Source organism: Melozone crissalis, unplaced genomic scaffold (genome assembly GCF_028551555.1).
Source record: "Melozone crissalis strain CALT ecotype California unplaced genomic scaffold, PUWL_Pcris_2 ptg000046l_1, whole genome shotgun sequence".
NCBI classification, from domain to species: Eukaryota; Metazoa; Chordata; class Aves; order Passeriformes; family Passerellidae; genus Melozone; species Melozone crissalis.
This window is the reverse complement of record NW_026535824.1, coordinates 4,399,421-4,469,816: the sequence shown is the minus strand read 5'-3', so window position 1 is coordinate 4,469,816 and position 70,396 is coordinate 4,399,421. Positions and strand designations below refer to the sequence as shown.

Genomic DNA, 70,396 nt, shown 5'->3' with positions numbered 1-70,396 from the left:
TGAGCTGGGCTCCAGGCGTGGGCAGGCAGCCTGCAGCCAGTCACACCTGGGCACTGCTGGCAGGCACTGCAGCCAGGCCTGAGAGGCTCTGCTTCCCCTCCGTGCACATTGCTGAGCATTGCCAAGGGAAGATGCACAGGAAACAGGATGAAAATGACAGAGGGCTGCTGATAGATGTTGGGCCATCTCTAGGTGCAGTGGAAGGGGTTTCATTCTGATGGAAAACACCAGAGGAACAAAGAGGTCAGAGAGCTTTCCTCCTTCCTGGACTGCCAACAGCTTCCCTGCCTGCCCCTGGGCTGGAGCAAAGCCGGTGCTTTTTCACTCCCTCTGTTGTGCAGCCTTGCAGCTGTGCTGTCCCAGAGCACAAGTGAGCATGGCACAGCTGCAGGGCCAGGGCAGAGGATGTGCTGTGCCTGTGAGCCCGGCCTGGCACAGGCACACTGGGCTCTGGGTGCCCTTGGTCAGCAGGAGATTGCTGAGCTGCAGGGGACTTGAACACCTGCCTGAAGGAGCTGGTGTAGGGCAGGTACAAGCTGCAGGCAGAGCTGTGGGGCCAGAGCCCGTGGCAGTGACACTGCTGGGGCTCTGTCTTCATGCCTGTCGCTGTGCTTGCTCTGTCAGCTGGCACCCATTCCGTGCCAAAGGTGCTTTTGTGGGGAGGTTTGAACGGCAGTGCTGAGGCCCTGGCAAGTCTGGTCTCAGTGCGGGGATCTGGAGGGTTCATGTTCTGATCTGGAGGCTTGTTCATACAGAAGGGTTGAGGGCATGGCATGGAAGGGAGGAAGCCTGGCAGGGAAACAAAGAGAGGCCCTTTCCAACAGCATCCTGCTACCTCTTAGCACTGTTCTTCTGCTGACTTGGTTGGACAGGCAAAGTTAGAGGGGAGTTGTGAGCCAACTGATGTTTCTGCACCAGGCCAGAGGTGCAGGATGTCTTTGGGTGCAGCTGTTTTCTCCTCTTCCTTTTGCTGCTTAGAGTCAGTTGAACACTTTGTCCTATTCTCAGACAGTGGGAATATAGAAGCCTAAAGAGCAATGTCCTGTGTTCCCCAGCTCCATGTTGCTTAGAAGGGGCTTAGGAATTCTTTAACATCATTAAAGTTTAGAGTAGGAATGATGGTGGCCTAGGGCTGTTATCTGTATGAGCCAAGTGACACAAGAGCTGAATGCCACTGAGACAGATTTTGCAAAGTGCACTGGTGCCTTTAAAATGTGACATAGTAGTAGAACTTAGTGTTCATTTGAGGGTGCAATAGGTAAATTGATGGCCTTGAAGGGGTATAGGAAATGGTTTTTCTTCTGCCATGGGGATGGCACTAAATGTCCTGTGCTGAGCCAGTTTCTTTTCCTGCAGGATTATTGCCACGAGCTGGTGTGCCTCACTGCAAGGGAAAGGATCATTGTGCCAATTCGGGCCATTGGTGCCCGAGCTGTGCTGGACTTCCCTGCCCAGCTGGACTTCTCCAAGTGTCCAGTCAAGGTCAGCGCCCAGCAGACTCGGCTGGTGCGCAATGTCGGTGCCCGGGCAGCTCGGTACCAGCTGAGCACCCAGAGGTGAGGCAGCTCATCTGTCGCTGTGCAAACACCTTTGGGTGAGAGCGGAGTTGGGAAAGAGCTACAGAATGAGCCAAGCGTCGAATCTGCTGCCCTGCAGCCTGGCTGGAAGTGAGCAGGATGGAAGGCATCTGCTCTTGCTTTCAGTGGCCTTGGAGCTTTCTGTGTCCCAGATTCCCTGGAGGCTGCTGGAACATGTTGGGAGCTGGCTTGCACCCTGCTGAGCACAAGCAGCTTCGGAAATGCTTCCTCAGCACTGTCAGCCAAACAGAGCCATTCTCTGGGAGGCCACAGGCACGTGGCTTTGCAGTGGTCCTGGAGGGGACCTCTGGAAATCATCTGAGCAAACACACTGCTCAAAGCAAGAGCAGTGTCTGGGGGTTGCAAGGTGCCATTGGGAGACATGGACCTGTCTTTAGATGCCATACAAGAAAACAAACATGTCAATGGACCTAGTTATAAAAGCAGAAGAAAACAACCTTTTAAAACCCCTCCATACCTTATCTTTTCTACCTGTCAGGTGCAGTAGTGATTCATTGAAAGGATGGATCTAACAGGATGAGAAGTGTCTTAAGGAGCAGCTCACAATTAACAGAGAAAAGCCCAAAATTTAGCTTTCCAGGCCTATCTCTTGGCAGTGATTTTCCTTTGGTTCTTACAGTGTCAGGGATGTCTCCTTCACAGCTCTTCTAGCTGTGGGCTCAGGGAACAGTTTAGTGGTGTTGGCTGAAATTCAGAGGAGTTACGTTTAGCTGTAGACTTGTAGAGCTTGTGTCTTTGGGTCTTGGGGAGCCAGGTGTGTGTGAGAGATGACTGCTACAGCAGGAACAGAGGAGTCTGGTGGGTACCGCCCAGGGATTGAAGAGATGCGGGGGCTGATTTGCACTCAGTTTTTCAGTGCTGACGGCTGAGTCTTGGACTTGGCTGGATCCTCTTATCCTGATAATTTGAAAAGAAGAAGACACCTTCTTTCTCAGGCAAGCCCTGAAGTCGTTATTGGAAATGTTATTCCCATCCTGCCACCTGAAGGCAGGAGCATGTAACATGGGGCAGGAGTGGGAAGGGAATGGAATGGAAGGTAGTGCTGAAGCGTGGCCAGGGATTCCCCTAACTGGCAGCTTCTCTATTGTGGTGAAATTTCTGGCCAAAGACTAAGAACAGAATGCTGTGCCTTGCCCCCAGCAGGCCCTGATCCCCCCAGCCCCAGCAGAGCTGCAGCCGTGCTGGCATCAGCCCCGGGGCAGATGCAGGAGCACGAGCACTGATCTGGCTCTGGGGCTGCTGGGGCCTTGTCTTTCCTCCCCTCCCTCCAAAGTCTCACGTCCAGCACATGAACATTGCTGGCCCAAGGCTTCTCCATCAGCCAGCAGTGATGTTCTCACCAGTGGCAATGGGAACAGGTCAGCCCATAATTACAGCAAGAGGTCCTTAATGAGCAGAACCTGAAGTGAGTTCATCAGCTGTTACTACTGACATGAACAAAGTTCAGCTTGGCACATGTTCTCTTTGTTTTTGTGTGTGATGCATTCATCAGCAAAGTCCCCAGAACACATTTGAAGTGACAGATTGACCAGCAACAAAGCACCAGGGCCAGGAACTTTTGTTTTCTCACTGGGACTGTAGAAGGGCACAAAGCCCAGCAGCTGCTGGGCAGAAGCACATTTCCCATGAGCTGTCCCTGAGCATCAAAGCACAGAGTCTTGTGCCTTTAACTGAGCCATTGCCTGCTCTGTCCTCGGCCTCCAGGGGCAGCGTCACTGCACCGAGTTTACACTTCGACCTGGCTGAGCTCGACTTCGGGGACATCTCCTTTGGTGAGTGTTCCCTGGGCTGGGACACAGCCTCAGGGATGTGTGCCTTCCAACAGAAAAGCATCCCTCACTCCTGCCCTGCCCCAGCAGCCTCTTCAGGCTGTGAACTGCAGGGCTGCTGCTGCTGCTGCTGCCTCAGGGGGCATTTTGCCATTGTGAGATCCAATGGAAGCAAGGAATAGAAAGGCAGTATTTTCTGGTGTCTCTGTGCTGCTTTAAAAGACAGATGTCTGCCAAGGAAGGTGGGAATCTTGCTGCAATGGAAAGATGAGCCCCACCCTCCAAATGATTATCCCTTTGAAATGACAGGGCTCCCAGGCAAAACTGTGGGAAAAGGAATAACAGTTCTTTGCTAGACTATCTCAGGAGAGCACAGACAAGACAAGAACAGACATTTCCCAGATGCCAAGTCCTGTTTTTCCCCTTTGGTGGAGTTGTGGTCACAGCAGGAGGGGCTGTGGGCTCTGGCAGGGCAGTGATCCCCCCCCAGCCGGTGCGGGAAGGGAAGGGAAGGGAAGGCGGAAATGCTCCATTTGCACAGCCCCAGAGGGCAGGGGGATCTGGGCAGTGCCCAGCAGCAGCAACAGCAGCGGGGCAGGCAGGCAGGGTCGGTGCCAGCGCTGAGCTGCAGCCAGGGCAGCCCCGGGCCAAGCACAAACCTCCCGCAGCAGCAGCGGCCGAGCTGCGACCCCGGAGCGGGAGGAAGGGAAGCTCCGCTCCCTGCCCAGCCTCAGCTCCCACTGCACAGCCGCCCACGGCATCACGCCACAACTGCCAAAAAACCCCAAGGGAAAAGCCCAGCCCAGGGCCAAACCCCCCCAGAACCGCTATCCCCCTTCCCAGACCAAGGGCAACATTCACGGCCAAGCCTAAACCCAGAACAATGAAGTTCATGAACTTCTGAAGGAAACTCATTGTCTTTTTTGAGCTGCTTCTTCCCCAGCCTGCATCACCACGGAGGCGCTTGTCAAGTTGCCTTTGGAAGGAATGAAACACGAAAGGCAAGAGATGGAAATATGGGTCTGAAGCAGGAGATTCAGATCCTGCTGAATCCAATTTCATTCCTAAGGGCTCTTTGGCTGAAGGCAGCTGTTGTATCTTTGCTTCTTTGTAACTGTTGACTGTTGTCTGCATGTGCTGGCCTCAGTCTCATTGGAGGTTTTGACATCTGGGTTTGTCCTTTTTGTGCCTGTCTTGCCTCCCAGCTGGAGTCCCTGCTGGAGCTGGCAGTGGTCACTTGGATGGGCACAGAGAAGCTCTGGGCTGCAGCTGCAGTTGTTTTTTCTCCCCATCTGTGTCCCAGTGACTCTTGGTGAGCAGGCCTGGGGAGAAGTATCCCCCCCACAGAGCTGGCGTGCCCAGCCAGATGTGCAGTGCAGAGCAGGCTGTGGCTGCTCTGCGCGCTCTGCAGGACATCCCCACCATGAGTGGCTGTATCTCTGGCTTTGCAGGATGGAAAGCAAATCTCAGAGCCAAGGTGGGGTGAAGCCTTGCAGGCAGCACTCTCAGTGAGCAGCATGGCTGTGATGTCCCTGTTTGTGGGCTGAGGTGGGACCTGGTTCCTAATTGCTAATCTCAAAGCAAGGCTTGTCTGTGCCCCCAGTTGAGTGGGCTCTGAGCTGTCACGTGCTCAGTCTGTTTGGCCCAAAGCAAGAGATGCCTTAAGGGTCCAGCAGAGAGAAGCTGCATTAGGGTGTTTGCATCACGTTCTAGTTCCTGATTCCATCCTCATTTTCTTTTGCTGTAGCTTCTTCTCACTGACAACTCACTCTTTATATGTCTTGAAAAAGGTGGGAGTGTTGGCAGGCTGAGCAGGGAATTGGACAGCTTGAATTCTCAAAGTAAATGCTGGGTCTGGGTGCGCACTCATCACTGGGAGAAACCTGGTGCTGGTTTGGGGCAGGTGAGGGAGCTGGTCCCCATCCCAAAGAGAGAAGCTTGCAGTGTTCAGCAGGGCTAGGAGTGGGCATTTTCAAGGCTGCAGTCTGGAATCTGTGTCAAAGGGAACTAAGTGACGATTAATTCCTCACGCAGCTTCTGGGTGAGCTGTAGTTCAGACCATAAAGAGCTCAACTCCAATCCCACTTTGATCCTGCCAGGATCTTGCCCCCAGGATCATGCCCTGCTGGGTGCCTGAATGGATATTTGTGTCCTTGCCCAGGCTTTCCCTACACGCAGCGCTGCCGCCTCACCAACAGCTCCGCGGTGCCCCTGACGTTCCAGCTCCGCATGTCGGACGATGGCACGCAGCCGGCTGTGGACAGCGTGGATCAGATCCGCAGGGATACCGACCCGGCCTGGAGGAATGGAATCCATTTCCATGTGGAGCCCGAGGAGTTCACCCTGAATCCCAGCCAAGGCACCATCCTCCCCCAGGGACACCAGGACATCGAGGTACGGCAAGAGCCCAGCCACTGACACCGCAGCACCAGGGCTGGAGCTGCACTGCAGGGTGGGAGGGCTTTAGCTCTGGTGCCAGCTTGGAGCATCCTGGCACTGAGAGATCTGCACTGCTGGGGGCCTCTGCTAGCTGGCTTACTCGGGATGTTCCTCAAAGAGCACTGTTTGCTTTCCAAAATCATATGCCTGAGTTCACAGACCTTATGGCCAAGGCCTGAAGCAATTCTTGTGTTTTTGAGAACGATTGATTTGATTGCAACGGGGCAGAGCAAGGATGAGGGCAGAAGGTGGCTGTTAGAGAGATGTCATTGTATCAAGCAGTGAGCTTTTCTTCATGGTGTCATTTCCCCCCTCCTGGGGAGCAGAAAGATTTGTGTTCACTGCAGGAAGCTCCAGTGGAGACAAAAAAATCTGCAGCCATGTGTAGCAGTTCAAATTTATTGTATTGATTCCTTGTTAAGTGGTTTTTCTGTGGTACCCCGTGTTCTCCCCGAGTGGGTTTACCCCTGGAATTTACCTTCCCTCAAAGCTGTCCCTCATGCCCCTTGTTCCAGCTCTTTCCCTGCCTGTCAAACCCAGCCCCTTTTGTTCCCCAACCTTCTTTGCCAATTTAACCTGGAGCCAATCCCTGTCTGCAACACCCCTTTGGAATTCCCCTATTCCTGGAGGCCCCATTGGCCCATGTGAGCCATCCTCCCCACCCTCCTACCCAAAGTGGCCCCAGACACTTGATGTAATCCCCTCAGTGCTCCCCTGAAGATTCCCTTTTGGCTTGCTGTCTGTATTCACCCCATGATTTGTATCTGTACAAAAGCCCTTGCACAGGAGTGTCCAGGGTTCTTTTGGCTTTGATCCTTTTGCTTGGAATAAACCCTTCCTTGTGGAACTTCAAGACAGAGATCCTCCTCCTTTCTCCTCTGCCTGGTCCCGTTGGTGGCTTGTCTCTTCTGGCATAGAGCAAGAGGCTCTGAGGGTTCTGCCTGTGGTCAATGCCCAGCCTGGGGCAGTTCTGAGGGTTCTGCCTGTGGTCAATGCCCAGCCTGGGGCAGTTCTGAGGGTTCTGCCTGTGGTCAATGCCCAGCCTGGGGCAGTTCTGAGGATTCTGCCTCTGGTCAATGCCCACCCCAGCACAGTTCCCCACTCCTGGCTTGGGGCTGGAGTTCTTAGAGCCAGCCTGGGCTCGGGGTCCCAGGGCAGCCATGAACTGCCCAGCACCTGCTGGGCCACACTTTGCCCTCAGCCTCCTGCTGCAAAGCTGAACTCATTGTGGTCAAGTCAGATTTCCTCTGCATGGATGTCTTTGTAGTCAGATGAGCAATTGGCCCCATAATTTGAATGCAGTGGTGCATGGAGCTGTAATCTAATGTTTTAATGTAGCTGACCTGCTCCCTGATAGCAAGGTGTGTTTAACAAATCTGGTATTGCCAGAAGGCTTTTGTTACTCTGAGACTGTGCTCTACACATGGAGCAGCAGAAGAATGAAGGCCAAATCCTCCCTCAGGAACTGGAGGATATCACCCGTGGGTAATGAGCTTTTGGAAGGAAGAATTGACTGTTCTTCTCTTCCACCAGGTGACCCTGTGCTCCAACACGGTGATGGAGTTCTACCGGAGATTGCTGGTGGACCTGGAGGGTATTGGCAAGGGAGTGGCAGCCCTGATCATCACAGCCAGGTACCAGCCCTTGCCTGGCCTCCCGCAGGCACTGCCTTGCCCAGGCTGTGCTGGCTGCAGCTGCCAAGGAGAAGTGCTGCTGAATGCCCTCATGTTGTGCCAGCTGGACACGAGAACAGCAGTGCTTGGGCCACAGCCCATGGTGAAAAGCACGTTTGCTCACAGCTCAGCATGGTCCTGGGCCCTCTTCTAAAGGCACCAGGAATGATATCATTGATCAGCCTTGTTTTTGGTGCTTGAGGTGGAACAAATTTCCTGAGGGCCTCCTCTCCTTCAGGCTGCAAGAGGTGGGGTTGTGCTGGTTGTGAGCACCGTGCACTGGTTTGGGCCACAGCAAGCAGCTGCTGAGAGTCAGGCTCTGGCTCTGTCCATGAGGGCACATGGCAGGGGGGAAGTGGCTCCCAGCAAGAGTGGGGAGGGCAAGGTCTGACAAGGGGAAAGCAGCCCTTGATGTGGCAGGTCAGCTCCAGTTTTTGTCCTTCCCTCTGCTTCCCGTTTTGAGCTTTAATGTTGTCAGAGTTGAGAGCAAAAGTCGTCGTTGCTGCAGCAGAATTCCATGCTGCTGTGCTGCTGTGGGTGTGAGTGTGATGCCCAGAGGGATGCAGCTCCCTGGCGCTGTTCCCTGTGCCAGGCAGAGCCATCCAGGCAGTGCCTGGGCTGCCATTGTGTACAGCAGGTGGAGCTGGGGCCAGGCAGTGCCTGGAGCTGTGCAGTGAAGGAGCCAGGGAGCTGCAGGGCCTGGCAGGGGCTGATCAGCCCCTCTGTGGGGCAGCTGCTGTCTCGTGCCCTCCAGGGCTGGGGCAAAGAGCTGAGTTCTCAGGCAGGGCAACAGCACCATGGCAGAGAAGGGAGTCATTTGTACTGAGACCCTGGAGCTGTGTGTTCCTTGAGCCTTAGGGAGCACTGATCCTTGTTGGGAAGGCTCCCCCAGAGCTCGTGGGTCACTGGGACTCTTCCAGGAGTCCTTGCAAGCCTTCTTGTGTAAAGGAGGGGCTGAGGCAGCTGTGGGGCAAAGTGCTCTGCCTGGGGCACTTGGCAGCCTCTAGGTGCTGCCTCTCAGGGTTTGCCCCTCCTTGGCAAGACATGTTGGAGTGGGAAGAGGTAGAAGGCAATTTATCCCTGTAGGGCTCTTCAATGTGCATTTGACAGTGACCAATGTGTTCTGCTCCATTTCACAATCTTTGGGGGTAGGCATTCTCCATTCTCTCAGTATCTCTGATTGTCCTGGGGTCATCTCTTTGCCCAGATGTCTCGTTCCTGAGCTCCAAGTGTCCCCCCAAGTGCTGCTGTGTGATGAGTGCCACCTGAAGGTGCCCTATGAGAGGAAGATCTTCATTAGGAATCCCAGCCACCTTCCTGGCTGCTACGGGCTTATTCCCCAGGTTTGGCATCACATCCACCTCCTCCTGTCAAATATTCCTGAGGAGATTATTAGGGGGAAAAAGGGTTTGGATAAGACCTTGCTGGTTTCTAATCAGTCCTAAAGATCTGCTGAGAACAGGATCCTACCCTACTGTAAACTTTAGGAGGCAGTTTAAGCTCCTGAGGAAACAGTTGATGTTCCAGTCCTCAGGGCGTTTTCCTGTGGGAGATCTTAGAGGGTTGTGAAAAGCTGCTGCACCCACAGACACCAGTGCCTGTGCTGGCAGCCTCCTTGCAGGATGCCCTGGGAGTGCTAAACCTACAATTCTTGCATCTTGTTTGTGCCTTTGACCTTTGTCCTGGGGAGTTTTAAAGGTGTGTGTAAGTTGCTGTTGTGGTGGATGTCAAGGAGCCTAAAGTTTCTTGAGAGTTCCCTCTGAATCTGCGTTTCATTGTGTCCCTTCCAGAAACGCAAGGAGGACTCTGCTGTGCTCTACTCCAGCCCCAAGCCCTGTGGGATTGTGCAGCCCCAGAGAACAGCAGAGATCCCAGTTGTGGTGGCAGTGCAGGCCCTGGGCACTCATCGCACCAACGTTCTCATCGGCGTGTTCGGGGATGAGAGAAACCCCCTGGTGAGGGCAAGGGGAGATGTGAGCCTGTGTGCAGCTGCTCCTGGCAGGGTGCACAGGGACAGGGATTGTGCAGGGGAAAACAGGCACAGCTGCTGGGGAGAAGGACAGGAGGGATGGGGGCACAAACAGCTCCTGCCTTAGAGGTGGGAATCTCAGTGTCTGACACAGAATGGAGTTGGGCGAAGCTGGAATCCAGGGGGATTTGAGTTCATTATTCTTTCAAATGCTGTTAACTTTGGAAACATCTGTTTGAAAATGTCATCTCTCTGAGCACAAAAGAGGATGTCAGAAGTCTTCTAGGAACCTTGAGCTTTCTGTAAAAGAAAGGAAAGCTGGCATTTGAAGAGTGTTTGCAAGGATTGAAACTTCGATTAAAACATATGGAAATGGCAATGCCAAATTCCTTGGATGGCACCAAACCTCTGAACCTGGGCCATTGTGGCACTGCCTGTAAATCAGTGAACAGGAAGGAAAGGCAATGCAGGCTGTGCCAGGGAGCCTGAAGTTTGACCAAACAGTTGCTTTTAACTATCAGGCTGCTTCTCTTAAAGAGGAGGGTTTCTCCCCACCAGAAGAACCAGTTGTTTAACTGTCAGGCTGGTCTTACCTAGAGATTTTTTGCAAAGATTAAAGCTTTGGGCCAATAATTTTTAGTTTGAAAGGTTCTCTTACCTTAATCCTTTTTGATTTGGAGGTGAACATGTAATTTTCTTTTTCCCCAAAAGCCCAGCATTTCAGCTGGGGAGTGGTAGCTGTCCCTAAAGAAATAACTTGAGCAGGGTTGAGCTGTTGAAGGTTTTTTAGGTTTCTCTGTTGTGGTTTGTTTTGGGTTTTTTAAAATCTTTCTTGCTTGCTTCCTGGAACAGAGAGCACAATTACGGAGCTCAGGACGGCTGGCAGAAATCTCCCCAAGCCCAAGGCTGGCAGAGCTTGGCAGGATCCCAGCACCACAGCCTGTGTATGTATGGATGGAAGGATGGATGGATGGGGAATGCGACCTGAGTCACCTGGGAGTGTTGGAAAATGTCAACCAACCCACCAGCAGTGTCAGGGGAACATTCCTGATAAATCCCAGGTGGAGCTGCAGAGTTTCTGGCCTTGGGCACTGGGGAGGCTGTGCTGGCTGGGCACTGGCTGGGTCTGCCCCTCGGTGTCTCAAATCTCACCTTTTTGCTGCCTTCTCTGTCTTTTCCTCTCCCACTTTGCTTTTTGCATCCCCACCAGGTGTTCATGCCTGTCCTCTCTAGTTGCTCAATGCAAGCAGGTACAGCTGCTGCAGCACCTCAGTGTCATCCCTGGGCTGCCTTTAGAACAGACCTGCCCCAGCCTGGATTGGGAAGGGCTGGATCAAACCATTTCTCAGTTCAACGTGCGAGCACTCAGCCAGGGGCTGCATCCTGGCCAGGAGCTGCTCGTGCAGGTGTCCCTCCCTCCCTCCCACTGCAGGTCCCTGTTCATAGTTATTTATTTTCCAGAGATGAGCTCCACCCACCTAAATTCAAACCCCAGCCACCGAAGGAGAGAAGAACCAGTCTGAATTGTGCAGCAACTCGATGGAGGCACTTCAGGACTGGACAGGAGGAGGCAGCCAGAGCCCTGAAAGAAGTGCAGGATTTTAGCCAATCTTCAGGAGCAGAGGTAGATTTTCTTGTGCACCTACTGCTTGCTTTGCCTCCCCAGCCTGCCAGCACCAAGTCCTGCTCATGCTGTGCTCCCTTTTTGCTGCCCTGCTGTGCTGTGCCCTGACAGTGGGCTGGGCAGCAGGGCCAGTGGCTGGACATGGGCTGAGGGAGAGGTAGAAATAGGACAGTTTTCCTTGGAGAAGCTGACTCAGATCCTACAGGCCTGTGCTGAGTGTGGGATTTTTTGCCTTGTTTCCTTCCCAATGGAAGATGAGGCTTTTCTCTGCATTATAATGGTAACACCTCCAGCTTCCCTCCCAGAGCAAGCTGGGGTGATCCTGATCTCCATGGAGCCTCTTCCCAAGGCAGCCAGACTCCCTGTTTGCAGGGCTCTGCTTTCACCCAGAGCTGCTATTGCACTGCTGGCCCTGGAGCTGTCTGACAAAGGGAGACTTTGCAGAGGGGCTGTCTCTTCCTCCCAGCATAGAAAGTGGCTTGTTTTTTGGGTGCCAGCACCAACTGCTGAGCACCCTCACCTCCCTCGAGGCTTGGAGGGATTCAGGTGCTCCCTGGACGTGGCGCACACTCCCCTGGGAGCGGAGAAGGCAAGAGGGAATCTGTCTCCCGTGCCCATTGTCAGTGTGGCAAGCAGGGCTGGAGCTGCCAGTGCCACTGGGGGCCCTCAGCATTGGCCACAGAGGGGCCTCCCATCCCTGCAGGCCCATCACAAAGTGCTGCCGGAGCAGCTGCTTGTTGGAGAGGCCGTGCAGGGATGTCCAAGGACGCTGTGCGGCACCTGTGGAGGGCACTGCTCCCCCTGGAACTCCTCAGGTGCTCCATAGGAAATTTTTGCAGGAGCTTTTGCTGTAGCACCTTTAGAAAGAAGCATTTAAATCAGAGAGAGAGGGGAAGAGCCTCAGGAGTCAGATGAGCTGGGTTGGACTCCTTCCCTCAGCTCCAAGAGGTCTCACTCTGAGTCTCCTCCTTTTCTAAAAGCAGGAAGTTTTGAAACTTTTTAAAGGCAAGTTGGGCATCAGAGAGAATTTCTACTGCCAGGAGCCATCCCAGTTCACTTTCATGTCATGTACTAATTAATGCATTGACCCGTGAGTATGGGAGAAGATTTTCCCCATGGTCCCTGCACTGGTCAGTGGCATGGATGCAGGATGAGGTGAGGGTGATTCTGGCAGTGTTTGGGGAATAAGCCCCTCTGGCTACAGCAGCAGTTTGCTCCAAGATGCTCTTCTGCCTCCATTTCCATGCTCAACACCTCAATCTCTCCTGTCTTCCGTCCAGGCTTTCAGTATCCTGCCACTGCCAGGTGTGCTGCAGCCAGGAGAGAGCCAGCAGGTCTCCTCCACCTTCTCTGGCAACCTCAACACCACCTGCAATGTCCCGGAGCTGTGCCACATGGAGGGAGGCTCCACCTCCGAGGTGCTGGTGCCCAGGGCGGCCTCACGTGTCAGCTCCTCCCTGAGCCCCCAGGAGATCAACTGTGGCTCACAGGCCCCTCTCAGGGACAGGTGAGTCAGCCTTCCGTGGGTTCCTGCTCTGCCATGGGTTATTGTCCCTGCAGGGCTTCCCTGCTCCAAGGCCTCTGAGCTCAGAGGAGCTGAAGAGCAAAGGCCAGCAGCAACACAGGGATGGCTACTCTGAGCTCCCTGGCTGCCAAGAGAGGAAGGACCTTCTTCTGTTGAGACAGAACATCTTCTTCTGTATTTGAGTTCTGAGCCCTGCTGGCTTAGCTGCTGTCTGCAGAGAGCTGGGCTCTGGGCTTGCCTTGGCACCACCTCTAGAGGTGTCTTGAAGTCCATGGTGTTGAGTGGCATCTTCTTCATCATCTGCCTTCTTCACCAGAACAGTGGGACTGTGGTATGGGCAGGCGTGGGGCACAGAGCAAACCTTGCTTTAGGTCCTGCTCCTGCCACAGATGAAGTCCTTGCACTGCTGATTTGCCAGGGTTCTCCTTATGGTGGCGCAGCAGCCAGAAAAGCTCCTGTCCTTTAGGCTCCCCTGCAGCTGCAGCCGTAGGCAAGCACAGGAGAAGCTCAGCTCCAGCAAGGCAGCCCAGCTCAGGACACACAGGCACAAGTGTGGAGCTGGGAGTGGAGGTGCTTAAAGCAAGCCTGTGCAGCAGGACTTCTTCAGGCCAGGCTGAAGTTGGTTTCATGGGGAGGAGATGGATGAGGCTGCTTCCAATGGTTTCCATGGCAGCCAGCACTGGTTTGCTTGGTCCCAGCCGGGTTCCAGCAGGAAATCTGCCTGACAAGAGCCTGTCTTGCAGGAGAGGGGTTCCTGCAGCCTTTGCTTTCTGACTGATAGGATTGTTCTCATGAAGGAGCAGGCTAGGAGTCGTTAAAACCGAAGATCACGGACAGAGACTCTAACTAATTAAAGTTAGATTGTGGGATGTTTAATAACACCGGCGGGCGGCACCGGAGCCGTCCCTAAAAGGCATGACCACGCTGTCCAAGGTTCTGTGCCCTCTCCTTATTTCCCAAGATCTTACGTACAATACATCTGCACAACCCCAGCACCTCCCATCCCTGCTCTGTATTCAAATGAGGTCATTGGTCCTTCACTCCTGTGCAATTCTTCCCTTGAATTGGGGCAATGGTCTCGAATTAGGTCAGTGGTCTTAAGGGATGAAGTCAGGAATATCTTCATCAGATCTCTGTGACCCTCTGGCACTATCCAAGGTCCCCAACTTAGTGATTGATTGACATCAAGCCCAGGTGCTAACCATTGTTCTACTGGTTTCAAGATGTTCTTATAACAGTTCACTTCCTCCACTTCCCTCTAGAAAGAAGCTCCTAATGGTATACAATAGCACAATCAGCTCCAGCTTAAGCATCTCATAATCATTAACCTATGGTCTGCCTATCTAACCTACATCCTCATCAATGGGAATTGCTTCTAACCCTCAGCTGAAATCTGAACTCTTTAAAATCATGCTTCAGCTATGCCCAGGGAGAAGGGAGGTGAATGAGCTGAGTAAGAACTGTAGGAGAGCTAAGCAGATGTCAGCAATCTGTGCTCTGCTTTAAACTGGGAAGCCAAGAGACAAAGGGCATTTCCAGGCACCAGCGCAGAGTGCTGTTGGATCAGCCTTTGGCAGGGGCTGGAGGGGTCTGGCTGTGCCTTCAGAGGGAGCTTGCACAGCCAACACCTTATGATGGCAAAGCTCAGGTTTGGCTGGTCCTGGAGGTCCCCTTCCACCCATGCCCTCACTTGGGATGTTCCCAACCTCTGTGGGTTGAGGAGAATTCATGGAAATGGCCTCAGGGTCAAGGAATGAAGTGCAGGGCCAGCCAGGACTAGGGAGCCCAAGTTTCTGGTGGGACTCGCAGCCATGTTTTCTGTTTTGTCTGCAGAAGGGAGCTGAAGGAGCCAGCTCAAAAGGTCGAGGAGGAGGCAAAAGCCTTAGAGGAGGCAGACAGGGGGAAGGAGGAAGAGAGGCAGAAGAAGGAAAAGAAGAGTGTCTCTGTTGGGAAGCAAGCTCCAAAACCAGCGAAGGGGAAAACCAAGACCTGGGAGAAGAAAGAAGCCCATGCGAAAGCATCACAGAGGAAGGAAAGCAGAATCCGAGAGAAGAAGGAAAGCAAAACCCCAGAAAAGAAGGAAACCAAATTCCCAGAGAGGAAGGAAACCAAAATCCCAGAGAAGGAAACCAGAGCGCCAGAAAAGAAGGAAACCAAAGCCCTAAAGAAGAAGGAACCCAAAGCTCCAGAGAAGAGCGAAACCAAAGCCCTGAGAAGTGCGAAAGCAAAGCCCTAAAGAAGGGGGGAGCTGCAATCCCAGAAGACCCAGCTGAGCTGGAGGACTCTTTACTCTTTATTCACAAAATTCGTTTTACACAGTTTGACAGACCTCGTGTGCAACATTAGTTAGTTCATAGATTTCTTAGCAGTTCTTCTGTTATTGGTTAATAAATTAGATTTTACTTGTGCATCAAATCTCTCTATTGTATTGTTTACCTGTTCTCTTCACCGAGTCTCATGGGACTAATCCCTTGTTGTTGCAGGTGCATTTTTGCAGTTTTTCACCCTCAGAATAGATTGTTCACAAAGTCTCATTCTCCAAATAGCTTCACATGGGAACTTGTAACTGCTTAGCTGCACTCAGAAGAGATGACAGGCCAGCTATTAATATGGCAGAAGAAGGCCTGATTTCAAAAGGCCTTTCTTTTATCATTATTCTACTGGTCTATGACATCTCCCCCTTTTCGTTCATTTAAAAAAGGCTCCTATGTTCTGATGTTGAAACAGCTCACTCTTGTGAGGGTATTATCTCATCACAGTTGTCCCTGGTTATCTATTAAATATGGGATAAGATAGATAAATGACCAATTACAATCAACAAAACTTACCAAATTCTATCAAGTCATTGACACAGGGTTTTGCAGCATGAGAAAACAAAAGAAAAATGTCCAATGTCTCTTAGGGAAATGAAAAGAAATGACCATTGTTTCCAATTAGTTGAGAAGGATGAGAAAGTCTGTGAGCTGGAAATGCTGATCTTTGACATCACTGAATGTCCTCCTGGGCACTGGAACAGGGAATAACTGCAGAAGGTTCGTAGGAGCACTGTACCATGAGGATGCCATGAGGCTTTTGTTGGCAAATTGCCTCTGTCAGTTTCCAGCCACAGCCATGTCTTGGCAGTGCTCCTTCTGCTCCTGCTCTGGCCACAAAGGCTGCAAGGTGATGGGGTTATTTCTCCTTTCACTGGGCCTCATTTTTTCAGAACTGATCAGTATCTGATGGAATGAACAGGTGACTGCTTTGAACTGCTGATGATAAAACACAGGCACATCTTCTCCTGAAGTTAATGAATTAATTAGGCTTCACTGTGATAGAGCCTATTGGGATTTAGATGTGATGATCTTTTTTCCAAATTTCTCATGTAAATATTGCATTATTCAAAATGATTAGTTGTCCAAATTTCTCATGTACATATTGCATTACTTGAATGTTCATAAGGCGTTCATTCCTCTTCTTTTTTGTTTTTTAAGAATGAGATGCATGTCTTTTTTTATAAGTATGATGAAACATCATAGCAAAATAATACATGCAGTGAACAAGAAACTTACAGCAATTAGGAATAATTTGGATCCAACAATCAGGAATATTTCAAATAGCAGAAAAAGCTAACAACATAGGTTTCTTTCACCCACCAGAACCAAAAGAAAGTTTTCTTGGCAGTTCTCTGCTTTTAACCCCCTGTGTTCTCAGAGGCGTACCCATGTCCTCAGTGGCTACACCACGTGCCAATATTCAAATCTGGGCACCTATTGGTTTAACTACAGCATCCCAAAAAACTCACTTGCTTTTCAAACCAGGACAGAGGGTCTCTTTCCCTTCTGGCTGGCAAAGAGGTAACAAGGCCGACCCGGCTCCCATCTCAGCCAGGCCGGGCCGGGCGGCTCCGTCCGTGGGGCCGGGCCCATTCCCAGGGACCCCGCCAGGCCCCATCGGCTGCTGGGCAGGGCAGGGGAGGCCGCGGGGCCGAGGCCCGGCCGGGCCATGGCTGCAGTTGTGACCATCTGGGCTCTGCTGAGCCCTGCCCCGCCGCCAGCCCAGGCTGAGCCATGATCCACTGGGCCCCAGGAGCAGCCCCGGGCCGGGCCGGCTCGGCCAAGATTCTGCCACCGTTGGGGTTCAGCCACAAGCCCCAGGCAGGGGGAGGAGAAGCCATCGGCCCCGGCCATGCTGCTGCTGTGGTCTGGCCTGGCTGCTGAGATCCTGGCCCTGCCCCAGCGCGGCCCATCCTGACACAGCCCCAGCGCAGCTGCTGCAGAAACCTCCATCATAAAACAGCTCCGGCCACAAGCACCGAGCCCGGCTGGGGTCACAGAGCCATCTGCAGGCCCCGGGTGAGATATGAACTCTTTCAGTGCTTCCATCCTCCCTCGAGGGAGAGAAAAGGACAAAGTGCAGATACATACATGAGCAGCACAAAGACATGGAGGTCAGTGAAGTGGAAGCTGAGTCCCAGATAGGAGGGATGAGGAGATGTCTTGATCTTGGAGCTGAAATCCTCTTGTAAAGCAATGGAGAAGGATGTAATTGATACATCAGACTCTCTTTTTCCCTATAAGGCATTGAAAAGCATGGGAAGATGACTTGTTCAGCAAAAACCTCCATGCTAAAGTAAGCAAACCTTGAAGTAGCTATGATCCCATGAGAAATTTGAACAGAGAAAGAGAGACTAGTGATGAGACCCTGTGCCTCATGAAGAGAAGAAGACCTCTGTTTGTAGATATGAAGATGATTTCAGAAATAGATGAAGAGAACCTTTGTTCCTAAGCAGCTCATCTTTAAACTAATACCCCATAAACTAACATGCCCATAAACACAGATGTGGCAAAAGATGTGAAAAAATGGGAGGGACTTCACGATTGCAGATTTTCTGGGAGGCTGATGTTCATGGGAATTGAGAGCCACGAGAAATATGTTTTCTTGTAAAGCTTCCATAGCATGGAAGAGAGACTCCTTTCCCTACGTGAATTGAAGAAAAACTATTCTAGAGGTGGCAAAGTGACTGAAAATTTTAGGTTTTGTCTCTTTCATTGTCAGTAAGAAAGAAAAGCTTGCAGGGAGAGGAGAAGTGTTCCAAAAGTTTTTTTTGCATTCATATTACTCTTTCTTCTAGTTACTGGTAATAAACTTTTCTTTATACCCTTTTAAAGTTTTGAGGCTACTTTGCCTTTCTCCTAATCCTACCTCACAGCAGGAAATAAGTACGTATAATCTAGTGAGTGTACTGGTATATAGCCAACACTGAACCCATCACAATCATTGCTGTATTCTCCAAGAAATCTCAAATTAGTGAACAAAAACCACTACAGACAGCTTCCTGATGAGCTCCATGAGAGCAGAGGGAAATCAAGGCAGAGCCATGGTTTGTCAGGATTTGCTTGATCCTCATGCGCCTCACTGTGCATTTGGAGCTGAGCCCTTGAACCTTAGGGCCTGAGAGGAGATTGCACAAACCTTTCCAGGAGTCAAAGTCAGAAGAAAACCGCAAAGTGTCTCAAGGCATTCATGGCTCCCACTGAGGTCCATCCCCAACACAGGCTCCTCGTGTCCTCATTGGAGGACAGAATTGAAGGCCAGAATGGCACAAAAACCTCTCAGAGACTCAGCGTGGAAAGGAAAATCCAAAGTACCTTAAAAACCTTGAGTATCTCAAAGTATTAATGAGCCCCACTGAGTGTCAGTACAAAGCTCCCAAGGGACTTGTTAAAGTAGATAATTGGGGTCATGATTGCACAAACCTCTCACAGAGTCTGTATCAAAACAGAAACACCAAGTATCTTAAAAGAACTGAAGTACCTTGAAGCATTAATGAGCCCCACTGAGTGGTGTTACTGACAAAGCCTCTCCACAGACTAATTCCAGCAGATAATTGGAGGCCATGATTGCACAAACCTCTCAGAGACTTCAAGGCAAAAGCCAAATCCAAAGTCCTTTGAAAAACCTGCAGTCCCTGGGAGCATTCAGGAGCCCCCAGGGCCATTGCTGAGCAAGGCTCCCCAGGGACTCCTTCCAGCAGATCCTTGAGGCCACTAGGATGTGGGCTAGGGGGGGATGCTGAAGGCAGGACAAGGGGCTGCCAGTGCCCAGCCTGGCTGGGGCTGCGCCAGGAGGCCCCAGGGCCTCAGGACAAGGTGTCTCCTCACAGCCCTTGGTGGCACAGACCCTGCTGTGCCCCAGGGCACCAAGACTTGGCTTCTCTTTGTCCCCACCTGTCATCAGTGCCTCCAGTTCTCTGCTCTGCCTGGGGTCTGGGGACACTTTTTCAGTCGTGTCCCTCAGTGGGACCCATTACAAGTCCAAGACACTTTGGAGTTGGATTCTGACTTGGAGTTCTGGAGAGGTTTCTTCAGCTCCTTCTCAGGGACTGATGTTCAGGGCTTGAGCACAAAGCCCCAGAGGCTCATTACAGTCCTAGTCCTGTATCTGTGCTGCTGAGCTGAGCTGGGCTCCTGGTACAGATGCAGCTCCTGGTAACCAAGAAGAGCTTCAAAAGCACATTTCTCCTGATGAGCAGCTCTTCTGCCAGCCCAGCAGGGCTGGGACACTGCCTGCAGCCAGCCCAGGCACAGCACAGAGGCACAGAGAGCTTCAATCAGTCAGGGCTGGGAAGGTGCTGAGAAGTGCCTGGGGCAGAATCACTGCCAGCCCTTGGCACAGGAACCTCTGGCTGCAGGACAATGCAGCTGTAGCTCCTGGAGCCATCTCCTGCTGCTGGACCATTCCAATGCCTATAGACTCTGTGAGTACAACTCTGGGTATTTTTGGTGCAGGGGAGGTGAAATGCTCATGAAGCTCTGATGTACTGAGGGGTTCTGATCAGTCACAGAATATTTCCAAGACAAGGATTTTGATAAAAATGAGGAAAATTCCTAAGACTGTATTCAGTTTCCTACTATTGGAGGATGACGGGGAGGGGGTATAAATATTAAAGGATGATTATGAATTTTGACAAGTACCTGAGAAATCTGAACTGTTACTTTTAGTGATCAATCGGTTCACAGGATTGTACTTTGTACTTTCTATGTATTATGTATAAATCCTAATGTACTTTCAGCCACTCCTCTGCCCATGGACAGCACCAGCATCACCTTTGCATGACCCATCAGGCTCAGTCTGAGCTGTCCTTTCTCCAAGCTGCAAACAGAACCTGCCCCATCCAGTGCCCTGCAAACAGGCAGGGTTCTGTAGGACCAAGGAGAGTGCACAGAGATTTTTTGGGGTCTGTGAGTGCTGGCACAGAGAGATCAGGCACAGGGAAACACCTGCAGCAGGGAAATCTGCGGGAAGCAGACAGAAGATCAGGGAATGAAAGAAAACAAAACCCAGCAATGCTGTGGCAGGGAGAGTTTAGAGATGCCCACAGGATCCCCTCCAGTGCAGCCCCTCCCTCTGAACAAGCCCCCTCCCTCCTGTGCCCCAGCCAAGCCTTTGCCCTCAGGGCCGGGGCTCCAAGGTGTGCAGCCCCTCCTGTGCAGGCAGAACTGCAGCAGAGCCGTGGGGCAGCTCTGCAGCCCCGGGCCCAGTTCCATCTGCAGAGCACAGGGCTGGGAGCATCTGCCCGGCCCTGGGGGCTCTGGCAGGGGGCACCGCTGGCTCAGGGTGATGCTGTCCCCAGTGCCCGGCTCTGGGCAATGCTGTCAGTGCAGCCAGGGAAGGAGCTGCATCTCCCTTCATCCAATACCATCATAAGGACACTTGGAAGTGTCCCTGAGATTTCAGTCCAAGCTGGGAGCTTCAATCCAGGGCGCAAACCTGTCCTGGAGTATCTCTGAGATATAAGATTGGTGGGGAAAGGCAGCGGTGTTGTTACACTGAAAATGCTGCTGGGTTGGTGAAATGAGCAAAGAGAGCCCTTGGCCACAAATGTGGAGCTGGGCTGTGGTGGATCCATCTGCTCTCAGCAGTACCTAAGGCATTTTTGGGAATAAACATGGGAAGTTGATCACCCTCCACCTGCTAAAGTTTAAACCCCTGACAAAATCTGAACAGATCAGAATGAAAGAACACCTCCCCTTAGTCTCCACTCATCACTTTGTCTCAGAGAAATCACTCTATTCTCCCGGGGGGCAGCAAAAATGCTGAGGGCTTATGATATCCAAGAATACCAAGACAGACATGGAGGGAGCTTAAAAAGAAAACTGCAGAACACTTGAACACAAAAGGAGGTCTGTGTCACTTACAGGGGACAGCGTATGGGAAATTGCTTTGATTTTGCTTACGGGTGTCTCCTCTATCTCTACACTGTCTTTTTCTCCATGAACAGGTCCACATGCCAAGGATCAGCAAATGTCCAACAGCAGCTCCATCAGGCACTTCCTCCTGCTGGCATTGGCAGACACGCGGCTGCTGCAGCTCCTGCACTTCTGCCTCTTGCTGGGCATCTCCCTGGCTGCCCTCCTGGGCAACGGCCTCATCATCAGCGCCGTAGCCTGCGGCCACCACCTGCACACGCCCATGTTCTTCTTCCTGCTCAACCTGGCCCTCACTGACCTGGGCTTCATCTGCACCACTGTCCCCAAAGCCATGCACAATTCCCTCTGGGACACCAGGGACATCTCCTACACAGGATGTGCTGCTCAGCTCTTTTTCTTTCTCTTCTTTATCATAGCAGAGTTTTCTCTCCTGACCATCATGTGCTACGACCGCTACATGTCCATCTGCAAACCCCTGCACTACGGGACCCTCCTGGGCAGCAGAGCTTGTGCCCACATGGCAGCAGCTGCCTGGGCCAGTGCCTTTCTAACTGCTCTCATGCACACGGCCAATACATTTTCCCTGCCCCTGTGCCATGGCAATGCCCTGGGCCAGTTCTTCTGTGAAATCCCCCAGATCCTCAAGCTCTCCTGCTCAAAACCCTACATCAGGGAACTTGGAGTTTCTGTTTTCACTGCCTCCTTAGCTTTTGGTTGTTTTGTGTTCGTTGTTTTCTCCTATGTGCAGATCTTGAGGGCTGTGCTGAGGATCCCCTCTGAGCAGGGACGGCACAAAGCCTTTTCCACCTGTCTCCCTCACCTGGTTGTGGTCTCCCTGTTTATCAGCACTGGTATATTTTCCTATCTAAAGCCCCCCTCCATGTCCTCTCCATCCCTGGATCTGACCCTGTCAGTTCTGTACTCGGTAGTGACTCCAGCCCTGAACCCCCTCATCTACAGCCTGAGGAACCAGGAGCTCAAGGCTGCCGTGTGGAGACTGATGGCTGGATGCATTCAGAAAGACTAAATTAGATGACAGTTTTTGCAAATCACTTGTAATAAAAGTCATCTTAGATAGCTCTTGTTGGTTTTCTTGCTGGTGGTTTTTTTTCCCTTGATTGTAGTTTTTCCATATTTTCCAAAAGAAAAGCCACAGTTCATTCCATTTCACATTTTGTGTATCTCAAGAGTTCCTGTGGCCACAGACTGTGTCAAGGAGGGGCTGCAGTCTTGGTGGCTTTAAAGGAACTAAAGGATCTCCCAGCCAAGTTTTCTGCAGAGATGCCCTTTTGTTGCCTTCTCTGGAGGTGCAGCAGCAATGTCTGTGTGCAGAGCTGGGGGCAGATCAGTGCTGGCCCAGCAGCTGTGCCCAGCAGCAGCAGCCGCACTTGGTGTTGCCAGTGCTGCTGCCGTGGCCCTGCCCCGCTGCCCTGGTGGCCCTGGTGTTGCTGTAGGGCCTGAGTGCTCTCGGGGCCGGGCACAGCCCTGGGGGTGGCACTGCCGGGGCTGCAGCAGGGACAGGCCATGGGCACTGCTGGGGCAGCGCTGACGCCTCAGCCCAGGGCCTGGGGGCTCCAGGCTCCTTGCCCAGGCTCTCTCAAGAACACACCCAGGCCAATGCTCAGCACAGAAACCCCCGTGAGCAGCCTCAGGCTGGCCGTGGGCAGGCTGGGGGCAAACAGCATGGCTGGGGCTCTGCAAGGGCCCTGGGGCAGACGGGAAGGAGCAGCAGAGCAGGGGCTGATCCATCCCCAGTGCGCTGCACAGCCCAGGGCAGCGTCCCAGAGCGTCCTCATGGAGCTGCCAACAACATCCCCCCTCTGAAGCCCTGGCCTCTCCCCCAGTTCACACAGGTGCCCCATCCTTGCAGGCACAGACACGGCAGCACTGGCTCAGCAGCCCCTGTTTGCATTGCACAGAGCAGAGGGAGCACCCCCATGCTGTTGGTGTGGGGACATGAACCTGAGGGAGCACAAATGCCATCAGCCCCATGGGCCAGCAAGGGCTGGGGGACACCGGGGAAACCACTCAGTTTTTTCTTGGCTTCTGCAGTCAGGCAGAAAGTTTGTTCCCATCCGCTTAGAGTTCCCTGTCCCAGTGCAGACGCTGTTGCTCAGAGCCAGGGCTGCCTAGCAGCCACCCCCAAAATGCCTTCAGCATTTCCTTGACTTCACCTTTGCTTTTTTCACTCTTCCTGCCGCAAGTTTCTTCCTATTGCCCAGCCCTGTCCCCTCCCCTGCAAACAGCCCATCCCTGTTTGCCCTTTCCTCTCTGGCCCCACTCCCCATTGCAGTTCCTGACTTGGCACCATGGGAACATCCCTTGGGCAGCAGGATCATCCTACAAGTGCTGCAGGAATTGTCTGAAGGCTCCTGCAGTGCCTGGTGCTGCTCCCTTGCCAGAGGCACCCCAGGCCAGGGGGGCACATCTGGGCTGCTGTGTCTGGCTCTGGGACTCCGTGTTCTGGGCAGTGAGGAGGAGCTGCAGAGGCTCTGCAGGACTGACAGGATGGGCTTTGGGGCTGGCAGGAGAAGCTGAGGGGCCTGGGCTGCTGGAGCTTCTGAAGAGGAGGCCCAGGGCTCCTCCTGCAACTGCTCCAAGGGTGGTTCCAGAGAATCCCAGAATCAGCAAGGGTGGAAAAGACCTTGGAGATCATCAAGTCCACCCTGTGCCCTGACACTGCCCTGTCTCCCTTGAGCCTCCTCTTCTGCAGGATAAACAACCTCAGCTCCCTCAGCAACTCCTCAAAGCTCTTGTGCTCCAGACCCATCCTCAGCCTTGTTGTCCTTCTCTGGACACGCTCCAGCCCCTCTATGTCCTTCTTAATTGGGGGCTCCAGAACTGAACACAGCACTCAAGGTGCTGCCCAAGCAGTGCTGAGCACAGGGGAACAATCCCTGCCCTGCTCCTGCTGGCCACACCATTCCTGAGCCAGGCCAGGAGCCATTGGCCTTCTTGGCCACCTGGGCACACTGCTGGCTCATGTCCAGCCTGCTGTCCATCAGTCCCTGCAGGTCCCTTTCTGCCTGGCTGCTGTCCAGCCCCTCTGGCACCTTGTGGAAGGGAAGGGAAGGGAAGGGAAGGGAAGGGAAGGGAAGGGAAGGGAAGGGAAGGGAAGGGAAGGGAAGGGTCCAGATCCAATCCTTCCTGAAATGTGGGGTTTGCTGGCACTGCCAGTGCCTTGACCTGAAAATTTCCCTATTCTGGCACAGCCCAAGTGCAGCAATTTGCTGGCACAGAAATCCAAAACCCGGCAACTTTCTGCTCCTGGGTCTGGCACCTCCCATGTCTTGTGTTTGCTGCCCCAGTACCCAGATTTGGAAATTTCCTGGTGCCCGCACAGCCCAAGTCCAGTGATTTGCTGGCACAGAAATCTAAAATTTGGAAATTTCAAGGTTCTGACTCCAGCACCATCCAGATCTAGTGTTTGCTGAGACCTCCAGTGCACAGATTTGGAAATTTCCCAATGCCTTCACAGCCCAGGTCCAGCAATTTGGTTTTAGCTAGCTTAGGAAGAGAAGTTCCTCGGACTGTGACTTTCCTTTTTCTTGGAACTGTTTAAACCTGCTCTGGACTGAAAACCCAGAAAAACACCTGCAGCTCACACCTGTGGCCCCCCGAGCTCTGGGACGCTGCATTCCAGAACCAGAGGGACTTAGAAGAGACCGAGTGAGCCAACTACAACCCACAACAAGGACTTTCTGAATTTTCCATCTCTTCAGCACTGTCCGAGGTTTTATTTAATATTATTCATTTTTCATGCTTGTGAATACTTTACTTGTTTAATAAACTGGGGTTTTTTTCACTTTTCTCGAGGGAAGTCTTTTCCTGAACTAGTAGGGGTAGGGGCTGCTTGAACTTTCTTTCTAGATGGATTCCTTTTGGAGGTTTCCTCCCAAAATTTGCCCTAAGCCAGCACAAACAGTCACAATGAAAACTTCACAAGTGGCATAATTTCCTGGTGGCAAATCTTGTGACAGAAGCTTGACCTTGTTCTCCATGAGAGATTCTTGGGAAGAGCAGACAGGACAAGATTCCTGGAAAACTGAAACAGCTTTCCAGAAGTGAAATGAAAATGGAAGAAACAATCCAAGATGTTTTCCTCTATTTATTTCTATGCTTCCCTTTTCCATGTTGCATCCCAGTAATTCCAGATGTACCTCACCTCTAAGATCAGTGACTTAGGGATTTTTAGGCCTTCTAAAATACCATGAGCCACACACAGTTTTCCTTCTCCTCTTTTTACTGGAAAGCAACACTGGACATGTAAGTGCAGTGCTGGGGTCAGGTAGGAATCCTACCCCAAGGGAAGGTGCCCCGAAAGTGTTTGACCCTCAGCAAGGACAATGCACAGCAGCAGGCGAGGGGATCGCTGTGCCAGTGCGCAGGAGTCAGGGCTCTGCATCCGGGCTCAAGGCTGCAAAGTTCCCGTGTTTGGGTAGACGGAGGGGCTGTCCCCGCGGCGCGCGGGGCTCGAACGTGGGGCTCGTGGGGCGAGCGGGGAACGGACACGGGGACAAACGGCCCCGGTGCCTCAGTTGCAGCAGCGGCAGCAGCAGCAGCGGCAGCAGCAGCGGCGACAGCAGCAGAAGCAAACAGATAGTTTTCAACACTCTTTCCATTTCTCTTTTTCTTTCTCTTTCTCTCCCTTTCCCGCTGTCGGGCACCCTTGTCTCGGGGTCCCTTGCCCGGCGTCCCTCTCCTCTCCCCGCCTCCCTCTCCCCTGCCGGGCCGGGCCATGCCCCCGGCCCGCCCCCGGCCCCGGGCGGGGCTGCCCCGTGCCCGGCCCCGGCCGTCCCGCCGCGGTCTCGCCTCCGCCCGGCTCTGGCCGTACTGGCGGTGGCGCTGCTGGGCGGGCATCAGTGCCTGGTGCGGGGGCGGCATCGCCGCCCTTCGGCTCCGCCTGGCCCGAGCCCGGCTCCGGACCCGACGCAGGGTCCACTCCCGGCCCCGGCCCCGGCCCCGGCCCCGGCCCCGGCCCCGGCTCCTCCCGGGGCCCGCGGAGGACACACGCGGCGCGGCCGTTCCCGCCACCTCCGCTGCGGCTTCCCCGGCCCGAGCTCCGCCGCTCGGCAGCGCGGCCGCCAGCCCCAAGCCGCCGCGGCCCGGGGCGGGTGGGGATGCCGGGCCCGGGGCGGGTGAGGGGCGCTCGGGGGTCGTTGCTGGCCCCAAGCCGAGCGCTGACAGCCGCGTCCCGCCCGCAGGTGAGGCGCACGAGGCCCTGCAGGACCGGTACCGGCTGGGATCGCTGCTGGGGCGCGGCGGCTTCGGCAGCGTCTTCGCGGCCACGCGGCTCTCGGACGGCGCCCCGGTGAGCGGCGGGGCCGGCGGCGGGCACGGGAGGAGGGGGCGGAGGAGGAGGGAGGAGGAGGAGAAGGTCGGGGCGCGGCGGGACGGGTGGCCAGCTCAGCCCGCTGCTCTCCCTCGCTCGCAGGTGGCCATCAAACGGGTGCCGCGGGATCGCATCCGGCACTGGGGCGAGCTGGTGAGTGAGCGGGGCCAGCGGCAGCAGCCGGGCCGTGCCAGGCGGCGAGGAGCCGGGGCCCGGCAGGGTGGGAGCCGCTGTGAGCCCTGCGGGGAGAGCGGGCGTGGGGTGAGCGGGGCGTGCAGAGCATCCCGGGCTGGCTGAGAGCTCCCAGAGCCCCGGCACGGCCTCGGCCCCACTGACGGCACCGCGCTCCTCCCGCAGCCCGACGGCACCAGCGCCCCGCTGGAGATCGTGCTGCTGGCCAAGGTGTCCCGTGGCTGTGGTGGTGTTATTCAGCTCCTGGAGTGGCTTGAGCTCCCCGACAGCTTCCTGCTGGTGCTGGAGCGTCCGGAGCGGTGCCAGGAAGTCTCGGGTTTCCTGGCGGAGCGGGGGTTCCTGCCCGAGGAGGAGGCGCGGGGGCTGTTCCGCCAGGTGCTGGAGGCCGTGCGGCACTGCACCAGCTGCGGGGTCCTGCACCGGGACATCAAGCCCGAGAATGTCCTGCTCGACCTGGCCAGCGGGCAGCTGAAACTGATCGACTTTGGCTGTGGCGCCTTCCTCCAAGACACAGCCTACACCCAGTTTGCAGGTGAGCCCTCGCAGGGGATGCTCCTGGGCATCTTGTGGCCCAGCCTGCGTGCAGCACTGGGGCTTCCCCCTATTGCAGCCGGGATAGGATTGATGCTGGAGCCGAGTTGTTCTGGGTGGGGTGTGAGGGCGGCCAGCTCCCAGCCCTGCTGACAGCCTTCAGCACCCACTGTGGCCTGGGCTGGGGCTGGAGCTAGGGCAGCCAGCCCGACACAAACCCCCATGGGGGTAGCAGAGAGGGAGGCCTGACCGCGTGCCCGGATGGTTTGGTGTGCAGGTGAGGAAGGGCTGGACTGCTCTGCTCTCCTTGTTTGCCTTGGCTTATTAACATTTTTGGGGGCCATGGAGGTGGGGAGGAGAGTGAGTTTTCTCCACTACTGGGTGGGTTTCTTCTTTGTGTGTCATGGTTTGGCCTTCCCAGGGATTGTGCTGCCCTCTTCCAGCACCGGTGGCTTCTTTTCCAGCCCCGAGTTTGTGCACAAGTCCCAGGTGCTGGTGAGAGGGCAGCTCTCACTCCATGTGCCTCTGGGGCAACCCCCACATGGCCAGGGATGCTGGGGCCAGGCTCTGGGAGCAGCAGCATCCCCCTGCTGATCTCTGTCTGTGTTCCACAGGAACCCTGTCCTATAGCCCACCAGAGTGGATCCAGCACCAACGCTACCACGGCGAGGCAGCCACGATCTGGTCCCTGGGCCTCCTGCTGTGCCACCTGGTCATGGGGAAGCACCCGTTCAGGAGGGGCCAGGAGATCATCCGGGGGCGGATCTTGTTCCCACGATGGCTCTCTCAAGGTGGATCCTCATCTCTGGGCACGGGGGCAATACCATTGCTGGGAGACAGGAGCAGGCTCATGGGCATCCCGCTCTGGCAGCTGCTGAGGAGGTGGCACATGTCCTGCTCTCCTGCTGTCCTCCAAACAGAACATCCATGGGGAAGTTTAGGCCCAGCTCTGGGCACACCCAGCATGGCCTGGGCATGGGAACAGGGGGGCAACTTCTCCAATTGACCGATGATTTCTGGTTTCTCTCCCCAGACTGCCAGGATATCATTAAGAGGTGTTTGTCCATGCAGCCCTCGGAGAGGCCATCCTTAGAAGATCTTTTCTGTCATCCTTGGGTGAAGGGTGTTCCTCTGCCCTAGAAGATGGGAGAGATCCACGTGCACATTTGGATCCAGGGGCCTGGCAGGTACCAGCTCCACGCATCTCTTGGCAATCAGTGGCAAAGCAAACCAGGCTGGTTTTGTCCTGCCTGTAGCTTTGAGCAGGGGTCAGCAGAAGGGAATATGCAGCTCTTGGGCTGGAGCTGAGCTGCAGACCTGGTGTGGCAAGCACTGGTGACCACCATCCCCCTGGTTTTGTTTGTCCTGTTCATGGATGGCTGGGGCCCTGGGCAGAGCCCTGACAGCCTGGTCTGGCCCCAGGGCAGGAGAAGGAGCCTCTGGAGAAGCTGTTCCAGGTGGGGCTGCTGCTGGAGACACCAAGGACAACCTCAAGGATGACAATCTCTTCCCAGCCTGGCCAGCTGAAGATGATGGACTTGGATTCTGGCACCTTCTTCAAAGCCAGGCTCCAGGCCCAATTCGCAGGTGAGTCCACAGGCAGGGGGATGCTCCCTGATCTGGGCATGGCACGGCCTGGCTGGGCACCAAAGGTTCCCCCTTTGCTGGGGCAGATGTAATGAATTCTTCAGTCAGCTGCCCAGCTGCTTTTTGGCTCTGGGCAGCTGCTGAGGGCTGCATGTGCCGTGGCTGGCTGCAGGCTGGGCACATGTGCTGCCCTCCTTCTCTGCTGCCAAAGGCAGCAGGAATGGGCAGCTCTGGGCACAGCTCTGGGCACAGCCAGCATGGCCTGGGCACCGCAGGCCTTGGCACAAGGGCACAGGAGCTCTCAGCTGACGGGCACTTTTTGCTTTCTCTCCTTGCAGCCGGGCTCTGTGGGTGCTGAGGCTGCTCTGGGCTCTGCCAGGGCTCTGCTGGGCTCAGCCCTGGGCCCAGCTGGGCTGGCTCTGCCCTCACATTGCTCTGACAGCTCTGCATCAGACGAGCCCTTTGCGAGCACAGTGCCTGAGCTTTCTGCTTTGGCAGGTGAGTGAGACTCTGCTGCAGGCCCAGAGATTGCAGCTGGGGACACACATCCAACTGGCAAGGACCCAAACTCTCCACAGTCCCAGCTGAATGCCTGGATCTCTTTTGTCTGTCCCATTCTTCCTTCTTGATTGGCTGGAATTATGCAATTGCACGTTCTTCCTCCTCTAGAAGTGCCACAAGTGGGCCAAAGCTGGCAAGTGGGCCGTGCTCCTGAGGCAGTGGAGTCTGGAGCTGGTGGATGGAGAATTGCCCTTCTGCACTGCCAAACCAGAGCAAAAAGCTGTAAGTGGGACTTTGTCAGGGATTTCTTAGAGACACAGTTTCAAAGGGAATGTGCAGCTCATTTCCAGGCTGAGAAGGAAGGTCATCTTCTAAAGGATTTGGGGTTTGACAGAGTTTCCACTCCCAGTCCTGCTTGGAGCTGGAAGGGCACAAAGCAATTTCCTTGTGCTTCAACCACAATTTCAAATACCAATGTTGGAAACAAAGCCCAAAATCTTTTAAAAGGCTGCTGAGGTCAGTAAGATGGATGCATGCCATCAGCACATTTACAATGTAAATAACTGAGTTATCTTTTTAAAAAGATCATTTACCTCTTAATGCACAGAATTTAACTTTGCCTTTATATTTTGTTTTTTTTCACTATGTTTTTTTCACTAACACTTGGATTTTACTCTTATCTTTTACCATTTACCTATTTTTCCCTTTGTCCTTTTTTTTCCTTTCAATAGAAAACATGTCCTACAAAAGGAACATCCTTTGCTCCTGGTTCCTGTGTGGAGCAGCTCCCTTCCTGCTGGCTGAGCTGGTCAGGCAGAGCCCGGCTTTTCCCCGTTGCTGGGCACAGACTGATGGAGCAGCACTGCTGAACACGGGCACACCCAGGGACCAGCAGCAGCTGCCTTTGGCCACCTGAGGCTCCAAGGCCCAAACTCTGAGCAGCCAGGGCTGGAAGAGACTGGCAGGATCTGATCCCTGACTCTAGGCCAGGGCTGCACAAATGACCCCACAGCAGCAGCAGCAGCAGCAGCAGCAGCAGCAGCACATGGAGCTGACTTTGAGCACAGCCCCTGCCCCTCTTCCCTCCCGTGTGCAGCGGTGTCACAGCAGCCTGAGGCACCTGGGAGCCCCCAGTGCCATCAGGGACTGGAGATGGCAGCCCTGGGCTCCTGGAGGCTGTGCAGGGAACGGAGCTGGGCACTCCCGGTCCATGGGGAGCTTCCAGATGGAAAAGGCTGCTGTGCCCAGGCAGCTCCAAGGGCACAGAAAGGAGGCTCTGGAGCACTGGATCTGTGCCAGTGCCACAGTCCTGAGCAGCAGCCACTGAGCCCTGGGGGAACAGAGGGCACAGCACGAGGGACAGAACCAGGCAAGGGCAGAGACTGGAGAGAGCCAGGCCCGGGAGCAGGAACAGCTGCTCCATTGCACTCTTGGAGAAAGCTCTTGGCTGGTTCAAAGCACTGAAAGGCGTGAAGGGCAGAGAGGAGGCCACAGCAAACAATGCTCCTGTTTGCACAGCCTCCCCTCTCCGTGTCCCAGAAGGAATTGCATGGACTGTGTTCTTCTCTCCGAGGCGTCTCGTTCAGCATGAGCAGCTCAGCACCAGGAGCTGAAGGAGCTGAAGCCTCAGGCCACAGGAGCTGGGCAAGAGGGAACTTTTGGAGCAAAGTAATGCTGCTAAAATAGCCCCAGCTGGATGCAGTGGATATAATCATGGAATCACAGAATCCTTTCTGTTGGAAAAGCCCTCTGAGCTCACCCAGTGCAGCCGCTCACCGGGCAGTGCCAAGCCCAGCACTAAACCACGTCCCTGCAGTGCCAAGGCCTGGACACCAGCCCTGAGTGAGGCCTGGACAGCATGCCCTGAGACAAAGGTGGCCTCTGGATGAACCTTCCAAGCAAAGGTTATCTTTGTATCTGCTCCCTGATGAAATATGCATGGTCATTAGCAGTGAGATAGATGCAGCCACTCGTTAGTGAAACATGTGTTGGAGATGAGGGGGAGACGACCATCCTTTAATGCATCGAACTCCAATTTTATTGATCAATCAATCACCTTAAATAACAAAGTTAACGAACTTCATGCATATTCTGTAATCCAATGTCATGATAGGCTAACAGAGAAATTTCTAACCACTCCCTTTGTTTTAGAATACCTACAATTGTTTATTAAAAACAGAAACCAAAACAGAAACCAAAAACTAAAACAGAAACCAGTGTTCCCAAAACGTTTACATCTGTTCTCAGGATGGCAGGCCTTCCCAGAGACGGTGTTCTACTTGTTATGGGAAGACAATCTGAGAACTCCATTGTTTATAGAATGATGCCTGAGAGAGTCTAATCGTTTATACAAATCAGAAGGCTGAGAGCTGTTAGAAACTGCTTTTACTTTTCCCCTATACTTTTGTCTCAATTGTATGTCTCATGGCCTTTTCTTTAAGTCATTCTTGAAAAACTCTCCAACAAACATGTATTGACCTTTGTGTATTTAGAAGCCAGACAAGGCCATGAAATCTGACATCTGGCCTTGTTTGGGGCTGTATGGTCAAAGTCAGCTCCCTTGGTTCCTCCTTGAGCCCTGGCCAGGCTTTGGGAGGGACCCAAGAGGTGGATGAAAGCAGATGTTGCCACACTAGCAGTGCTGTCAGTTTGTTCCTTCAGCACTGTCAGAGCTGGGCCCTCTCCCAGCGGGGTTGGAGCCTCACCTGGGGCTGGAGGCACCTGCAGGAATTCCCAGTGCCCAGGAGTGGCTCTGCAGCCCTTGGCTGTGACAGCTTCCCCAGCTGCTGTGTGGGTCTGGGGGATGGTAAAGCCTGAGGGTAAATGCTACTGGATCTTTGTTAATCTCTGCAGGCAATCTTTGTTGGGGATGGTTGGGTGCATTGCTGAGCTGCTCCTTTTGTGATTCTTTGCTGCTCTGAACTGCAGGAAATGACACTGATTCCTTCAGTTGGAGTCTGTGCCTTTGGTGCTGCCCCTGCCCACTGGTAAAACAAAACTGGCACAGTCTGGCCAGATCCCAACAAAATGTCACTTGTTCAGTGTAAATGTGAGGAATCAGTGCCATCAGAAATTCCCAGCTGGGAAGCCCTTCCCTGGAGTTCCCTGGCTCTGGAGTGGGCTGAGGTCGGAGCCCCGTGGGAGCAGTGGGGCAGTCGGGTAAAAGAAGCTGCACCCCTGGATGTCTTCAAATGCATCCAAAAATTGTATATGGAAAAGGAAAAGACCTTGTGGATTTGGGCAGACAAAGATGAATTTGTTGAGAGTACATAGGAAACAGCACCTTCAGAAGGAACAATGATTGTTGGAATGCTCCCACAAGGAGCAACAGAAGAAGGTTTTCAGCTTGAGCTCAGATGCCCTTGTGCAAGTGAAATATCAATATAACAAATAACTATATACATATTTATAGTATAATAAGACCTTCATGTTTATATTTATAGCTTTTAATGTATATATGTCTATATCTACATGTCTATATCTGTATTTATATATAAATATGTACATATAATAATAATGTGAAATAGTGCTGACAATACTAATTTGGTATCTTTGGCTGCTCAGGGATGTAACACTAAATACCCTACAGAACAGGATTGGCCGGGACCCTAATGTCAGTGGTCAACTTTGTGAGATTGTATACAATGGAAAAAGGAGGAAGGGAGGAAATTGGCTATTTTTACAGGGTGTGCTGATACTGTGATGCAGAGTGCTTTGTCTGTTCCTGTGAAAAATACAGCGATTTTGTCTGCAGGGTCTTTCATGTACCAGAGTATGCACAAGCTGCAAGATTGGTTGAAAGGGTGAAGGGGTTGTTAAAAGAGCAGTTGGAAAGATGAGGAGAAGGGAACCTTTGCCCATGGAGAACCCATCTCCCAGATGTGCTCCATGCCCTTCACAATGGCCCATGGGGGAAATGGAAACCCCCTGGCTGTGCACGGCTGCCCCCAATTTGCAAATCCAGCCATGGGCAGTGAGACTTGGGCTGCCTGGGAAATTGTTCTGGCTGTGATGGCCCCTGGCAGGGCCGGCCCAGAGGCTGCAGGGCTGGGCCTTCATGCATTGGAGTTCATTAGGAGAAATTCAAAGCAAATGAGAGCTGTCAATACTGAAACAGGAATTCAGATTCCTTCAGGACACTTTGCTTTGGTAACTGCTCCCTTGGAGCTTGGCCTTGCAAAGTGTTCCTGTCATGGCAGGAGGAATTGATGCAGAATATCCAGGAGAAATTACAGTAATTCTGTAAACAATAATGAACAAGATTGGATTATTCAACCCTGTGACAGGGTAGCACAATTATTGATATTGCAACTCTAAGAGCAATTGATAAAAAAGGAGATCCACCTCCAGTCACCACCATTTGTGGAGATAAAGGGTTTGGATCCAGCAGCCCTAATAATGGAGCCAGAGTGTGGGTCGGAGGCCAAATGGCCCTCCCGAGGCAGCTGAAGGAGCAGCTCCTAGGAAAGACAACTCTGAGTCCTGAAACCTGGGCAGGAACAATGGGAATGTGTCCCTGCAGCCAAGGATTCTGTGTGAGAACAAGTAAATCTGACAGGATATTGTTTTACACATCCTGCCAGACCAGATCTCCCTGTTTGCCCCAAGGGCTCCTGTGGAAAATGCTCTGATCCACGGGGCTCCATGTGAAGGCTGCTGTGACACTGAGGGACTTGCACAGGAATTCCATCCAGGAGGCTGGGTGCCCCTCAGGGACTGGGACCCAGCCCCTTCCAGCCAGAGGGGAAAGGGCCCCCCAAGCCTTGTTAGCCACAGACAGCATGGGAAAGCTGAACAGCAAAGGGCCCTGGGGCATTATTCTGGAATTAACATGGTGGCAGCTCCATGGACAACAGAATTCTTGTTCCTAATTCGAATGATTGAGAAAAAAGAATGAAGAACGGTGTCACTAAAGTACTACTGATGTCTGTAAGGTGTACCTTGATAGTCAGCCAGAATCTTTGTCTGCCACAAACACCTCTAGTGTTTCACCAAGGGATTGGTCATCAAAATGTAATGATGGGTTTTGATGGATTGCTGAGCTTCTTTTGTAATTCTCTGCTAATGATGATGTGCTTTGCTGAGCTTATCCTTTTGTAAATCTTTGCAGCTGTGCATGATATAAATGACACAATTCCTTCAGTTGGTGTCTGTGTCTTTGGTAGTGAGCCTGCCCACTGGTGAAACAGGGCGCCCTCTTGCCTAGGTGTTCCCTGGGAAGGCAAAAGCCCTCCCTCCAAAATTCCCCCCTTTCTCCCTGTTCCCCCCTTCACACCCTGAGCATGATGTGCTCTGGTCTGGGTACCCCGGGGTCAGTTGGGGTCCCCTGTCCTGGCTGTGTCCCCTGCCCAGCTCCCCCGCAGCCCCAGCCCTTCCCCAGCATGGCTGGACGAGGGGCAGGACAGGCCTTGGCTGTGCTGCAGCTCAGCAAGAACAAAACCATCTCTGCGTGCTCAGCCCTGTGCTCAGCACCCGGCCCAGCAGTGTCTCAGTGCCAGGGCTGTGCCCTCAGTCCCTGCCAGGGGTTTCCATGGCAACTGCCAGGACGGGTGACCCAGGTGTGCCCCCAGTGCCCATTGCCATGGAAACAGTGCCCAGTCCTGCCCCTTTCTTTCTGGCTGACCTGGCCTTTGGCCCTGGCAGTGCCTTTGGCTGCTGGTTCCTGGTGCCTGAGCGGCCAGCGCGGCACAGGGCAGGTGGCCATGGCACAGCCCCCAGCAAGGGATCCCCTCTGGCTCTGGGCAGTGACACCAGCCCTGAGCAAGGGGCCAGGGCAGCTTTCTATGGCCACTAACCATCACAACGGGGCTGGGCATTGGTTGCCATGGCACCAAACCAAGGACCGGGCCCCATGGCCATTGCCATGGCACCTGGTGGCACCAACAAGTGTCACTGCAATTGTACCTGGAACAGCCCTGGCACCGCTTTGTCCTGAGGGTTGCAATGGCAGCTGAGGGCAGCAACAGCTGGGGCTCTGCAAGGGCCCTGGGGGAGATGGGAAGGAGCAGCAGAGCAGGGGCTGATCCATCCCCAGTGTGCTGCACAGCCCAGGGCAGCGTCCCAGAGCGTCCACATGGAGCTGCCAACAACATCCCCCCTCTGCAGCCCTGGCCTCTCCCCAGCTCACACAGGTGCCTCATCCTTGCAGGCACAGACACGGCAGACCTGGCTCAGCAGCCCCTGTTTGCATTGCACACAGCAGCGGGAGCACCCCCATGCTGTTGGTGTGGGCACATGAACCTGAGGGAGCACAAATGTCATCAGCCCCTGGGGCCAGCAAGGGCTGGGGAACACCAGGGAAACCACTCAGCTTTGTCCTGGCCTCTGCAGTCAGCCAGAAAGTTTGTTCCCATCAGCTGGGAGTTTCCTGTCCCACTGCAGACGCTGTTGCTCAGAGCCAGGGCTGCCTAGCAGCCACCCCCAAACTGCCCTCAGCATTTCCTCTGCTTCACCTTTGCTTTCTTTACTCTTCCTGATACAAATTTCTTCTAATTGCCCTCCTCAGGGGACCCAGAACTGGACACAGCACTCGAGGTGCTGCCCAAGCAGTGCTGAGCACAGGGGAAGAATCCCTGCCCTGCTCCTGCTGGCCACACCATTCCTGATCCAGGCCAGGAGCCATTGGCCTTCTTGGCCACCTGGGCACACTGCTGCCTCATGCCCAGCCTGCTGTCCATCAGTCCCTGCAGGTCCCTTTCTGCCTGGCCGCTCTCCAGCCGCTCTGTCCCCAGGCTGTATTGCTGCAGGGGTTGTTGAGGCCAAAGTGCAGGACCCGGCACTTGGACTTGTTAAACCTCACCTTGTTGGATTTGGGTCCTGGATCCAGCCTGTCCAGGGCCCTGTGCAGAGCCTTCCTACCTCCATCCTCCATCAGATCCACACTCACACCCAGTTTGGTGTCATCTGCAGATTTGCTGATGTTGGAGACAATCCCGTCATCCAGACCATTCCATGCAGACATTGAAATCCACGCTGGCTGGCTCTGACCCCTCAGCCATCCTGTGGATGCCCTGGGATGGCACTCAAGGTGATCTGTTCCATAACTTTGCTGAGCACCCAGGTCAGGCTGACCGGCCTGGAGTTCCCCAGCTCCTCCTTCCAGCCCTTCTTGAGGATGGGCTCACACTGGCACCTCTAGTGCTCTGGGACCTCCCTGCTGAGCCAGCACTGATGGTAAATGATGGAGAGCAGCTTGGGGAGCTCATCCACCAGCTCCCTCATCCCCCTGAGATGGATCCCATCCAATCCCATTCACCTGTGAGCATCTGAGTGGCTCAACAGGTCACCAGCTGCTTCCTCCTGGATTCCAGGGGGGCTGTTCTGCTCCCTGTGCCCATCTAGCAGCTCAGGAGAGCACTTGTCCTGAGGACAGCCTGTCCTAATATTGAAAATTGAGAGAAACAAGATGTTAAGTAGCTCTGCCTTCTCCTTATCTTTAGTTACTATATTCCCCACTGCATCCAATAAAGAGTAGAGGTTCTCCTTATCCCATGTTTTGCTATTAATTTAATTGTGGAAACATTGTCTATTTTTTTTCACAGAAGTGGTCAGGTTAAACTCTAATTGAGTTTTCACCTCTTGACTTTTTTTCTGCACGACTTTACAACATCCTTAAACATTTCCTAAGCTGCTTGACCTTCTGTCCAAAGTTGATGCACCTCTTGTTACCCTTGAGTTCCCACAAAATCTCCATGGCCAGCCAGGCCAGTCATTTTCCTCACTAGCTCATCTTTTGCCACACTGGGACAGGCTGCTCCTTCCCCCTTAAGATTACTTTCTTGAAATGTGTCCATCCTTCCTGGACCCCTTTGTTTGTAAGGGATATTTTCCTTAAAAAGAAATCAGTGCCTGATTCATTACTCCCCAAATCTGCATCCTAAATAAGCCAAAGTCTGCCCTTCATAATTGTTAATAAATTGTTTCCTGTTCAACTGTGGTCTGTTGGCCATGAAGGGAAAATTTCTGTGCCTCTGAGTCTCACCAGTTCCTGACCCCCAAAGGACACAAACCCGATGAGTTGTGTTTCCCACTCCAGTGGCTGCACTTGCACTTCCCTCCATAGCCAGAGCAGAGCTCCCTTGTCCCAGAAAGTTCTTGGCAATGCAGGGATGAAGGAAACAGGACAGGCTCTGGGGATCAGGGGCAGGGCACAGCCAGGGATTTGGAGGCTGTTGTGAGCTGAGGGCAGGACTCAGACCTTGGCCTTGGTGAACCTCATCCCATTGTCCTGGGCCCATGGCTCCAGCCTGGCCAGATCCCTCTGCAGAGCTTCCTGCCCTCCCAGCACAGCCACACTCCCACCCAGCTTGGGCTCACCTGGGAACTGACTGAGGGTACCCTCAATGGCCTCATCCAGATCAGCAATAAAGAGATTTCGCTGACCTGGCCCCAATCCTGAGCCCTGGGGACACCCCTGGATGTGACCCCATTCCTCAGCTGCTCTGACTGCCAGGGGTTGGGTGAGAGAAATGGTGGTGTTGGGGTAGGAACAAAGTGTGATTGACTGTCAGCCATGAAGGGTCTTGATTTTCATATCTGCTCAAACTGCATTAGGAGGTGCTGGGGATCAATATCAACTGGGGATTGCTGATATCAATCTATAAAGAAGAAAATAAAACAGGACAAAAGAGTTCTCTCTGCATTGTTTTCAATATGGTATATTCACTTTGAATAGCCTTCTGAAATCTGTCTAATTAACCACAGAAGATCTGAAAACTTAGATTATTCCCATGGAATTTTCTTGTTTTGGGTGTTTTGAACAAATGTTTATGAGCTTTTCTTACTTAATTCCTGAAGTCAAGAGGTGCTGGGGATCCATGTCAACTGGATACCAATCTATAAACAAGATACCAATCTATAAACAAGAAAAGAAAACTGGACAAAACCAGTTCTCTCTGTTTAGTTTTCAATATACTATATTCACTTTAAATACACCTCTGAAATCTGACTAATTAACCACAGAACAATTGAAAACTTCAATATTTCCCACGGGGTTTTCTTGTTGAAATGTTTTAAACAAATGTTTAATAGCCTTTTTCACTGAATTCCTCAACTGAGTAGCTCAAGAAAGAAGAGGCCTCTGGAGTAGTAAAATTCATCAGCACCTTCCAAGTGGCTGAGGATCCATCTCCATCAGAGCAGCAATGAACAGAAATGGGCACAGCTTTGTGGCTGCCCCAGCTTTGGCATGGGCCCTGGGCCTGGAGCAAGAGCAGCTCTTGAGGTCCCCAAGGCCGGGGCTCTTGTGCTGCCCTGGGTAGATGGGATGGCAGCAGGGGCTGCAGAGCTCTCAGCACCTCAGGCCGAGGGGAGCAGGGCAGCCAGGGAGCCTCCTTTGGCCTTGGCCCAGCACCTTCCCTCATGGCTGGAGCCGACTCCTGTGGCTGCTGCTGTGCCCTTGCCAGGGGCTGAGGCCGTGGGGCAGTGCCCAGAGCAGCCTGGCTTGAGCAGAGCTGTGGGGCCAGAGCCGGCTGGGCTGGGCTGGGGAGAGGCCCTTGGTGCTGCCCAGAGCTCAGGGCAGCTGGCAGAGCTTGCAGGGAGCTGGGCTGGGCTCAGACAGCCTGGCCTAGAAAACATCAGTGTCCATCTCAGCCTGACTGAGCGTGCAGGGGCAGAACTCAGGCCAGGCCTTGTGAGGTAGGGCCAGAGCCTGTGCAAGGCATTGCAAACAGGCAAGTGGCCCAGAGAGGAGGTTGCTCTGTGCCCTTGATGGCAGGGATGGAGGAGGGAGGGGGTCCAGAACATTTGTCAGCACCAGCCTCTGTGCCCAGGCCTTTGCAGCCCTGGCTGCTGAGCCCAGCTTCTGCCTGGGCTGAGTTTGGCTGTGGCCCAACTCCATCCTCCTGCAGGGTCAGGGCCTGTTCCCAGCCATAGCCAGCCCTGGCTGCCTCTCTGCTGGCCCAGAGGCCGGCAGAGCCCGGCGCAGGGTTTCTGTGCAGTCCCACACGTGCCAGGGGCTCTGCAGGAGCTGGCAGAGGCTGCCCAGCAGGGAGGCCATGGGGCACAGAGCCCCAAGGCTGCTGTGGGCACCACGGCACAGGGGCCGTTCCCAGTCGCAATGCTCCTGGCCTGGGCTGGGCCTGCACAGGGGCTGGGCCACCATGGCTGGGCCAGCACAGGCCCAGCCGCTGCTGGGGCTGACAGCAAGGCCAGGCTCACACAAGACATTGCTGAGCATGGCCTGTGCTGACCAGACCTGACTGTGCCAAAGGCAGAGCTCAGCTGCCCTTGGGGGCTGCAGCAACAGTCCAGAGCCCAAAGAGCCTCCATGGCTGTGCTGGAGACCAAGGCTGCAGGAGGGAAATGCAGGGCTGCTGCAGGATGGGGAGGGCATTGAATTCCAGCACACACCTCAGCTCTCTGATGATCCCAGCACCATGCTGGGCCCTGTTTCAGACTGCAGCAGAGCAGATGTTGATGGGACAGGAGCCCTGCGGGGCTGTCAGGGACCTGCAGCTTGCAAGGTGCTCTGCTCTCCCTCAGGTGCTTTCGGAGAGATCCAATCCTAGCTGGGCACCTCAGGGCACAAGTGGCACTGCCTGGTCCCCCAGCCCCCCCCCCCCCCCCCCCCAGCAGTCTTGCCTGGCGGGGCGGGGAGGGAGGAGTGAGTGGGGCTGGGGCACTTTCGCTTTTGGCTTGCTGGCCTTCTTGCTTGCCGGCTTGCTTGCTTGCTTCTGCCTTAGCCCTAGCTGATAGCTGCCTTTTTTTTTTTTCCCCTTTGCTGCTTTCTGCTTTCTGCGCTGTTTTTTTTCTTTTCTTTCATCCTCTCTTTCTTACCCGCCCCTGAAGATACTGGACCGGCTCCGGACCTGACCTGGGACGTCCGGCGGGATCTCCGCAGTGAGCGAGAGAAGCTCAGAGCCCTCCACAACACTTCCTGGTTTCTTTTCTTTTCTTGTTTTGGGGAGTGTTCTTTTGTTACTTGTCAATAAAGAGGTTTTGTTTTCCACTTTGCTTTTCCGAGAAATTCCTTCCCGAACCCGGTATTGGGGGAGGGGTGGTTGGAGGTTTGTCTTTTGGGGGGGCTCCCTTTTGGAGATTTCCCCTAATTTGTCCTAAACTAGGACAATCTTTTTGGTGCGTTGGCCAGGAAACGGAGGCCAAAGCCAGTGGAAAAAAACCTATAACAATAATATTTTGGTTTTGGTTGTTTTGTGGGCATATTGGTAATTCATAATGTCATTTGGGGTGAAAGCTTGCCGGTATTTCTGGTCCCTTGGGGTTTTTGAAGCTTTAATACCTTTGTGGTCCCTAGGGTTATTTCCTTACCCAGAAATAGCTCTGGTGTTGTCCCTAATAAGTAACCTTTGTAAGCGGGGGGCACTAACCAGAATAGTCATTGGGCTGGTCGTATGTGCGCTGATTTGTCGGAGGTTTATGAAAGACTTTGTTTCAGGAATGTATGGATTGCTGTCATGGCTGTGTACTCAGTTTGTTTGGGGAGAAGAAGGGGAAGGGGCTTCTCAGCTTTTGTCTTCCTTCTTTTCCTCCAAATTGTTGACATCTCTATTAGAAAATATTGAATTTCCCCTGAGTTTAAAAGAAACCATCTTTCTGGCATTTAATTTATTAAGCCTTTTCTATACTGTTTGGAGTGTATATAAAATGAAAGCCGAGATTTCTAGAGGGGTTAGAGAGACTCCTGATTCAGAAGTAAAACAAAGCAGGAAAAATCTTGACTGGAGTGGGAAATGGGAGGATATGGGCCAGACTTTAAAGGAATTCTCTGATCCTATAGACTGGGACTTTCCATCTGATCAAATTCAGAACCCAGTCGAGGTGGCAAAGTATTTGAGGGAGAAGTGCCATGGTAATACTAAGGAGGAAAGGATTACTGCAGTGAGCTGGGTCTTGGCGCTTGTTTACCGTACTCTGCTAGATACTATGGAGTAGCAGATAGCAGACAGGGAACAGGGAGATAAGTTAGTTACTATCCCAGTGACCCAGGCTGCAGTGAACATCCCAGGCTCCAGGCTAGCAGCTGAATCAGACAATAGGCCTCAACCCATGGCTGTCGCAGCTAATACAAGAGGTGGAAAGTGTAAAGGCAAGACCGATGGAAAGGTGGAGGATGATGATGATGATGCAGGAGAAGGACCCTCACCAAAATCAGAGGCCACATCAAAGGGCACAGATTCTGGAGCTAATATTGACTCCTTTTCTCTGAAGGACCTCAGAGGCCTAAGAAAGGATTACAGACGACAACCTGACGAATCTATAATTAGTTGGTTAGTCCGCCTTTGGGATGCTGCAGGGGAGGTTACGATTTTGGATGGTATTGAAGCGAGGCATTTGGGATCCCTGTCACATGATCCTGTCATCGATCAAGGTATGATGAGCAGGGCTAGCCCTCACAGCCTCTGGGAACGGGTCCTGGATAGTGTAGCACAAAGATACTTATGTGCAGATGATCTCTATATACAGCAGACACGGTGGAAGACCATAGAACAGGGGATCCAATGCCTGAGAGAGATGGTGGTGGCAGAGCTCATTTTCTCAGATGATATAACAACTAGGAATCTGGACCTGGTACCATGCACACCTGTAATGTGGAGGAAACTTGTGCGACTTGGGCCACCTGAATACGCTTCTGCCCTTGCAATAATGAAGCGGGATGATACATATGAGACTGTGCTCGATATGGCGAAGAAGCTTCGAGTGTATGCAGATGCTGTGCATGGACCAACTCATGCCAGAATTGCAGCAGTGGAAACCTGACTGCAGAAACTAGAGGACAAAATAGAGGAGAATCATAAGAAACTCCAGGAGGAGATTAAGGAGGACCTTATTCAAATCTCGGCTGTACAAATTAGAGGCCCTGGTATCCAATGCTGGCGCTCCTTTGATGGGGAGAGAAGGTACACCCCATGGGCTGAGTTATGGGTCTTTCTGCGTGAGTCTGGAGAAGACATGAGGAGATGGGATGGAAAACCCACCGCTGCTTTGGCACAACGGGTGCGTGATTTGAAGAAAAGAGGAAGTATCACCAAAAAGAGAGCAGCTCTGGTTGCTCATAGCTGAGATGTTGAGTATGACGATGACATGTCTGATCCCCTTGAAGGAACTTCTAAGGCATACGCCCAAGGAAAGAAGGACAATCTGGCTTAGAGGGGCCCTGCCTCTAGCCAGGAAGAGGCACGGGAAAACCGGGTTTTTTGGAAGGTGTGGATCAGATGGCCTGGCACATCAGAGCCACAAGACTATGAAGCATTGGTTGACACTGGATCACAGTGTACCTTAATGCCATCGGAACACGTGGGGACAGAACCTGTTTCCATTGCTGGAGTGACGGGGGGATCACAACAGTTGACTTTATTGGAAGCTGAGGTGAGCTTCCAATTGTGACTGGTCCAGAGGGTCCGTGTATTTTGGGCATAGACTTCCTCCGGAATGGCTATTACAAAGATCCTAAGGGATTCAGGTGGGCTTTTGGAATAGCTGCAGTGGAGATAGAGGGTATTAAACAATTGAATACCTTGTCTGGACTATCAGAGAACCCATCTGCAGTAGGACTCTTGAAGGTAGAGGAGCAACGAGTACCAATTGTCACCTCAACAGTGCACCGCAGGCAATACCGGACGAATCGAGATGCCGTGATCCCCATCCACAAGATGATCCGAGAGCTGGAGAGCCAAGGGGTGGTCAGTAAAACCCACTCACCCTTTAACAGCCCTATCTGGCCCATGCGAAAATCTGACGGAGAACGGAGATTGACTGTGGACTATCGTGCCTTGAATGAAGTAACTCCACCACTGAGTGCGGCTGTACCGGACATACTGGAACATGGCATCGAGTGGGTATACCATATCCCCTATCATGCACCAGCTGCAGGGAAAGTGGAAAGGTATAATGGATTGTTAAAAACCACCTTAAAAGCATTGGGTGGGGGGTCTTTAAAAAACTGGGAGCAGCATTTGGCAAAGGCTACCTGGTTAGTTAACACTCGAGGTTCCACCAACCGAGCGGGTCCTGCTCAGTCTGAGCTCCTTCATATAGTAGATGGGGATAAAGCCCCAGTGGCCCATGTCAGAGGTTTGTTGGGAAAGACAGTATGGATCAACCATGCCTCGAGTACAGACAAACCCATCCGTGGGATTGTTTTTCCTCAAGGACCAGGTTATACATGGTGGATAATGCAGAAAGATGGAACAACACGGTGTGTACCTCAGGGAGACCTGATTGTGGGATGAGACTCATATATGAATGTCATTGTTTGTTGAATGTGAGACAGAAGGAAACTGTAAGTGTCAAAGGTCTGAGCAAGTAAGATGAGAGGAATGCGTGTCAAAGGTGTGAGTAAGTAAAATGAAAGTTTTTTATTGTATGTTCACGATATGGGATAAGGGGTGGAGTGTCATGGGGTGACAGCCTTTATCCCAGTATCGTGTATTGGTCTGGCAGCTGTGTTTTTTCTCTCTCTCTCTCTCTCTCCCTCCCCCCCCCACCCCCCGGCCGTCTTGCCGCGGTGGGGCGGGGAGGGAGGAGTGAGGGGGACTGGGGCACTTTCGCTTTCGGCTGTTTGGCTTTGCTTGCTGCTTGCTTGCTGGCTGGCCTGCTTGCTTGGCTTGCCGCTTTGCTTGCTTGCTACTGCCTTAGCCCTAGCTGATAGCTGCCTTTTTTCCCTTTGCTGCTTTCTGCTTTCTGTGCTGTTTTTTTTCCCTTTTCTTTCGTCCTCTCTTTCTTACCCTCCCCTGAAGATACTGGACCGGCTCCGGACCTGACCTGGGACGTCCAGGATCCCTGGAGTATGCGAGAACAGCTCGGCGCCCTCCACAACACTGACTGGTTTCTCTTCTTTTCTTGTGTTGGGGAGTGTTCTTTTGTTATTTGTCAATAAATAGGTTTTGTTTTCCACTTTGCTCCTCCAAGAAATTCCTTCCCGAACCCGGTATTGGGGGGAGGGGTGGTTGGAGGTTTGTTTTTTTGGGTGGACTCCCTTTTGGAGATTTCCCCTAATTTGTCCTAAACCAGGACAAGCACATAATTCCTGCCTCTTCCTGAGATTTCATTGCTGGGTGAGGAGCTCAGCACTGCTGAAAGCTGAGGCCTGGCCTTTGTGATCCCTTTGGGATGGCAGTGGAAGTGCCCTGACTGCATATTGAGAAGAACCTTCTTGGCTTCTCATGCCATGACACCAAAACTAAATGTGCAAGGTGACTTCCTAGAATGACATGTAGTCCTTTGAAATATCTGCAGGCAGTGGTCTGAAACTGCTTTCTGAGCCTGCTCCTTGGGATCAGCTGTGAGGGCCTGAGGGCTGGCCTGAGCCCGGTGCTGTGTCCCACTGGGAGCAGCCGCACAGGCTCACGTGCAGAGCAGGCACTGCCAGAGGCCCTGGAGATCTCACCTGCCCTGCATCCACCTTTGTCAAGGTGCTGTAAGCATCAGCTGGTGCTGACTTTCCTCTTCGACCCCTTGGTTTAGACACAATGGGGAATTTCTTTCCTGAATCCTGTGGTATTTGCCCCTGGCAGCTGCGATGGGGATGCTCGGGGAGTGTGCGGCTTTGGGGGAATGCTTCCCGGGAAGGGGCTGAGCTCGGGGCCCTGTTGGGCCCATGACCCCCAGAAGCAGCAGCAGCAGCAGCAGCCCCATGGCCCAAAGCCCCGTGCCCCCTGCCCAGCACAGGCTGCCCTGTCCCTGCAGCTGTCACCGGAGCGGGGCTCAGGGGCAAGTCGCTGCTGGCAGCAGCAGGAATGCGGGCAGGGTGAGGATGCCCTAGCCTGGCTTTTGTCACTGGAACAATGCAGGCACAGGGCAGTGCAGAGCAGGCTGGGAAGCAGAGCCCAGGGCCTATGGAGGCTGCAAGGCTTAAAGATCAGCCCCTGCAGCAGCCCAGATGGAGGTGGCTCAGTTGCCAAGGCTGTGGTGGCCTTGAGAGTGTGCAGGTGGATTTTGCATCGCTGTGGCCTGCTGGTGGCTCTGGGCCCAGGAGTGCCTGTGGCTGCAGCAGGAAGGGTGGCTGAAGGTTTGCTGCCTGCTTTGGTGGCATGGCTGCATGGGCCAGTCCTGTGAGAGCCCCCTGTGTGAGAGGTGGTGAGAGCTGAGCTCTTGGGGACAGCGCTGTGGTGCAGGCCAGGAAGAGCAGCAGTGCCCAGTGCCAGGAGTGGTGTCAGTGGGAGTCCCTGTGCACAGCGACCCCCAGCCCCAGGGTGGCCGTGCCAGCATCCCCAGGGACCTCCAGCCCCGGGAACGTGGAACAAGTGGAACTCACAATTGTGCAAAGGCTGCCTGTTCCCAAAGGAATGGCAGAGAGAAGTCAGGTTTTAAAGAGAAACAGTATTTATTTGCCAAAGATAGGCAAATCTAGGATTTACAGAACATGTGTCATTATACAATTGTTATAACAACAACAACAATGTACAGAACATATTTACATGGGATCCAGTGGGCTAACAATCTTCAAAACGTATTTACCAGAAACTTCTAACGTAGTCAACATATTTACAGGAACTTCACAACTTTCAAACGTATTTACAAAGGTATGAGATCTGTGCCATCATGTGCATGAGTCCTGGAAGAAAGGAAGCAGCAGAGCTGGACTCAGCTGGCAGCACTGGGCCCAGCAGGACTGGGAGCTGGGCCCCAGGGGCTGGGCCGGGGCTGGCAGGGCTGGCGTGGCCCCAGGCAAGCGCAGGGCAGGCCGGGGCTGGTGCTTGTGGCAGCACAATCCAGGCCCCCTGCGGGCACCGTGTCCCTGAGCGGGGCCATGCAGCCCAGCCCCAGCCTGGCATCAGGGGACCCAGTGTGTGTGTGGACAGGGCGCGGGAAGCATCTGCCTGTCTTACTTGTGGGGCTGCATCTTCATCCAAAGACCATGGGCTCCTCCTCATCTTTCTCATCAACTTCCATATCCTCAATGTTGTCCTCCTCATCCACCTCCATCTCTTCGATGTTGTCCTCCTCGTCTACTTCCATGTCCTCAACAGGGGAGGACATGGAAGTAGAGGAGGAGTCCACCTCAATCATCTCTTCGTCATCCTGGCCCAGGTCCACTTCCATGTCCTCCACAGTGTCTCTGTCAGTCTGCAAGGGGCAGCACAATCTCCCAGCGGGCTTCCTGTCCCCCACCATCCATTCCCACATGTCTGCAGCCTGCCCAGGCCAGGTGCCCCCTGCCTGGCATGGCACTGTACCTCCATGGGCACAGCAGAGCACATTGTGCTGGCATTGGCACTCCAGAGCAGGCGGCAGGAAAAGCCCAGGCAACAGCAGCAGCTCTGTTCTGAGGGTCAGAGCGCAGTGTGAGCAGCAACTGACCCTTGGCAGCCGCTGAAGTGTCTGCTGTGCTCGTTTCCAAGTCCTGGACGTTCCACCTGGAACCCTCTGGGTGCTGTGATGTCACTGAAGTTTCAGGGCCGCTGCGCAGTGGGAGATGGGAATGGCAGAATGATCAAATCCTTGAATGGTTTGGCTTGGAAGGGACACTAAAGATGATCTGGTTCCAAGCTGAACAACCTCCCAGCACACCAGGTGGATGTGGCCCCTGTCCCACCTGGCCTTGGATGTTGCTGGGGATGGGGCATCCACAGCCTCTCTTCACTGGTCCCTGTGTCAGTGTCAAGCACCCTGAGAGTAAAGAACTTCTTCCCATCATCAAATATCTTCCACCTCTTGCAGTTTGATCCCATTTTTCCTTATCCTTTCTCTAAAGTTCCTGACGAATTGTGCTCCTCCACTTCCCTTTGGGTCAGGCTGTTCCTGCAGGGTCATACCTGTGGCTGGACCTGCAGACAGGAGAGAGAGAAGCCAAGTTCCCAGTCAGAAAAAATGCGGAATGTGGCTTGAGAACTGAGAGAATAAGGAAAAAGAAAAGACATGCAAGGCTTTTTGTTGCATGGGCTGTGGAATTCATGCCTTTTATTAGAGGGCCGTTCCCTGGTGCACTCAGTTCCTGTGTTGCAGCATGCCCACAGCAACCTCTGTGTGGGACCTGCACTTGCAGAGCTGGGAGCCGGCTTGCTTGGATGGCTGATGGATGAGGCAAGAGAGGGATCGTTGTGTGGAAATCCAAATAGTGTGGATTGCGCTGAAGAGGGTCCAGGAATGGAGACAAAATGGGACTGGGCACACAATATGGGGGTGAACAGTGCAGGATCATTGCAGTAAGCCAGGACCAAATTGATACTAGAGAGTTGGAACATTCCGAGCGAGTACATATAAGAAAAATGCAGCAGTTGAACTGGGTGATGCCATCAAAATGTGCTGCATCACCATGAGCCTTCAAATGCCCATGGGCGACACCATTGCATTCAGAGCGGTGACTTTTTTTACCTTGGTCACTTTGCCCTGAGGTATTACAGTTCCAGTGGTCGGCCCCTGGGAACTCACATCTCCCCCTTTTTGTTATCTATAAAGAAGGCTTCTGCCATAGACTTTTGGAGATATTTAGCAAAAAAGGATAAAATAACCAACACAATGAATACAAAATACAAAGCCCACAAAACAGTCTTAACTAAAGATGAAAGCCAGCCTCGCAAACCCCTGTGTTTGGAAAGTCCAGTGAACTAGTCCTTGTTGCCTTCCATCTGGATCTTGTTTCCTTGATCTTTCAGCAGCTGGATGCCCTGGTATACTGACTCCCTATGTGACAGCAGGTTGAAAAAACACATGCCTTCAAATGCCTGACAGGCATGGTCACGGACAAGAAATTGTGGCTTGTCTGTGGAAGCACTAAGCTGAAAGCATACGGCTCAGTGAGGAGCATCCAGATTCCTGCTGCAGCAGCAACCAATGGCAGCATCCTCTGACTTTGATAATTTGTTATCTGGAGGCTTGGGTGTCCTAAAAGTAAACAGATAAAGCGAGTAGAAAGTAAAAGGTAAGTTGTGTTCCCACTAAACTTTCTCTTCTGTAAGGCAAGGGTGTGAACACAGCTTATTAGAAGAATCATGTATCAATGCTAAAATATAATTTTTACAAATGTTAAGACATAGATCCTGGTTAGTGGTGTCTGAGCTATCTTGGTCTTGGTGTGTGTGGTCAACGCTGCTTAGGAGACCTTCTGTCCTTCTCCTTCTTCTTTTCCAGGGTGCTCCAATCTCTCTTAGGCTTTCATTCTGTTCTTCTGATGGTGGCTCTGGTGTTTGCCTCACTGTTCCCCGAAAGAGTTTTTATGTATTTTGCTGGGATTCATCTTAGGAATGTTGCTGTAGAGACAAGGGCATCTTTTCTTTCCCAAGTAATTTTGGAAAAGGGCCCATAATTTGTTTAGATTCAGGTTCTTTGGTCAACACAGGTGACTGTTCTTTTAATTGGGCTGCAGTTGAATTAGTAAACTGCCTGATGACTGGGGGAGTTGTCTCCATAAATGGGTTGTTCAAAAAGTTTCATACATTAAGGCCTTGGCCAGTCTGTTAGTGGAAGATAATATCAGGATTACCCCTCTCAGTTGATCAAGGATCCTTTTGGTGGATCAGTGGGCCCTCTCCGCTATGGACTTTCCAGTGGTGGAGTGTGGTATGTCAGTGATATGTTTTATACCCCAGTGGTTAGAAACTTGTTGGAATCAGTGCAAGGTATAAGCAAGAGCATTATTAAATTTAATTTCCTGTAGAACTGCGAAGGTGGAAAAAAACTAAAAATTAATGTTTTGTAGCATCTTCTGATTTTTCACCAGCATGGGCAGAGGTGAAAATCGCACTGGAAAAGGTGTCGATTGAGACCTGGATGTATTTTAGTCTGCCAAAAGTGGCTTAGTGTGTGGTGTCTGATTGCCAGATGTGGAGACTCTCTAGTCTTCTTGGATTGACTCCAGCTCTGACAGAAGCAAGGCCATGTTCCTGACAATTGGGGCAGGTGGCTACAAGGGATTTTGACAGGTCTTGGGTGTTTTTGATCATCCTGAGCAGGGCAGGAATATTTTGATGGTAGAATTTTTGGCTGATCCTAGCCTGTGTAAAAATGATCTAAGGCGTATTGCAGTGGTTCAGATGTTTGAAGTAGGCAATTGAGGTGCTCTGGAGTGAGAAGTAAGTATATATTCACAAGGTCTGTTCCTGCAAGGGAGCACAGATGCTCTCTAGCTTTCCTGATTAGTTGTGCAATAACTTTCTGTTGGGTTGTTATCATTTTACTAGGTTGGTGTTCTCTGAAAACGCATTCAATTTTTATCAGGGCATCTGAGATAGTTGAGTCCCCCTGAAAGAATAATGCATGGAATTTTGGAGTTAGACCAAAGATTGCCAGGGAGAAAGGAAAAGTAGGGTGGTATCTGTGTGCCTGTTTAGTTTGAATCACCCAGGATGCCTTATGTACAGTTGCTTAAGCCTCCAGTGTCAGTGATCACTGGAATCGAGTCCTTCACTGCCTTTAAGGAGCAGGAGCAGCGGCGTGAGGTCTTCTGTGGTGATTCCCAGCAGTGAATGTACCCAACTGATGCTTCCACAGAGCATTTGGGGTTCTGGCAGAGTCTTTGGGTTGTCCTTGATGTGCAGTGTTTGTGGTGTGATGGTTCTCTCTGCTGTTTTTAGGCTGAGACACTTCGAAGGGGCTGTCCTTTTAACTTTATCTGCTGCAATCTTAAAACCTTTCTCCTGTACCGCAGTGATGACATCTTGTACTGCAACATCCAAAATGATTTGAGCTCTTGCAAAAACGACTGTGTCGTCCATGTAATGAAAAATGATAGCATTAGGATGTTCATTTCATGGTCCATATAATGAAAAGCGATTAGCATTAGGGCGAGAGAATTTGGACATCAAGCAATTGACAAATATTTGGTCTATTCTTCAGTCGTTGAGGCAATACAGTCCTCTGGTACCTCTGTAAAGGTGCTTGTCGATTTAGTGATGGAAAAGGCAACCCAGGAGGATGTCATTGGGCTGCATGGGGGTGTCAAAAAAGTAGTCATTAAGATCTATATCAACCATCTGCCAATAACAGTGTAATTGTAGGTACAATTGGATTAAACCTCCCTGAACTAGCCTTCCTTCAGATCTTACCCATGCAATCTTCAAAGCAATGCTCTTCCTATGCTCAGGCTCCATCAATCACAGCCTAAATGGCAAAGAAGATATCCGAAAAATAGGAGGACTCCAAAAACTGCTACCCACAACTACAGCATGGTGCACCATCGGCAATCTCAAGGTACCATGGAGGCTGAGGGCAGGCTGGACTGGAGGGAAGCACTGTCCTCGATGACCTCATTGATTTTCCTGAGGTCCTGCAGGAGCCGCCTCTTGTCCTTGCCAGGCTTTCATATGATAATGACAGGCACATTGCAGGGGCTAGTAGGTGGTACAATGTGGCCCACAGACAGCTGCTCCTGCACGAGGGACTGCAGGGCCTTTAACTTTCTGCCTGGGAGGGGCCACTTATCCACCCATATGGGGTCGTTTGTCTTCCAGGTTGACTGAAGGGTGGCACGCAGCTCAGTGGCCCTGTCTAGAAATCCTGAGGTGTTGATAGGATCTCTGGCCCTGTCCCCCTTTGGGACAAGAGGTCTCTTTTTCTCAAATTGTTATTGGTGCCCGGGTGACAAAAGATCTTACTGTAGAAACTGTGCCCTCAGGACCTTCCCTGCAGATGTTACTGTGACTCCAGAAGCTGGTAGTGACTCCCTGGTAGCTAATAATTGCCCCAGCAGCTGGAACCAGGGGCCATTGTTTTAGCCTATCAGAGCAGGAAATTATGGTGACATCAGCTCTTGTATCTAATAGTCCTGAAAGAGATCTCTTTCTCCCATTACATGACAAAGCACACTTTAGAATGGATCTGTTTCTGCCTGTTGCCTGTGCCCACATCAAAATTGGATCAGCTGGTGTGGTGATCATGTCCCGTAGGAGGTCGGCTCTGACTGTAACTGTTCCTTTTGGAATGAAAAGGGGAGGGTCTAAGCATAGAGCTTAGACAGTTATCTCCTGCAAAGACATCAAGGCGAGTACCTCAGGTAGTAGAGTGAGTGTCTCCATCCCTTCCCTGGTGTTGGTTAAAATCAAAATGTCTCTGGCCTGTTCTTCAGGCCCGTATTTGCCTGTTGGAATATGGTGAACATAAATATCGTGGATTGGAATTGAAAAGGCTCTTACCAGCTGCCTTTAGGTTCCAGGGCAGAGCTGTCTTCTGTCGAGTTTTCTGCAGTGATCGAGCTGTCCCACTGGATCTGAGGAGGTCGCTGTGCTGGTTCTCCACGATGTTGGGGAGAGTGGGGTGGAACGGCCACGCGTTTGGTGTCATTGCACAGGGCCTTTCTGTGACTGTGTGGGGTTTCCCGCAGGCCACCGGTTTTGCTGGTGGTTGAAAGCATGTAGACGAGGGGGGCAGTGAGGACAGTGGCTGTGACACCTAGAAGGTCCCTCGTAATAGCCTTTATTTACAAATTTTGTTGAAAATGCCCCATCTCCCTACACTTAAAGCCAGGTCCTTTTTCATGTGTATGTCAGGGAATACCTTGGGAGGCTACTAGCACCTCTACTATAGCCTGACTGGTAGCCTTAGCTAGGCTGGCATCACAGTGTTGGGATGCCCTAAGTGTGCATGCCTCGACCATTTGTGCAGTGGTAGGCTTTGGGTTAAGGGGTAGAGAAGGTAAAATGTCTTTACAGGTGTTATTAGCATTTGTTTCAGCAAGTTTAGTAAGAAGTACCTTCCTGGCTTTTGGATGTTCACCTTGCTTCTCTATTGCTTGTGGAAGGTGGTCAATAAATTTTAGAAAGGATTGCCCAGGTCCCTGCAGAATGTCTGTGAAATCTAGAGTAAGTGTTGTTCCATTGGCTGTCTGCTTGAGAGCTGTGTTTGCAGCACTTCTATCTCTTCTAACAGAGCTCTGGGAAGGTCTATTGAATGAGGTTTTGTGAAATCTTCCTCCCTGGCTAGATGGACTACTGTTAGGTTTGCCCACCTGTCTTCCCTAGCATAGTCTTAATAGTTGTTCTGTTAGTTTTTTCCCCATTCCTTCCCACAGAATAATTTCAGTGGGAGAAAGTAGGATGTTCATAAAATGGAGCAGATCGTGAGGCACCATAACATGTGCAGTGAAGGTGGCATTTAACAAATTATTAAAATATAGTGACCCCCTCCCATGGTGTTTGGTTGCTTTATAAAGATCTTTCATCTTCAGTGTGTGTGACAGCTTCCCATTGGGGATTAGCCCCACTCTGGCACTGCACCGGTGCTGCTTGTATTTTAGCTACCAATTCCCAGTCCCCCTCTTCAGCCGCCAGCTTCCGCATCCTCTGCCAAGAATCCTCAGGCTCATGCTGAACGTCAGATGAACCTTCCCTCTCCTCTCCAGAAGAGGGAACTTTTCTTTGGCAGAGGAGCGGGGCCTTGGTGTGACTGGCCAGGCCCGGTGTTGTGGGCCTTTGGTAGCCAAGATGGCGGCCTTCCGGTTACCACCCCTCACACTTCCAGCTCCGACAGTGTGGGATCCGCAAGGGGCTGAGTTGGAGGGGGTAGGGCAGTGGGAGTAGGCAAGGAAGCGCTGGATCCCAATGCAGGGGTGTTTCCTGATGCAGGGGTAGGACCCAACATGGGGAAGACCCGATGAGAGAGCAGGGGGTGGGAGGGAGTTTGACATGGACGCCCCTTCCAGAGGAGGGACTCCATTTTACAGGCTATCTGAGGGGGCTCCAGTGAGGAGAGGTACTGGAGAATGGGTTAGGGTAGAATCCAGGCCTGTGTGACCTGGGCAGGGAGTAGAGAAGGAGGGGAGATGTCAGACTGCAGGTGGCTTGTCTGTGCTTTACAGCAGTTCCTGTCTCTCACCCTTGTCTTGGTATCAGTGGGTTCAGGAATGCCGGGGGCAGAACTCAAAATATGATTTGAGTATTAGAACATTGAACCCTTGAGAAAACTGTATAAATCATTTGAAAAATTAGGTAAAATTTTTGCGACTCTTATCCCTCCCTGAGTTTTCAAAAGAAAGAGCCTTTCCCGAACTGAGTCCCAAAATGCTACATGACGAATTGAATCAACAGAAATATCTGGGAACTCCTTTAAAAGCCAATGAACAAATTACTTCCAAGTTCCCTTAATAAAACTCTTGCCCCATGATAGGAGAACCTCCCTAACTGGAACATATATGTCCCTCTCAACTTTGGATAATTTGTTACCCAGAGCTGCCCCTGATGTACAGGGTGGCCCACTCACAGGACTAAAAAAATCACCCAAGGATCTTGCAGGGCAGGCTGCCGTCCCCCAGCTCACTGCTCTGGTTGCTCTGGATGCAGGTGTTCAAAATGTCCCCTGGGCTTCACCAGCTGAGCCAGCTGTCATCCCTCATGCTGCCATAGGGTGCCGACGCTGCAATCAGCAAGCCCTGATAAACTGATAAAACATTGCATTCATAGGGATGCCTCACTTTAATTTATGATTTTTGTCGTGAGGTATTATAGTTCCAGTAAGAGGCCCCTGGGCCTGCAAAACCCTGCGTCCTCCTGAGATATCATTGCTAATGAGGAGCTAAGCAGTGCTGAAAGCTGAGACCTGTCCTTTGTGATCCCTTTGGGACGGCAGTGGAGGTGCCCTGAGCGCACATTGAGAGGCGCCTTCATGGCTTCTCATGCCATGACACCAAAACTAAATGTGCAAGGTGGCTTCCTAGAATGACATGTAGTCCTTTGAAATATCTGCAGGCAGTGGTCTGAAACTGCTTTGTGAACCTGCTCCTTGGGATCATCTGTGAGGGGCTGAGGGCTGGCCTGAGCCCAGTGCTCAGTCCCACTGGGAGCAGCCGCACAGGCTCATGTGCAGAGCAGGCACTGCCAGAGGCCCTGGAGATCTCACCTGCCCTGCAGCCACCATTGTAAAGGAGCTGTAAACCTAAGATGGTGCTGACTTTCCCCTTGGACCCCTTGGTTTAGTCACTATGGGGAATTTCTTTCCTGAAGCCTATGGTATTTCCCCCTGGCAGCTGTGATGGGGATGCTGGGGGAGTGTGGGGCTTTGGGGGCAGCTGGCCGGGCAGGGGCTGAGCTCGGGGCCCTGTTGGGCCCATGGCCCCCAGAAGCAGCAGCAGCAGCAGCCGCCCCAGGGCTCAAAGCCCTGTGGCCCCTGCCCAGCACAGGCTGCTCTGTCCCTGCAGCTGTCACCTGAGTGGGGCCCAGGGGCCAGTGGCCGCTGGCAGCAGCAGGAATGCGGGCAGGGTGAGGATGCCCTGGCTTGGCTTTTGGTTCTGGAACAAAGCAGGCTCAGGGCAGTGCAGAGGAGGCTGGGAAGCAGAGCCTAAGGCCTTTGGAGGCTGCAAGGCTTAAAGATCAGCCCCTGCAGCAGCCCAGAGGCAGGTGGTCCAGTTGCCAAGGCTGTGGTGGCCTTGAGAGCGTGCAGGTGGATTTTGCATCGCTGTGGCCTGCTGGTGGCTCTGGGCCCAGGAGTGCCTGTGGCTGCAGCAGGAAGGGTGGCTGAAGGTTTGCTGCCTGCTTTGGTGGCATGGCTGCAGAGGCCAGCGCTGTGAGAGCCCCCTGTGTGAGAGGTGGTGAGAGCTGAGCTCTTGGGGACAGCGCTGTGGTGCAGGCCAGGAAGAGCAGCAGTGCCCAGTGCCAGGAGTGGTGTCAGTGGGAGCCCCTGTGCACAGGGACCCCCAGCCCCGGGGTGGCTGTGCCAGCGCCCCCAGGGACCCCCAGCCCCGGGAACGTGGAACAATTGGAACCCACAAGTGTGCAAAGGCTGCCTTTGCCCAAAGGAGTGACCAAGAAAAGTCAGGTTTTAAAAAGCAACAGGATATATTTGCCGAAGATAGGCAAATCTAGGATTTACAGAACATGTGTCATTATAACAATTGTTATAACAACAAAAACAACACTGTACAAAAGATATTTACATTGGATCCGATGGGCTAACAATCTTCAAAATGTATTTACAGAGAATTTCAAAAGTAGTGAACGTATTTACAGAAATCTTCTAAAGATTCAAACGTATTTACAGAAATCTTCCAAACTTTCAAATGTATTTACAAAGGCGTGGCGTCAGTGCCATCATGTGCCTGAGCCTTGGAAGAAAGGAAGCAGCAGAGCTGGACTCAGCTGGCAGCACTGGGCCCAGCAGGGCTGGGAGCTGGGCCCCAGGGGCTGGGCCGGGGCTGGCAGGGCTGGCGTGGCCCCAGGCAAGCGCAGGGCAGGCCGGGGCTGGTGCTTGTGGCAGCACAATCCAGGCCCCCTGCGGGCACCGTGTCCCTGAGCGGGGCCATCCAGCCTGGCATCAGGGGACCCAGTGTGTGTGTGGGCAGGGCGTGGGGAGCATCTGCCTGTCTTACCTGTGGGGCTGCATCTTCATCCAAGGACCATGGGCTCCTCCTCATCCTTTACGTCAACTTCCATCTCCTCGGTGTTATTCTCCTCAACCACCTCCATCTCTTCGATGTTGTCCTCCTCGTCTACTTCCATGTCCTCCACAGTGGAGGACATGGAAGTAGAGGAGGAGTCCACCTCCATCATTTCTTCCTCATCCAGGCCCAGGTCAACTTCTATGTCCTCCACGGTTTCTCTGTCAGTCTGCAAGGGGCAGCACAATCTCCCAGTGGGCTTCCTGTCCCACACCATCCATTCCCACATGGCTGCAGCCTGCCCAGGCCATGTGCCCCTGCCTGGAATGGCACTGTACCTCCATGGGCACAGCAGAGCACATTGTGCTGGCATTGGCACTCCAGAGCAGGCGGCAGGAAAAGCCCAGGCAGCAACAGCACCTCAGCGCTGAGGGTCAGAGCGCAGAGTGAGCAGCAACTGACCCTTGGCAGCTGGTGAAGTGTCTGCTGTGCTTGTTTCCAGGTCCGGGATGTTCCACCTGGAACCCTCTGGGAGCTATGATGTCACTGATGTTGCAGGGGCGCTGTGCATTCGGAGATGGGGATGGCAGAATGATCAAATCCTTGAATGGTTGGGCTTGGAAGGGACCCTGAAGATGATCTGGTTCCAAGCTGAGCAAGCTCCCAGCACAGCAGGTTGCTACGGCCCCTGTCCCACCTGGCCTTAGATGTTGCTGGGGATGGGGAAACCACAGCCTCTCTGCACTGGTGCCTGTGTCAGGGTAGAGCACCCTGAGAGTAAAGAACTTCTTCCCATCATTAAATCTCTTCCAACTCTTGCAGTTTGGTCCCATTCTCCCTTGTCCTGTCACTACAGTTCTTGACCAAGAGTCCTCTCCCACTCCCCTTTGGGTCAGGCTGTTCCTGCAGGGTCACACGTGTGGCCTAACCTGCAGACAGGAGAGAGAGAAGCCAAATTCCCGGTAAGAGAAAATGGGGAAAATGACACGAGAGATGAGAGAAGACGGAAAATGTAGAGACATGCAAGGCATTGGTTTGGATGGCCTGTTGGAATCATGCCTTTTATTAGAGGCCAGGTTCCCCGGTGCACTCAGTTCCTGCCTGTCCTGAGACTTTATTGCTAGTGAGGAGCTCTGCAGTCCTGAAAGCTGAGTCCTGTCCTTTATGTTCCCTGTGTTGGGATGGCAGTGGAAGTGCCCTGAGTGCACATTGATAGGCACCTTCATGGCTTCTCATGCCACGACACCAAAACTAAATGCGCAAGGTGGCTTCCTAGAATGACATGTAGTCCTTTGAAATATCTGCAGGCAGTGGTCTGAAACTGCTTTGTGAACCTGCTCCTTGGGATCATCAGTGCGAGGCTCAGGGCTGGCCTGAGCCCGGTGCTGGGTCCCAATGGGAGCAGCCCCACAGGCTCACGTGCAGAGCAGGCACTGCCAGAGGCGCTGGAGATCTCACCTTCCCTGCATCCACCTTTGTCAAGGTGCTGTAATCATCAGCTGGTACTGACTTTCCCCTTGGACCCCTTGGTGTAGTCACTATGGAGAATTTCTTTCCTGAATCCCATGGTATTTCCCCCTGGCAGCTGTGATGGGGATGCTTGGGGAGTGTGGGGCTTTGGGGGCAGCTGGCCGGGCAGGGGCTGAGCACGGGGCCCTGTTGGGCCCATGCCCCCCAGCAGCAGCAGCAGCAGCAGCAGCAGCAGCAGCCCCAGGGCCCAAAGCCCCATGCCCCCTGCCCAGCACAGGCTGCCCTGTCCCTGCAGCTGTCACCCAAGTGGGGCCCAGGGGCCAGTGGCTGCTGGCAGCAGCAGGAATGCGGGCAGGGTGAGGATGCCCTGGCTTGGCTTTTGTCTCTGGAACAATGCGGGCTCAGGGCAGTGCAGAGCAGGCTGGGAAGCAGAGCCCAAGGCCTATGGAGGCATCAATGCCTAAAGATCAGCCCCTGCAGCAGCCCAGAGGCAGGTGGCCCAGTTGCCAAGGCTGTGGTGGCCTTGAGAGTGTGCAGGTGGATTTTGGATGGCTGTGGCCTGCTGGTGGCTCTGGGCCCAGGAGTCCCTGTGACTGCAGCAGGAAGGGTGGCTGAAGGTTTGCTGCCTGCTTTGGTGGCATGGCTGCCGGGACCAGTGCTGGGAGAGCCCCCTGTGTGAGAGCTGGTGAGAGCTGAGCTCTTGGGGACAGCGCTGTGGTGCAGGCCAGGAAGAGCAGCAGTGCCCAGTGCCAGGAGTGGTGTCAGTGGGAGCCCCTGTGCACAGGGATCCCCAGCCCCAGGGTGGCCGTGCCAGCACCTCCAGGGACCTCCAGCCTGGGGAACGTGGAACAAGTGGAACCCACAAGTGTGCAGAGGCTGGCTTTGCCCAAAGGAATGGCCAAGAGAAGTCAGGTTTTCAAAAGAAACAATATTTATTTGCCAAAGATAGGCAAATCTAGGATTTACAGAACATTTTTCTTTATAACAATCGTTATAACTACATCAACAACAATGTACAGAACGTAGTTACATGAGATCCGAGGGGCTAACAATCTTCAAAACATATTAACAGAAAACTTCTAATGTAGTCAACATATTTACAGGAACTTCACAACTTTCAAACGTATTTACAAACGCGTGGCATCTGTGCCATCATGTGCATGAGTCCTGGAAGAAAGGAAGCAGCAGAGCTGGACTCAGCTGCCAGCACTGGGCCCAGCAGGGCTGGGAGCTGGGCCCCAGGGGCTGGGTCGGTCTTGGCAGGGCTGGCGTGGCCCCAGGCAAGCGCAGGGCAGGCCGGGGCTGGTGCTTGTGGCAGCACAATCCAGGCCCCCTGCGGGCACCGTGTCCCTGAGCGGGGCCATCCAGCCCAGCCCCAGCCTTTCGTCAGGGGATCCAGTGTGTGTGTGGGCAGGGCGTGGGAAGCATCTGCCTGTCTTACTTTTGGGGCTGCATCTTCATCCAAGGACCATGGGCTCCTCCTCATCCTCCTCATCAACTTCCATGTCCTCAGGGTCATCCTCCTCATCTATGTCCATCTCCTCGATGGTCTCCTCCTCGTCTACTTCCATGTCCTCAACAGGGGAGGACATGGAAGTAGAGGAGGAGTCCACCTCCATCATTTCTTCCTCATCCAGGCCCAGGTCCACATCCATCTCCTCCACAATGTCTCTGTCAATCTGCAAGGGGCAGCACAATCTCCCAGTGGGCTTCTTGTCCCACACCATCCATTCCCACATGGCTGCAGCCTGCCCAGGCTGGGTGCCCTCTCCCTGGAATGGCACTGTACCTCCATGGGCACAGCAGAGCACATCCGGCTGGGATTGGCGCTCCAAATCTTGCAGCAGTAATAGCCCAGGCAGCAGCAGCAGCTCTGTGCTGAGGGTCAGAGTGCAGGGTGAGCAGCAACTCAACCTTGGCAGTCGGTGAAGTGTCTGCTGTGCTCATTTCCAGGTCCTGGACGTTCCACCTGGAACCCTCTGGGAGCTGTGATGTCACTGAAGTTTCAGGGCCACACCACCATGGTAGATGGGCATGGCAAAATGATCAAATCCGTGAATGGTTTGGCTTGGAAGGGACCCTGAAGATGATCTGGTTCCAAGCTGAGCAACGTCTCAGGTTGCTGCAGCCCCTGTCCCACCTGGCCTTGGATGTTGCTGGGGATGGGGCATCCACAGCCTCTGTGTTCTGGTCACTGTGTCAGGGACAAGCACCCTGAGAGTAAAGAACTTCCCATCATTAAATCTCATCCACTTCCTTCAGTTTGATCCCATTCTTCCGTTTCCTCCCCTTCATATCCTGACAAAGAGTCCTCTCCCACTTCCCTGTGGGTCAGGCTGTTCCTGCAGGGTTACGCATGTAGCTTAACTTGCAGACAGGAGAGAGAGAAGCCACATACCCAGTCAGAGAAAATGGGGAAAGTGGCTTGAGAACTGAGCGAAGACAGAAAAAGTAGAGACATGCAAGCATTGGTTTGGGTTGCGTGAGATGTGGGATTCATGCCTTTCATTAGAGGCCACGTTGCCTCGTCCACTCCGTTCTTGTGTTGCAGCCTGTCCACAGCCAGCCTGTGTGAGGGACCTGCACTCCCAGAGCTGGGAGCACGCTTTCTTAAACTGCTTGTTAACGAGGTGAGTGTGGGATTCTTGTGGAACTCTAACCACTCTGGATTGCAATTAGGAGGGTCCAGGGAGGGAGACCAAAATGGGGCTGGGCACACAATATGGGGGTGAACAGTGCAGGATCATTACAGTAAGCCAGGAGCAAAACAGTAAAAGAGAGTTGGAACAGTCTAGGGGAACACATATATGGAAAATACAGCAGTTGAACTGGGTGATGCCCGCAAAACGCGCTGCATCACCATGAACCTGCAAATGCCCATGGGCAACACCATTGCATTCAGAGCGGTGACTTTTTTTACCTTGGTCACTTTGCCCTGAGGTATTACAGTTCCAGTGGTAGGCCCCTGGGAACTCACATCTCCCGCTTTTTGCTATCTATAAAGAAGGCTTCTGCCATAGAGTTTTGCAGGCATTTAGCAAAAATGGATAAAATAACCAACACAATGAATACAATAAACCAAGTCCACAAAACGGTCTTAACTAAAGATGGAAGCCAGCCTTTCATCCCCCAATATTTGAAAAGTCCAGTGAACCAGTCGTTGTTGCCTTCCATCTGGATCTTGTTTCCTTGATCTTTTAGCAGCTGGATGCCCTGGTATACTGACTCCCTATATGATAGCAGGTTGAAAAAACACATGCCATCAAAAGCCTGACAGGCATGGCCATGGACAAGAAATTGTGGCTTGTCTGTGCAAGCAACTAGTTGAAAGCATACGGCTCAGTGAGGAGCATCCAGATTCCTGCTGCAGCAGCAACCAATGGCAGCATCCTCTGACTTTGGTAATTTAATATCTGGAGGCTTGGGTGTCCTAAAAGTAAACAGATAAAGAGATTAGAAGATGAAACTTAAGTTGGAGTCCCACTAAACTTTCTCTTCTGTAAGGCAAGGGTGTGAACACAGCTTATTAGAAGAATCATGTATCAATGCTAAAATATAATTTTTACAAATGTTAAGACATAGATCCTGGTTAGTGGTGTCTGAGCTATCTTGGTCTTGGTGTGTGTGGTCAACGCTGCTTAGGAGATCTTCTTCTGTCCTTCTCCTTCTTCTTTTCCAGGGTGCTCCAATCTCTCTTAGGCTTTCATTCTGTTCTTCTGATGGTGGCTTTGGTGTTTGCCTCACTGTTCCCAGAAAGAGTTTTTATGTATTTTGCTGGGATCGATCTTAGGAATGTTGCTGTAAAGACAAGGGCATCTTCTCTTTCCCAAGTAATTAATAAGAAGGTGCCGACAATTTGTTTAGATTCAGGGTGTTTGCTCAACACAGGTGGCTGATGTTGGAATGGGGCTGCAGTTGAATTAGTAAAATGCCTGATGACTGGGGGAGTTGTCTCCATAAATGGGTTGTCCAAAAAGTTGAATACGTAAAAGGCCTTGGCCAGTCTCTCAATGGAAGATAATATCTGGACTCCCCAGCTCAGTTGATCAAGGATCCTTTTGATTGATCAGTGGGCCCTCTCGGCTATGGATTGTCCTGTGGTGGAGTGTTGTATGCCTGTGACATGTTTTATACACCAGTGGTCAGAAACTTGTTGGAATCAGTGCAAGGTACAAGCAAGAGCATTATCAGTTTTAATTTCCTGTGGAATTGCTAAGGTGGAAAAAACTAAAAAGTAATGTTTTATAGCATCTTCTGATTTTTCAACAGCACGGGCAGAGGCGAAAACTACACAATAAAAGGTGTTAAATGAGACGTGGATGTACTTTAGTCTGCTGAAAGTGGTTTAGTGTGTGGTGTCTGATTGCCAGATGTAGAGACTCTCTAGTCCTCTTGGACTGACTCCAGCTCTGACAGAACCAAGGCCTTGTACCTGGCAATTTGGGCAGGTGGCTACAATGGACCTTGCCTGGTCTCAGGTAATTTTGAACATCCTGAGCAGCGCAGGAATATTTTTTGTGGTAGAATTGATGGCTGATCCTAATATGTGTAAAAATTATCTAAGGAGTATTGCAGTGGTTCAGATGTTTGAAGTAGGCAATTGAGGTGCTCTTGAGTGCGAAGTAAGTATATATTCACAAGGTCTATTCCTGCAAGGGAGCACAGACTCTCTCTAGGTTTCCCGCAATAGTTCTGCAGTAACTTTCTGTGGGGTTGTTATCGTTTTAGTAGGTTGGTGTACTCTGAAACGCATTCAATTTCTATGTGGGGATCTGAGAAAGCTGAATCCCACTGAAACAATAATGCATGGAATTTTGGACTTACACCAAGGATTGCCAGGGAGAAAGGAAAATTAGGGTGGTATCTGTGTGCCTGTTTAGTTTGAATCACCCAGGATACCTTTTGTACGGCTGCTTCGGCCTCTGGTGTCAGTGATTGCACGGAATCGAGTCCTTCACTGCCTTTAAGGAGGAGCAGGAACAGTGGCATGGGATCTTCTCTGGTGATTCCCAGCTGTGAATGCACCAAACTGATGCTTCAACAATTCTGGTGGAGTTCTTTCTGAGTCTTTGGGTTGTCCTTGATGTACAGTGTTTAGGGTGTGATGATTCTCTCTGTGCTTTAAGGCCAAGATCCTTCCAGGGGACTGTCTTTAGGTCTTCATCTGCTGCAATCTTAAAACCTTTCTGCTGTAGCGCTGTGATGACATCTTGTATGCCAACATCTAAAATGTATTGAGCTTCTTCACAAACGTCTGTATCGTCCATGTAATGAAAAATTATAGCATTAGGCTGTCTTTTCCAGCTGGGCAAGAGAATTTAGGCTCCAAGGCATTGAGAAGTAGTTGGGTTCTTCTTCATTCTTTGAGGCAATAAGGTCCACTGGTACCTCTGTAAAAGATGCTTGTCAATTTACGGATGGAAAAGGCGAACAAGGGGCTTTCATTGGGGCGCAAGGAGATGTCAAAAAAGCAGTCATTTAGATGTATAACAACCATCTGCCAAACTTGAGGTAAATTGGAGGCTGAGGGCAGGCCGGACAGAAGGGCACCCATGTCCTCAATGACCTTGTTGATTTTCCTGAGGTCCTGCAGCAGCCACCTCCTTGTCTTTGCCAGGCTTTTGTATGTGGAACACAGGGGGATTGCAGGGGCTAGTAGATGGTACAATGTGGCCCACAGACAGCTGCTCCTGCACGAGGGACTGCAGGGCCTTTAACTTTCTCCCTTGGTGTGCCCTCTGATCGACCCATATGGGGTCGTTGGTCTTCCAGGTTGACTGAAGTGTGGCACGCTGCTCAGTGGCCCCATCTAGAAATCCTGAGGTGTTGATATGATCTCTAGCCTTGTCCCCCTTTGGGACAAGAGGCTTTTCCTCAAATTGTTATTGGTGCCCAGGTGATGAATGATCTTACTGTACCACTGTGGCCTCAGGACCTTCCATGCACATGGTACTTTGACTCCAGAAGATGGTAGTGGCTCTCCCGATGCCAATAATCACTTCAGCTGCTGAAACCAGGGGCCATTCTTTTAACCAGTCGGAGAGGGAAATTATGGTGATGTCAGCTCCTGTATCTAATAGTCCTGAAAGAGATCTCTTTCTCCCATTACATGACAAAGCACACTTTAGAATGGGTCTGTTTCTGCCTGTTTTCTGTGCCCACATCAAAATTGGATCAGCTGGTGTGGTGATCATGTCCTGTAGGAGGATGGCTCTGACTGTAACTGTTCCTTTTGGAATGAAAAGTGGAGGGTCTAAACATAGAGCCTGGACAGTTATCTCATGCAAAGACGTCAAGGCAAGTATCTCAGGTAGTAGAGTGAGTGTCTCCATCCCTTCCCTGGTGTTGGTTAAAATCAAAATGTCTCCGGGCCATTCTTCAGGCCTGTATTTGCCTGCTGAATATGGTGAACATAAATATCGTGGATTGGAATTGAAAAGGCTCTTACCAGCTGCCTTTGGGTTCCAGGGCAGAGCTGTCTTCTGTCGAGTTTTCTGCAGTGATCAAGCTGTCCTGATGGATCTGAGGAGGTCACTGTGCTGGTTCTCCACGGTGTTGGGGAGAGTGGGGTGGAACGGCCTCGCGTTTGGTGTCATTGTGCGGGGCCTTTCTGCGTCTGTCTGTGGTTTCCCACAGGCTACTGGTTTTGCTGGTGTTGGAAAGCGTGTGGATGAAGGGGGCAGTGAGGACAGTAGTTGTGACACCTAGAAGGTCCCTCGTAACAGCCTGTATTTTTACGATTCTGTCAAAAATGCCTCATCTTCCCATCTCCCCAGATTTAAAGCCAGGTCCTTTTTCATGTGTATGTCAGGGAATAACTTGGGAGGCTACTAGCACCTGTACTACACCCTGACTGGTAGTCTTATGTAGGCTGGCATCATGGTGTACGGTTGCCCTAAGGGTGCATGCCTCGACCATTTTTGCAATGGTAGGTTTTGGGGTGAGGGGTAGAGAGGGTAATATGTCTTTTCAGGTGTTGGTAAGATTTGTTTCAGCAAGGGTAGGAAGTAGTACCTTCCTGACTTTTGGATGTTCAACTTGCTTCTCTATTGCTTGTGTAAGGAGGTCACTAAATTTTATAAGGTATTCCCAGGTCCCTGCAGATTGTCTGTGAAATCTAGAGTAGGTGTTGTTCCATTGGGTGTCTACATGAGAGCTATCTTTGCAGCACTTTTATCTCTTCTAACAAAGCTCAGGAAGGTGTCTTGTGTGATTCTCAGGTTTAATGAAATATTCCTCCCTGGCTAGATGGACTAGTGTTAGGTGTGCCCGCCTCCCTTCCCTAGCATAGTCTTTTATAAGTTGTTGTATTAGATTTTTCCTCATTCCTTCTCACAGAACAAATTCAGTGGAGAGAGTAGGATGTGCATAAAATGGCGCAGATCGTGAGCCCCATTACATGTGCAGCAAAGACGCAATTTAAGAAATTATAAAATACAGTGAATACTTCCCATGGTGTTTGGCTGCTTTATAAAGGTCTTTCATCTCCCCGTGTGTGACAGCTTCCCATTGGGGGTTAGCTCCACTCTGGTACTGCACCGGTGCTGCTTGTATTTTAGCTACCAATTCCCAGTCGTCCTCTTCAGCCGCCAGCTTCTCCATCCTCTGCCAAGAATCCTCAGGCTCATCCTCAAGGTGGGATGAACCTTCCCTCTCCTCTCCAGAAGAGGGAACTTGTTCTTTGGCAGAGGAGCGGGGCCTTGGGGTGACTGGCCAGGCCCGCTGTTGTGGGCCTTTGGTAGCCAAGATGGCGGCCTTCCGATTACCGCCCCTCACACTTCCGGCTCCAGCAGTGTGGGATCCGCAAGGGGCTGAGTTGGAGGGGGTAGGCCTGCGGGAGTAGGCAAGGAAGCGCTGGATCCCAATGCAGGGGTGGTACCTGACGCAGGGGTGGGACCCAACACAGGGGCATGACCCGATGAGACACCTGAGGGTGGGAGGGAGTTTGACATTGACGACCCCCTCCAGGGGATGGACTGCATTTTGTGAACTATCTGAGGGGGATTCAGGGAGGAGAGGTACTGGAGAATGGGTTAGGGTAGAATCCAGGCCTGTGTGATCAGTACAGACCTGGGCATGGGGTAGAGAAGGAGGGGAGATGTCAGACAGCAGGTGGGTTGTCTGTGCTTTACAGCAGTTTCCGTCTCTCATCCTAATCTTGGTATCAGTGGGGTCAGGAATGCCAGGGGCAGAACAGAAAGTCTGGGTTGAATATTAGAACTTGGAACCCTTCAGAAAGCTCTATAAATCATATTAAAAAGGTGGGAAAAATTTTGCAACTCTTCTCACTTCCTGGGTTTTCTAAAAATAGAGACTTTCCCTAACTCAGTCCTAGAATGCTATAAGATGAACGGAATACACAAAAATGACTGGGAACTCTTTAAAGAGCCAATGAACAAACGACTTCCAACTTCCCTTAGCAAAAGTCTTCCCGTCTAAAAGGAGAACCTCCATAACTCGAAATTATGTATCCCTGTCATCTTTGGATAATTTGTTACCTAGAGCTACCCCTGATGTAAAGGGTGACCCACCCAGAGGACTACAAAATCACCCAAGGATCTTGCACTGCAGGCGGCTGTCTCCCCACTCATTACTCTGGTGGCTCTGGATGCAGATGTTTCAAGATGTCCCCTGAGCTTTCAGCAGCTGAGCCAGCCCTCATCCCTCATGCTGCTGGAGGGTGCTGATGCTGCATTTAGCAAGCTTTGATAAAACTGATAAAACATTGGTTTTTTAAGGCTGCCTCACTTTAATTTGTCATTTTTGTCATGAGGTATTATAGTTCCAGTAAATAGGCCCCTGGGCCTGTACAACCCTGCGTCCTCCTGAGATTTCACGGCCAGTAAGGAGCTCAGCAATGCTGAAAGCTGAGGCCTGTCCTTTGTGTTACCTTTAGAATGGCAGTGGAACTGCCCTGAGTGCATATTGAGAAGAACCTTCTTGGCTTCTCATGCCACAACACCAAAACTAAATGTGCAAGGTGGCTTCCTAGAATGACATGTAGTCCTTTGAAATATCTGCAGGCAGTGGTCTGAAACTGCTTTGTGAGCCTGCTCCTTGGGATCAGCTGTGTAGAGCTGAGGGCTGGCCTGAGCCCAGTGCTGTGTCCCAGTGGGAGCAGCCGCACAGGCTCACGTGCAGAGCAGGCACTGCCAGAGGCCCTGGAGATCTCACCTGCCCTGCCTCCACCATCGTCAAGGTGCTGTAATCATCAGCTGGTGCTGACTTTCCCCTTGGACCCCTTGGTTTAGTCACTATGGGGAATTTCTTTCCTGAAGCCTGTGGTATTTGCCCCTGGCAGGTGTGATGGGGATGCTGGGGGAGTGTGGGTCTTTGGAGGCAGCTGGCCGGGCAGGGGCTGAGCTCGGGGCCCTGTTGGGCCCATGCCCCCCAGCAGCAGCAGCAGCAGCAGCCCCATGGCCCAAAGCCCCGTGCCCCCTGCCCAGCACAGGCTGCCCTGTCCCGGCAGCTGCCCCCTGAGTGGGGCCCAGGGGCCAGTGGCCACTGGCAGCAGCAGGAATGCGGGCAGGGTGAGGATGCCCTTCCTTGGCTTTTTTCTCTGGAACAAAGCAGGCTCAGAGCAGTCCAGAGTAGGTTGGGAAGCAGAGCCCAGGGCCTTTGGAGGCTGCAAGGCTTAAAGATCAGCCCCTGCAGTAGCCTAGATGGAGGTGGCCTAGTTGCCAAGGCTGTGGTGGCCTTGAGTGTGTGCAGGTGGATTTTGCATGGCTGTGGCCTGCTGGCGGCTCTGGGCCCAGGAGTGCCTGTGGCTGCAGCAGGAAGGGTGGCTGAAGGTTTGCTGGCTGCTTTGGTGGCATGGCTGCAGGGGCCAGTGCTGTGAGAGCCCCCTGTGTGTGAGCTGGTGAGAGCTGAGCTCTTGGGGACAGCGCTGTGCCCCAGGCCAGGAAGAGCAGCAGTGCCCAGTGCCAGGAGTGGTGTCAGTGGGAGCCCCTGGGCACAGGGACCCCCAGCCCCGGGGTGGCTGTGCCAGCACCCCCAGGGACCCCCAGCCCCGGGAACGCGGAACAAGTGGAACCCACAAGTGTGCAAAGGCTGCCTGTGCCCAAAGGAATGGCCAGGAGAAGTCAGGTTTTAAAGAGAAACAGTATTTATTTGCCGAAGATAGGCAAGTCTAGGATTTACAGAGCATGTTTCCTATAAGAATTGCTCTAATAACATCAACAGTAGTGTACAGAACATATTTACATGGGATCTGATGGGCTAACAATCTTCAAAACATATTCACAGGAAACTTCTAACGTAGAAAACATATTTACAGGAAACTTCAAAACTTTCAAACGTATTTACAAAGTTGTGGCCTCTGTGCCATCATGTGCCTGAGTCCTGGAAGAAAGGAAGCAGCAGAGCTGGACTCAGCTGCCAGCACTGGGGCCAGCAGGGCTGGGAGCTGGGCCCCAGGGGCTGGGCCGGGGCTGGCAGGGCTGGCGTGGCCCCAGGCAAGCGCAGGGCAGGCCGGGGCTGGTGCTTGTGGCAGCACAATCCAGGCCCCCTGCGGGCACCGTGTCCCTGAGCGGGGCCATCCAGCCCCGCCCCAGCCTGGCATCAGGGGACCCAGTGTGTGTGTGGGCAGGGCGTGGGGAGCATCTGCCTGTCTTACCTGTGGGGCTGCATCTTCATCCAAGGACCATGGGCTCCTCCTCATCCTCCTTATCAAGTTCCATGTCCTCGATCTTATCCTCCTCATCCACCTCCATCTCTTCGATGCTGTCCTCCTCTACTTCCATGTCCTCAACAGGGGAGGACATGGAAGTAGAGGAGGAGTCCACCTCCATCATGTCATCCTCTTCCCGCCCCTGGTCCACTTCCATCTCCTCCACAGTGTTTGTGTCAGTCTGCAAGGGACAGCACAATCTCCCAGTGGGCTTCCTGTCCCACACCATCCATTCCCACATGGCTGCAGCCTGCCCAAGCCGGGAGCCCCCTGCCTGGCATGGCACTGTACCTCCATTGGCACAGCAGAGCATGTCCTGCTGGGATTGGCACTCCAGAGCAGGCGGCAGGAAAAGCCCAGGCAGCAACAGCACCTCAGCGCTGAGGGTCAGAGCACGGAGCAAGCGGCAACTGACCCTTGGCAGCTGGTGAAGTGTCTGCTGTGCTTGTTTCCAGGTCCTGGACATTCCACCTGGAACCCTCTGGGAGCTGTGATGTCACTGAAGTTTCGGGGCTGCTATTCAGTGGGAGATGGGGATGGCAGAATGATCAAATCCTTGAATGGTTGGGCTTGGAAGGGACCCTGAAGATGATCTGGTTCCAAGCTGAGCAAGCTCCCAGCACAGCAGGTTGCTGCGGCCCCTGTCCCACCTGGCCTTGGATGTTGCTGGGGATGGGGCATCCACAGCCTCTCTGCACTGGTCCCTGTGTCAGGGTAGAGCACCCTGAGAGTAAAGAACTTCTTCCCATCATCAAATCTCCTCTACCTCTTGCAGTTTGATCCCATTCCTCCTTGTCCTGTCACTAAAGTTCCTGACAAAGTGTGCTCTGTCACTTCCCTGTGGGTCAGGCTGTTCCTGCAGGGTCATACCTGTGGCTGGACCTGCAGACAGGAGAGAGAGAAGCTAAATTCCCAGTCAGAAATGATGGGGAAAGTGGCATGAGGACTGAGAGGATAAGGAAAAAGTAGAGACATGCAAGTCTTTACTTTGGTGGGTTGCCGGATTCGTGCCTTTTATTAGAGGCCAGATTCTCTGTTGCACTCAGTTCCTGTGTTGCAGCCTGCCCACAGACACTTCTGTGTGTGACCTGCACACGCAGATGTGGGAGCCTGCTTGCCTAAACTGCTGGTGAATGAGGCGAGTGAGGCATCTTTGTGTGGAACTGGAAACACATGAGTGGATTGCACTGAAGAGGGTCCAGGAACGGAGACAAAATGGGGCTTGGCACTCAGAGGGAAAATTGGGGGGAAAAGCCGGGGAGCAATGGAAAAAGCCAGGACTAAAACGGTACAGGAGAGGCGAGTACATTCTAGGGGGAATACATATAAGGACAATACAGCCGTTGAACCGGGTGATACCAATAAAATGCCATGAGCCTGAAAATGCCCATGGGCGAGACCATTGCATTCAGAGCGGTGTCTCTCTTTTTCCTTGCTCTCTTTGCCCTGAGGTATTACAGTTCCAGTGGTAGGCCCCTGGGCCCTCACTACTCCCCCCTTTTTTTGTCTATAAAGAAGTCTTCTGCAATAGAGTTTTTCAGGCCTTTATCAAAAAAGGGTAAAATAAGCAAATCAATGAATACGATAAACAACACCCACACAACAGTCTTAAGCAAAGATGAAAGCCAGCCTTTCATCCCCTAGTGGTTGGAAAGTCCACTGAACCAGTCGTTGTTGCCTTCCGTCTGCATCTTGTTTCCTTATCTTTTAGCAGCTGGCTGCCCTGGTATACTGACTCCCTATGTGACAGCAGGTAGAAAAAAACACCTGCCTTCAAATGCCTGAAAGGCATGGTCATGGACAAGAAATTGTGGCTTGTCTGTGGAAGCACCAAGCTGAAGGCATGCGGCTCAGTAAGGAGCATCCAGATTCCTGCTGCAGCAGCAACCAATGGCAGCATCCTTTGACTTTGGTAATTTAATATCTGGAGGCTTGGGTGTCCTAAAAGTAAACAGATAAAGAGATTAGAAGATGAAACTTAAGTTGGAGTCCCACTAAACTTTCTCATCTGTAAGGCAAGGGTGTGAACACAGCTTATTAGAAGAATCATATATCAATGCTAAAATATAGCTTTTACAAATGTTAATTCATATAACCTGGTTAGTGGTGTCTGAGCTATCTTGGTCTTGGTGTGTGTGGTCAACGCTGCTTGGGAGATCTTCAGTTCTTCTTCTTCTTTCCCAGGCTGCTGCTGTCTGCCTTAGGCTTCCATTCTGTTCTTCTGATGGTGGCTCTGGTGTTTGCCTCACCATTCCCAGAAAGAGTTTTTATGTATTTTGCTGGGATCCATCTTACGAGTGTTGCTGTAGAGACAAGGGCATCTTCTCTTCCCCAAGTACTTAATGGAAAAGGGCCCATAATTTGTTTAGATTCAGGGTCTTTGGTCAACACAGGTGGCTGTTCTTTTAATGGGGCTGCAGCTGAATTAGTAAAATGCCTTATGACTGGGGGAGTTTTCTCCAAAAAAGAGTTGTTCAAAAAGTTGAGTACGTAAAAGGCCTTGGCCAGTGGCTCAATGGAAGATAATATCTGGACTCCCCCTCTCAGTTGATCAAGGATCCTTTTGATGGATCAGTTTGCCCTCTCAGCTATGGACTGTCCTGTGGTGGAGTGTGGTATGCCTGTGACATGTTTTATACCCCAGTGGTCAGAAACTTGTTGGAATCTGTGTGAGGTATAAGCAAGAGCATTATCAGTTTTAGATTCCTGTGGATATGCTAAGGTGGAAAAAATTAAAAATTAATGTTTTATAGCATCTTCTGATTTTTCACCAGCATGGGCAGAGGCAAAAATCCCAGTGGAAAAGATTGTGATTGAGACGTGGATGTACTTTATTCTTCCGAAAGGGGCCTAGTGTGTGATGTGTGATTGCCAGATGTGGAGACTCTCTAGTCCTCTTGGATTGACTCCAGCTCTGACAGAAGCAAGGCCATGTTCCTGACAATTGGGGCAGGTGGCTACAAGGGATCTTGCTGGGTCTCAGGTAATTTTTAACACCCTGAGCAGCGCAGGAATTTTTTGATGGTAGAATTGGTGGCTGATCCCAGCCTGTTCAAAAACTATCTAAGCCATATTGCAGTGGTTCAGATGTTTGAAGTAGGCAATTGAGGTGCTCTTGAGTGAGA

At 52.3% G+C, this 70,396-nt stretch overlaps 1 pseudogene; it reads left to right on the top strand.

The window, feature by feature from the left end:
• The first annotated feature begins 21,264 nt into the window (after positions 1-21,264).
• Positions 21,265-53,195, top strand: LOC128943464 (serine/threonine-protein kinase pim-1-like; annotated as a pseudogene).
• Positions 53,196-70,396: the final 17,201 nt, after the last annotated feature.